The 72,089-nt window shown below is 36.9% G+C and overlaps 2 protein-coding genes across 2 annotated transcripts; one reads left to right on the forward strand and one right to left on the reverse strand.

The window, feature by feature from the left end:
• Positions 1-40,906: 40,906 nt before the first annotated feature.
• Positions 40,907-42,100, reverse strand: LOC109178451. Its single transcript, XM_019328086.1, has 2 exons — positions 41,320-42,100; positions 40,907-41,208 (listed from the first exon to the last, which is right to left on the reverse strand). The coding sequence occupies exons 1-2, from the start codon at positions 42,098-42,100 to the stop codon at positions 40,907-40,909; spliced, it is 1,083 nt and encodes a 360-aa protein (XP_019183631.1).
• Positions 42,101-51,868: 9,768 nt separating this feature from the next.
• On the forward strand, positions 51,869-54,395 carry LOC109178484 (protein UPSTREAM OF FLC). The gene is made up of 5 exons (XM_019328116.1): positions 51,869-52,236; positions 52,564-52,633; positions 52,741-52,853; positions 52,989-53,724; positions 54,043-54,395. The coding sequence occupies exons 1-5, from the start codon at positions 51,987-51,989 to the stop codon at positions 54,164-54,166; spliced, it is 1,293 nt and encodes a 430-aa protein (XP_019183661.1). The 5' UTR covers positions 51,869-51,986; the 3' UTR covers positions 54,167-54,395.
• Positions 54,396-72,089: the final 17,694 nt, after the last annotated feature.

Below are 72,089 nucleotides of genomic sequence, written 5' to 3' on the forward strand. Positions count from 1 at the left end.
TTCTCTCCAAGTTAAAAAGGGAACTTCCAAGCTTTGCATAGTCTTCCACCAAGATTCCAACTTTCCAACACTACAAGGCTAGGAATGGTAAGATCTATCCTTCCCTACCTTTTCCTTACAAGATTCCTCCATCTTTTCTCTTAATCTTTCTTCTACCTTGTGGGTTTTTGGGGTTTGTAGAAGATCTAGTGGTGGGTGAAGTGCTAGGTTGATCTAGATGAGCTTTGGTCTTGCTTTGAGGTTGAAGAAGGTGTTCTTGGTCTACAAGAGGTAATCCATGCTACACAAAACCTATTTTCACATGATAATAATGAGTATTGGCTTCTATGTGACATTCTTGATGTGTTTGAGTGATTGATGCATGATCTTGGGATAATGCATTTTTAGAGCTTGTATTTAGGGTTCTTAAATGCTTTTATTTGAGCTATTCATAGGTTCAAGTCATATCTTTTTTGTATGGAAGATTTGGGGTCATTTAGACTTGAACTTAGCCTTGTAGAAGAAAAACCGCAAATGATGAATTTTGGGTGCAGGACATACCCCGCGGGGAACATGTTTGGTGACTGCGGGAAATTGTTCCTCGTGGTCCTTTCCTTTTTGGTACTTGATGTTTTGGCCTCCCGTTGTTGAATTATTGAGCTTTTGTGAGTCTTCTTGATGTTTCGTATGTCTAGAACTATGTGTTAGGAATCCATGTTAGGATTTGGCGTCTTGAATCATGCTAAGGGTCCAACCTTGTGATTCGTTGGGCTAATATGAGTCTTGAAGGTTCGTTGGAACCATTTTAGTTTACCCGTTTGATATGCATGCTAGTTTTGGTGTCATTGATGCTAGTATGTATTGTTTGTTCCTTTCTATTGAGGATTGGCAACTCGTGTTGCCAATCATGTTGATATTGGATTGAGGTCCATTGTTGTTGTTGAGTATCGTTTCATGTCCTTCATTGAAACCCCTTGCTTGGATGCCTTGATGTGATCCTGTGTGTATGATTATTCCTTGATTAAGCTATTGTTGAGCTTATCCCTTGTTGTACACACTTTGTGTAGAATCTATGTGTTGTTGTATCTCTAGATCCGTGTGTATTGACTCTTGTTGAGATGATGGATTGATGTGATGAGAATATTGAGCTGGTAAAGTGGACAGTGTGGGGACTTATGTGTGAATGCATCCGGTACTGGGTTTAAAGCTCCGGATTGCCATTTGGATATTTGTGGGCAACTTGGGAAACACATTTCAGTTGCTAGAGATGGTAGCTAACCCGTTGAGCTTGGAATCTCAATTGGGGGTGTATACACTTAAAGTTGCTAGCTCTGTTTCCATTGGGCTGCGGTCCTTGTCATTGCGATGACACTATGCATGTGATCCGGGTCGCTGCGATGACTACGTGATACATGTTTGTTGATGATTTGGAGCCCTCCACACTGATCCACTATGAATCGAGCCGTGGTGCTGACTCCATGGTATATGACTAGGTGTGATTGTGTCCTATGTGGACTTGGAACTCGTTATGGTGTGAATCTTACCTCACTTTGCTTAAGAGCATGTCTTTTGTGTATCCTTCTTTGTGTGTTGTACGTTGTACCTTGTTATTCAGCTTCTTGCTTGTGGTTCTATTGTCTTGTCGAGTATGATGGTCTTTGACCTTTGTTGTGAGTGATTGATGAGTCTTTCATGTTTCCTCTCCCTCGGCTTTAAAATGATATATACTGTATTCCCAGTTTCAAATGGTTTTGTTTATATCTATGTATATTATGATACTTAACCCGTGTGTGGGTTACCAGCATTATTCGCTGACCGGGTGTTATCCCCATGTTTTTACAGGTTTTGAGTAGATGTCGAGCGCGCTAGATGTGGACTCTAGATAGTATAGATCCCATTCTAGACGTTTATCTTTTTGTTGGCATGTGTGTTGTGAGCAATCCAACTATCAGCTTAAGCTTTTAGTTGAGATGGAGCACATGCTTCAATTTGGTATCAGAGCCAGACCAAAGGTCATGGGTTCAAATCTCAGCGCCACTCGTAAGCGACTACGGTTTACCGGTCCACGTGTTGCTTGGAACCCACCGCACACGTGAGGGGGCGTGTGAGCAATCCAACTATGCCTTAAACATGCAGATATCTAAACTGGAAACGGAAGGGGTGCTATGCCACGCTCACCCCATCTGCATAATTCATAAAGTACTAAAATCTATCCTTGGCACACAGGCCATAACAACACAAGATGGGAGCTACACTAGCAGGCTCTAGACCGCACTCACGTCTAAACATCACCTGAAAGAAACACATAAAAGATGGGACGACGCCCGGTCAGCGAATAATGCTGGGAGCTACACTAGCAGGCTCTAGACCGCGCTCACGTCTAAACATCACCTGAAAGAAACACATAAAAGATGGGACGACGCCCGGTCAGCGAATAATGCTGGTAACCCACAAATACATGTGAAATATCATACATAGATAAGATATACGTTTGTAAAACCATTTGCGAAACGGTTAGACTCTAAGCACTCACAATCAACAATATGGGAACACATCCCAAGACACGAAATGAAACAACGACTCACAAGAACGACTCAAGGCATAATCTACCATCACACAGTAGATTAAAACCCGACATGCATAACACAAGATAATAAGGACACAACCAATGGCAACACATGCCTTTGTGACTACACACGTCACAAGAAGAGATACTAACAACAACGGCTACACAAGCCTTCGTGACATCACACATCACGAATTGATATGCCTTCCTTATGCCCGGTTCCAACCTTATGGCTACCCCCAACCTTTTGTCTAGTTCCAACCATTACCTCCAGGGCCCCTGTACTTCTGAGTCCAACCTTTTCCCTCCTGGGACTGTCGTCCCCCACCAACAAACCACCAACAAGACCACCAATTCATAGTACACAAGGTACCGATCACACACACGACGACACACGCCTCTCCAAAACACGTGAACCCAACACACAGGTCACAAACTCCATAATCACGTCATGGCCACCACGAGGACCACTGCCGTACCTTGGTGACTAGTGTCCCATACCACTAGTGCAATCTAGGTACAACCACACACACACATCACACCACAACAGGAATCAATCAACGGATCACAACGAAGATATGAAACCATACTCAATCAAGGAATGGATCACAATCCAACAACAACAACGATGAATAACACAAGTCATCATCAACGATAGGAAGGTACAAACAACACACACGCTAGCATTTAAACACCGAACTAGCATGATTATCAAACGAGTAAACCAAACGTAGTTCCGAAGAACACACAAGACTCATCACGGTTCAACGAAACACAATGTTGAACACTTAGCACGTTTCAAGACACCAAAACCTACATGGATTCCTACCATATAGTTCTAGACATACGAAACATCAAGAAGACGCTCAAATAGTTCCACAAAAGAACATCGAGAAGTCAAAAGACCAAATACCGAGTCAAAAGAATCACGGGGAACAAATCCCCAAACAACACCATATTGTTCCCCGCGGGTGGACCCACGGGTAGGCCCCCACCCGTGGTTCCGCCCGCGGGTACACACCCACCGGCCTTATGTTCCCCGCGGGTGGGCGGCGGGTAGGCCACTGCCCGCCGTTCCGCCCGCGGGTACGTACCTGTGCCCAAAATAATCCCTTCGGGGATTTTCAACACCAAGCTCAAATTCAAGTCCAAAACATGCCAAATCTCACCAAATACAACAAAATGACTTGAATCAAAGGAATAGCCAAGCAATGGCATACATGAACCCTAATAACAAGCTCTAGATATGCATTTTCACATGACAATGCATCAACACTCACATTTCATAGCAAAACACATGTAGAATCCAAGAAATCATCATATAGGTAAGCAAAATAGATTTTGTAGAGTATGGGTTACCTCTTGTAGACAAAAACCTTCACTTAACACTTCACCAAGCTCCTAATAAGGCTCACCTTCCAAACCCACTTCAAGAACACACTAAAAGATCATAAAGATTCTATCTTTAAGAAAAGACACCTTAGAAAACACTAAAGACACAAGATGAACATAGATCTTAACCTCCTAGATGCTCAAAGGTATGAAAGGTAGAATCATGGAGACAACACTTGAAGATTTGACAAAGCTCCAACTTGGCTTGGAAAAAAAGCTATCAAAGGTTTAGAGAGAAAGTAGAGCTCAAATTTGGGAAGTGTAAGGAGCAAGAATGAGGAGTGTCTACTAGGTTAGTTTGCATTACTAACACAAGGTGAAATGTCATGAATACCCTTACTAAAATGAAGAGGTGTAAGGGAACAAAGGAACTCCTCACAAAGCTTAAGGTACAACCTTGACTTTGGGGTTGACTAGTCAATTACTAGTCCCCGACTATTGAATTTTCAGGAATTTAAGGAATTAAATTACCAATTGGTTTAGGATTAATTACTTAATTAATCCCTTAATTGAATTTGGATTACGGGGTGTCACAATGTGTGCGTAGATTAGTGGCTTGTGTGCCTAGACTTATGTTGTTTAAAGTTTTGATAGTCTTTAGCCTGTGCACCCATGGTTTATGGGTGTGGCATAACGCTTTCCCGATTTTAATATAGCTTCCGCTTAATGTTTGTCTTGATGTTTAGCTTTTCTCTTTGAATTTAAGTTTTAAAAAGTTGGTAAAATCGGGGGTGTTACACTTATTACACTCAATCTGTACAAAATCCTCATTTTGTATTCCTAAACCATATATCCCCTTAAGTTTTGAACTAGTAGCAGTGTCCCTAAGATTGTTTGTTTCAACCTCAACTCCTTCAACATCAAGTCCTCCAACATCAAGTCCTTCAACATCAAGTCCTTCATCAGGTCCTTCAACTTCAACAGAATCACTATGCATGTTATCATCTTCACTTACAACACCATTATGCAATAGGGTATCATCTCCTAGTTCCCTAGAGATTTCTACATCATAGTCTCATTGATTATCATACAAATCCTCTATATATATATATATATATATATATATATATATATATATATATATATATATATATATATATATGTCCTCCTCCTTGTTCACTGGAATTTCAGTTATCAGCCCTAGGATATCAACACCAGTACTTAGCTTTCTAAGTGTAGGATTTCTTTTCTTCCCAACCTTATACCAAAACTGCACTTTTTTGTCGCAAAACCTAAGTTGTTTCACCATCCTTCTCAAATCTGGAATACTACCTTCATCACAGTTAAAATGGTCAAAATACTCCACTGTCCCATTTGTATAACTAAACCTAGGTTTGAATACCAAATCCCCACCAATATACAATTTTATAGTAAAAATAGACGCTTCATCACCAACATCTAGAACAAAACAAATATATAATATACAACAAAAGTTAAAAAAAAAAAAAAAAAAAAAAAAAAAAAACACACACGGTCCCCATCCTTAAACAAAGTGCTAAAAAGGAACAAGGATACATTAAGTAGATGGTCCACACCCCCAAAATATGTGTATACAAAGTACACAAACAATCAGACCAAAACTGGCCCCCCAAAACAACAATCATAGACAAACAGTATACTATTATAGTAATACTACACTGGTGGACCTAACAACAGTAAATGAATAACCTAGATGTCAATGTACGAATAAAAATAGCTCAAACCTCAAAGGAATAAACAAATCAAAAAAGCTCAAAACAACAACAGGAACAACAAGTATTAAATTGACAACAACATAAAAGCTAAACCATTTGTTTACCAAAAACCAAATCTTCAAAAAAAAAAAAAAAAAAACTAAGTTGGAAAACTTATAATTTGGCGTCACATGAAACCCATTAATCCGCCAACTCGTCATGGTATTGCTCCTTGGATTCTTCAATGCCTTCGATTTTGGTTGAATTTGGACTCTACAGCGATAGAGATTTTGGTCGATTTGGGACTCCACAGATAGGGCTACGCTTTCTCAGGCAAGATGAAGTCAATGACGACACTTTGGAGTCAATGTCTTTGTAAGAAGAGGACTGGAGACAAGAAAATACCAAAATGCCCATGCTAAATCGGAGTCCTCACCGGCTGAACGATGGAACATGGTCGGAAGAAGTTATTCAACCAAAATTAATTTATTTTGAAGATCAAATTAATGAATATGGAATTGAGGGACTACATTATATTGACAGTTCGCCAACAATTCAGGGACCAAATCATTGATTTTCCCTTCTTTCTTTTTTTTTGTCTATAATTTAAAGATTAAAATTACAATGCGAAATTTTTTTGAAAATAATGTTCATGATAAACAACTTAACAACTGATTTAGTTTATTAAAAAGAATTGAGAATGAATTGAATTCAAATTTTATGAAGAAAAAATTAATTGAAATATTGATTATATTATTTATTGGTGAAAAATAAATTATTGAAAATAATTAGTATAATTAGTATGTGGGAGGTTGTTGGTTCGAGCCTCAGTGTTTCGGTAGGTTGAGAAAGTAGTTATGAACAGATACTACATTGTAACAGAGTCAGTATCATACATAATAAAGATATGTGAGTGTAATATAGAAATTCATATTATATATTTTCTCAAAGTGAAAAATAAAATATATAAAGAGACTAAGGAATTCATTTTCCTGAAATTAAAAACAAAAAAGAGTGAAAATAGCGGTTTTAGTTCATTAACTATGGGCTTGTTTGGCAATCAGCGGTTAGCGGATTGTATTAGCGGTTAACGAATTGCGGGTTTGACCAGCGGTTTGTAAAAAGATGTTTGGTAAAATTAGTTGTTTAGATTAGCGGTTAACATGTAAAATAACCAAAAGGGTATTATTATAACAATAAAAATAATAATAATAATAATAATAATAACAATAATAATAATAATGAAAAAAAAAATGATGTGGGATCATTTCTGATCCCACATCGGAGGTTTAAAAAAAAAAAAAAAAAAAAAAGCGTTGAGCTCCCTTATAAAATGGAGCTCAACACCCTTCAGTTTTACCTCTTGCTTATCCCACATCAGATGTGCAAGAGTTGAGAAGCCTGAGGCTTCTTTATTAAAGAGCCTTAGGCTTCTTCTTTACCGTTTTTTTATTTTATTTGATGGACTGTGTTTTGGGGAAGGATATCCTTCCCCAAATGGTGCTAAATGTATCATTTGGAATTTCAGTGGTTTAGAGTAAATCGATGTTCTAAACAGTTGAGTTATCAAATAGTTTTTTTGGCATTTTGACTAAAGTCAAAACGTCAAAATGGTGGATTTGCCATTTACCAAACATGACCTAAACCTAAATTGTAGACTAAGGTATACTCGTGTAATCAACATTACAATAAATTAAACTCAACATTCACTTGAAATCATCAATGTAAAAAGCTTATATTTTTATATTTGGAAAAAAAGTTACAAAATGAACAATTTGTCCAGTAATAATTTGGCAAATCAAAATAATTTTTTAATGTTAACAAAATTTATAAGTAATGGATTGAAACAATCACTTTCAACATAATTAAAAGGGAAAATATGTATAAAGCAATAATTTATGGACCGAGTTTACAATTTAGGTATAACTAATGGATTAAAATTAACTATAATTTCTGCTTTAATAGAATTTGTTACAATAATCCTTATACCATGGACCAGGGTTCACAGTGCACTGTGGACCTGGTGCATTTATATGTGTCTTATATTGTGAGTTTTTGTGTCTTGTGTTATCAAATTTTATACTTTAAAATATGAATTCCGTTTTTGAAACAAATTAGTAATTGTGTTTTCTGTTATGAATTTTTGTGTCTTGTGTTGTGAAATTCTATGCATGTGAACACAAATTATGTACCTAAATCAGATTTGAAAAATAAGTAAATATATAACATGTGTATGTGTCTTGTGTTGTGAAATTTTGTACTTTACAAGTATGAATTCTGTATCTCGTCATTTCGATCAAGAATCCATAATGCTATGTAGACTCTGGTCCATGATATAAATTGCCAATTTGTTAGTAATGGATTAAAACTGTCACTTTACACATAATTTAATAGGATAAATATGTATATAGTAGTAATTCATGGACTGGGTCTACAATATAAGTATAATTAATGGACTAAAAATGTCATTTTCTATAACTTTTTTAAACTTCAATTTCAAGATTTTTTTAACAAAAAAATTGTTAAATTTATACACACTTACATTTAGGAATGGCAAAACCCTATTCGAGTTTTTTCTAGTGATAGTGGGTGGTGAGTCGGGGTGAGTCTTAAAAAATTAAACCCGCAGTGGTTCGAGTTGGATTTAAGTTTTATGTACAAAACCCTATTCGAGTAACCTTAATTTTATAATTAACTACATAATAGTTACTTATTTTACTATATATATACAAGGTGGGTCGGGTGGGGTCTAAGCAGGTTTAGTACATAAAATTCAAATCCAACCCAATGCATGGTAGATTTAATTTTCTAAGACCCACCACTCACTATCACTTAAAAAAACTCAATCCATGCGGAGTTAATTCTGTGGATATCCGTAGGACGGATTGAAATTGGCATCCCTACATATTCCAGTTAGTGGAGTAATTATTTGTCCTTCTTTTCAATTAATATGATATATTATTCAAAGAATTGATACTCCTTGTATTCGAGTCTGAATGACTTGGGGTTATGAGATTGATTGTTCATTCCTCTTGGGATTTCGGAGGATAATGGAGTGTCGGAAAATGGTGAAACCTAGGACATAGTAGTAGGGATTTGGGTCGTTGCATTGGGATATATGGTCAAATTAAAGTCAAATAGGAAGGTGGTATATTTTGAAAACTGCAGCTACAAGTGTGAGGGTCGGGATGTGAGTCGTCAAGCTAAGGCATGGAGAAATGAGAATCTATCTGTTCGTTTTGTGGGTTGTGATTCCAATAAATGTCATTTTGCATTTCATATATGCCTTCAATACTGATGCTAATATAATGATAGGAGCTCCGACAATGGCGGCCTACAATACATGCACCACTACTCGGATCTTCAGTGTATATATATATATATATATATATATATATATATATATATATTATTTACTATGGTTATCTCCTAGATTTTCAAAATCGTGGTTTGACGAGGATGCTGATCTGATGTGGTGTTTCAGATTAGAATATCAGAATATGAATGGTGGATTGGTGGGTGGTACTTTATTCCCATCGTCCAGTGTGCTTTGAGCTGATGGTGGAGCTAAGGGTGTATTGAAGGACTTTGGTTTGGTTGGTCATTGTTGTGCAGTGTGCTAGCTGCATTCATATATCCTACTTCTGGTTGCTGCAATGTACTAGAGGTCTTGATCTAGAGTAAATTAAGGGTGTGTTTGGTTCACACAAGGAAATTGGAATAGGAATTGGAATCGGAATGAAAATTAAATATTTGGTAACGGTAATGAATTTTGGTAAAAGTATTTTGCATGTTTAGGAGTAGGGTAGAATTGGAATGTTTACCAATATTGATGTTTGGTTATATATGATCTTATAATGGAAATAAAATTTTTTTAAATACAAAAACAAAAAATTAAGGCAATAATTGATCGTAATATAATAATGACATACAAAAAAACACCAATATGAACACACACAAAAAAAAAAAAAAATCTAAAACAAAAATCTAAAAGCATTAATCCAAATTTAAAAATCAGATTACCAATAAGAACGAATGATACCCGTTTTTAATTAGAAAATGAGATTTTTTTAATTAAAGGGGTAATCAAATCTCATAATTGTGATTTTCAAAAAAAAAAATCTCATAATTGTGTTTTAAAAAAAATTGTCAATCAAACACTAAGGCTCTGTTTGGCAAACCTAGCTGAAAAGCTATAAGCTAGGAGAAGAAAGCTGAAAATGAGCTGAAAGCTGAAAAGCTATAAGCTCGGAGCTGAAAACTGAAGAGCTGTTAAGCTAGCTATTATGATTGAAAGTGTTTGGTAAAATTAGTTTTTTGATAAGCTGATAAATATAAAAAGACTAAAAAGGACTACATCTTCATAAAATTTAAATTAGTTTGTTTACATATTAAAATTTAACATTTTGTCTTTAAAAAAATTAACATTTTGAAATAAAACTATTAGCATAATCATGATCTTGCATCTCATAATGAAGTAACAAACAGAGCTTGTAGGTTTGCCAAACAGAGCAAAAGTAGCGTTTCAAAATAAGCTCTTAGCTAGGAGCTTATTTTGAGAACATTACCAAACAAAGCTTATAGCTTATTAGTAGCTTAAAATAAGCTATAAGCTCCTAAATAAGCTCTGCCAAATAGAGCTTAACTATGATTCGTATTCCCAAACCCATGAACCAAACACAGCCTAAGATACCATGTTACTCGGAATCAAACACAGATAAATGTAACAAAATTATCAACTCTTGTGTTACATCTCGTTACACTAATCAATTAATTGATTTATACTCAAGAGTATTTATATTCTCATTTCACTATTTATTTCTTGTTTATCAATCATTGTTTTCAATTCACTTTTTCTCATATTTTCTATTTTATAAGACTACATCACCAAAAGTGTATGTGCGTGCTCAGACATACTTAGTTGATAGCTCATAGCTAATTGAGTGAGTTATTTTGACCATGTAATTATATTAACTACTTATACAAAAATATTTGATAAATTATTTATTTACTCTTAATTGATTACATGTATGTAAAATGACATATGAATGCATAAGTACATTGTGTTATTAGTTATCCTAATTGCTTTTACAATTTATTATTGTTGTTGTTGTTACTATTATTATTTTAACTTTTTATTTTATTTTATTATCAATAATATTATAAGTATAAAGAAATATTATGTAGTTAATATATACCAATTCAATATTAGAAATATAAATTCAAATAAAAATAGAATAAACATACTCTACAAGAACATGAATAGCACATTGTAGACTATTTATTTGTCACAAGTGTCATCAATGAAAGATATATACAACCACGAAATAAAGATTAAAATGCACATCATTTAGAATAAATTTACTATTTCTGTTTTTCATGAGTGTCGTCAATGAAACATGCATGCAACCACAAAAAATAAAAATAAAAAAATTCAAAATACACATAATTTAGATTAACTTAATTACTTATGTTTGTCTTAAGTGTCTATAAGTTGTTAATAATAATTAAAGATAACAGTGTATATATATATATATATATATATATATATATATATATATATATATATATATGAGCCAATAAAATTAGGTTTATAAAGGGAACTAACAAATGTACATTCAATTATTTGATGAAATGAATAGTTCATATTATTTTGATTTTAGTATTTTTTTTCTTACTTTACACTCTATTATATTATTATTTTAATTTCTTCCCTTAAATACCCCTACATTCTGTCAGTATAAACTTTAGTAACGGAATATTTCATTAACTATTTATTATTCTTAAGTTACTCATTGATACCAAGACTATGTGGTCTAATGGTACCCGGGTTGGACTTCCATTTGGAAAGTTACGAGTTCGAGTCTCAGTGGAGGCGTTATTGTTAAAAAAAAAAAGTTACTCACTCATTTTCATGAGGAAGGTCTTAAGTTCGAGCCTCATCCTAATTAGAGTTGGCATAATTGTTGAACATATACAATGAATATGTTACAAGTCTATTAAAAACGAACTTTGGTCAATTAATTAGCCAAACTGTATACATAGCATTCAAAGTTGAGAATCAAATATTACAAATAAGGAACAATTTAAAATCTTTTTCTTGCATTTCTTTTGAAAATAAATCTTTTGCCCCATGTCTCAGGGTTGGATAATCAAAGATTGCTTAGGCCTTTTTCTTCTGAGGGGGTAAAAGAGGCTATTTTTTCAATGGCACCGGATAAGTCTCCTGGACCAGATGGTCTTAGCCCAGCTTTTTTCCAACACTTCTGGAGTGAGATTGGCCAGGATGTCTCGGATTTCATTTTGGAGTGCGCTAATTGTAACACCCCTAAAATTTAAAACTTTGAATGCTTACTAAATCCCAAAGTAGAGCATAACTAAACATAATTGTTGGGGTGCTATGCCACGTCTGAGCTGGAGAACTCAGACACACAGGCTAAACTATCTAAAACATCATAAATCCTCAGATCAATGTTAAGTACATCATCATGGCATGCAGGCCGATAAGGAACTAACTAGCTAAGCCTCGGGTCCTCTAGCGCGCTCCGGAGCTACTCATCTGTGCCTGAAAGCCAAATATATCTGTTAAGCGAATAATGCTGGTAACCCACTCTAACGCGTTAAAATACAACATAGGTAGGTATATATATTATATATAAGGAAAACCATTTTGAAGCCGGAATAGATATATACTTATGAAACTCTAATTTAAAACCGAGAGTGGACTCAACAAGTAACGGTAAGCACATTCATCAGATATAATCACGCATATAAAGATACTATCATACACCCTAAGGTCACAAGACTAATTCACATCACTAATATCAGTATTCAATCATTATCTCAACACGTAAACACATTTGGTGGTGCCGCAGGACCCTTCACGCGCCCATACACGAAGCGTCAGCGCATATAACTCTGGCATGGCCCCGAAGCACCCTGCCTGTACCGCAGCACAAGGATATTGATCGCAACCAATCGATGAACCGCAGCTCATTTATAACGTTCGCAACCAAACAGTGGACCGCAGCCCTATATATATATATATATATATATATATATATATATATATATATATATATATATATATATATATATATATATATATATATTTATTTATTTATTTATTTATTTACCCGTCCGATCGCAACCGGCCGGGTTAACAGCCAATGGTTCTCAACCCATCCAACTACCTATATAGTCAATTGATCGCAACCAATTGGGGTATCATGCACAAATAACACATAGTCAAGCACATGCAACCCACATTAACACATAAGGAGGGGGAAATCATACATATACATATATAACAACCACATTACTAGAGATACGTCTAAGGGGTTCATGCACCTTTCTCCTAGGCCAATGGGATACCAATTCGACTAGCATGCAATACACAAGACTCTTTTATCCTACGAACGGTACCCGATACATCAAACTAGACTCAAGCACGACAAACGGGGTCCAATGGGACACCACGGGACACGGGGAAACATCAAAAGGGGAAAACCACCATGTTCGACACCGAATTTCAAGCGGGTGGAGGGCCACCCGCCGGCGGCACATCCCGAGGCAGCGGGTGCCCGGCGGGCAGTCGCCTGCCCACCGGCTGGCCGCTGCCAGGCGGTCTCTTGGGGCAGCGGGTAGGTGGCAGGTACCCCTGCCCCCACTGACTGTTATATAATAATTTGGTCCGGGATCCCTTGTGGAATCCGAAACCATGTCCATACACACTTAAACACAAACGACGACACCACGTAATCAAGTAATGGATTAAAACCAAGAATATCACAATACAAAATCCACGATTTAACCCTAGGGCTCTAGTCATATTTAAAGCACAAGAACACAATTTATCTTAAAATCAATAACATCAAGATCATCACATAAGCATCAAGATCAACACATAAATATTAAGATCATCTCATAAACATCAAGATTATCTCATAATCATCATAAAAGCCTAATCAAGACACACGCATCGAATTGCATATCAAAGGAGCCAAAGAAGAAGATTATAGCAACGAAAATAGGTTTTGTTGAGACATGGGTTACCTCTTAGCCTTAATTAGAATCCTTGGCTACTAAGGTTCTTTCTCTAAGATCTCCTCTTCGTGATTTCTCCTACGTTTGGTGATAGGGGGATTCTTGGGAATTCTTGTGTGGTGGAATCTATTGTGGTGTGATTTCTAGGTGGCTCCTAGGTCCTTATATATACTTAAGAGTCCTAACTAGGGTCTGAATGGTAAGGATCTACTTATTCTATTCCTTATAGGACTAAGGATTTGGGTTTAGGGATAAGGGTCCATGATCCATGGTGGACCCTTCTCAATTAATTAAGGGAATTCAATTCTCTTTTAATGGTAAGTAATTAAATAATTAGTTCGGGTTAGAGGCCGTAACACGGGGTGTTACACCCTCCCCCCTAACGCAAAGCTTCATCCCCAAAGCTTAGATTCGCTGAGTCGACCATCCCTCCTTATCCTACGAGTTCGTCTCGGTTACTGTGATACCCCATATTTTTGGACGTTGTATGCGAACTTCCTAATCCTTGTTTTGTAATTTTATTTTATTTCTTTGGTTCTAAGTCTGACCGAATATCTTTTAAACCCATATTATTATTTGAGCCAAATAGTTTTGTAATTTAAAATATATTACCTCCTAATATATATGCTGCACCTCATATATCCGGTCAAACCTATATAATTGTTACTAATTATCATTTTTCACATTGTCCCTAAATCTTAGTACATACATACGGCACTATATACATATATATTCCTATATTAAATTCCTTCATAAACCTATTACATATATACTTATATACACGGCATTCGATACACAGTACACTTCTAATTAACTTCTACCAGTATTCCTAATCTCATCTCACGTCTTTCCACCCTAAATATCATCCCCTTCTGTATTCTTCAGTTGACGCCAAGAAGCAGAAAACAAAAGTAAAAAAAAATATAACCTTCGCTTCTTCCTTCATCATCAAACGTATTCTTCTCCCTTCTCATCATCAAATCAAGAGCTAGTAGACGAGGATCATCAACTCTTAATGTTTTGGGCGTATGCAACAGAAATTTTGACTTCTAGGGTAAGATTTATGTTCACTAAAATTTCTTTTGCCCCAAATCAAAAATCACTTTTCCTATGTGTTTATGTGATTCATGATTTTAATGAACATGTGATAATTAACGTGGAAATTTAATTTATTGTATTATGTGAGTAGATACATGCATTTAGATATTTTGGAATCCCTGAATATGTGATACGGTGATTTTTTGGTGATTAAAAAGGAAAATTTTTATTCAATTTGATTATTGCCTGTGAAAATTCTGACTGGCGCAGCTGGAAAGAAAAATTCGTGAAAATTGCTTCCTAAACTTCTTTTTGCTTGAAACTTTTTATGGAGAACCTAGACTTGTTATAATTGATGTTTGTAAAAAGTTTTGGTTAAAAATATGTTTCGATTTTTCCTGAAAAATTTCGTAAAGTGGAGGTATGTGCTGCCAGTTCAATTTCTGTCTGGCGCAGTGTTGGGAAATAATTCGGGAAAAATACTTTTAGACCTTTGATTGATTTAAAATTTTTTTTGTATAATCTAGACTCACTGTACCTTGTATCTGGAAAATTTCATCTGAAAATGTGTTACCAATATATTTCTATAAATTTTGCAATATAGGTCATACCTTCTGAAAATTTGTGTCGATTCCTTATTTGAGGTGTTGAGAATTTGTTTGCTTGAGAAATATCAGTAATGTTTTCACTTTTATAAAGATTGAGGATAAAGGAAATTGATTCTTAAGACTTGTGTAGTATCCTGTTGTGAAATTCTGGATACTTGGGTTATGACCCAGTTTGTTGTGGAGTGAGCGGTTGAATATACCGACTCACTAGGGAGCTTAAAAACTCTCTGTTGTTTTGTGGAGTGAGCAGTAGAAACATATTATGTCTCACTAGCACATTTAGTCCTGTTGTTTTGAGGAGTGGTTAGCGGAGTCTACCACTAGGGTATTTACCCTGTTGAGTAGTAGTCAGTAGAAACGTATCCTGGCTACTAGGACTAGTTACTACCCATTGGGCTTGGAAACCCATTGGGGGTGTGCACACTTAAGGTATTAGTTCTGTTCCACTTATATGGGATATTTGCGTAGTGTTCAGTTGAGTGAGTACTGTTCACTAGGGCTTATTGAATAAGACCCTGCCCATCATTTGGTTGGTTTAAATGGAATTTTTGCGTAGTGTTCAGTAGAGTGATTACTGTTCACTAGGGCTTAAGTAATTAAAACCCTGTCCATTATTTGAGATTGAATGGGATTTTGTGTAGTGTTCAGTATGGTGATTACTGTTCACTAGGGCTTGATGAAACAAGACCCTGCCCATTGCATTGGGATTGGTGTTCCTCCATGTTGGAAAAAAATATATTACTTTTGAAAGGTTCCTAAATATCCATTGTGAGAACTACTGATTTGTTATTAAAAATTATGAGTATTGTTGGGAAATTATGGTTGTTGGAAATTCTGAGTATTTCATATTTGAGTTATGTTCTATATGATTATGCTCTATTGGTAATAAAAGATTAAATGTTTAAAGGGTGTATGCTATATGCCAATTATCTGCTCCTATGTGCTATGTGCAAATATGTTTTACGGGGTGAAGTAGATCTTACAAGCTTAATGTTGAATTTGTGTGTTTCTTTGTTTTCTATTCTTTAATAGGAACTCTTGCATTAGCATTGGGCATGAGAATGAGCGAACCACCTAGAGATATCATTTATTAGTTAGACAGTTGAATTGTTAGTTGTTCATGTACTAGTTCATACATTGAGTTGTTTTAGTTAGCTGTTTTTGGCCTTAGCGTTTGGGTATAAGAGAAATTCCTGAACGTGGCGGTAGCACTCTCCGTTTCTTTTGGTTTTATTTTGCTTCCGCAATTATATATGTTTTTAACAAAAAAAAAAAAAAAAAAAAAAAAAAAAAAAAAAAGAAAATTGTACGTATTTTCGACAGTTTATGTAGTTTAAGAAATGGGGGTGTTACAGTTACCTTGTGTGAAAAGCTCGGGGTAGCGTTCCCTCATGGCGTCTTTGAGTTCCCATGTTGCCTCTTCGGTCCCGTGATTGGTCCAAAGGATCTTTACCATTTCTATGGTCCTTTGGCGAGTAGCCCTCGTCTTAGTGTCTAGAATCCTTACGGGTTTCTCCTCGTAAGTTAGTGTGTCGTCCAGGCTTACTACCTCGGGTTGTAACACGTGACTTGCATCATGCACGTACTTCTTTAGCTACGATATGTGGAACACGTTGTGCACCCGTTCTAGTTCGGCGGGTAAGGTGAGGTGATAGGCCAGGTTCCCGACTTTTTCTAAGATTTCGTAGGGACCAATGAATCGGGGACTGAGTTTCCCCTTCTTTCCGAACCTCATCACCCCCCGGGTGGGTGAGATCTTTAGCCAAACCTTCTCTCCTGTGACTGTCCTGCACAGCCTTAATGGGTTGAGAGATGCAGAATTACAGAGTACGCGTATGGAAGTTGAAAATGGCTATGGTCGTCTCAACAGCAACTTGAAGGAAGAAGTAAGTAGGGGTGTGCAAAAACCGACCCACCCGAATTACCCGATCGACCCGAACCCGTTTAAGCTCTATTTGGGGCAATCCGAACCCGAACAGCATGAACCGAACCGATGGTACGAAAATAAGCCAGTTTGGAGGAGGCGGGTTGGGGCTTATAAATTCCCCCCGAACCCGTCCGATTACCCGAATTAGGGTAAGGGTTCGTTTACCCTAAGGTATACGATGTCGTCCTAGCGATGTATATATGTGTTGCGTTCGATGGAAACCCTAGCCATTCCACTCATTTGCGCAGCTTCCTCTTCTTTCTTCTGACCTCTGAGAACTCTCTGGAAACCTAGCCATTCCACTCGTTCTCTCGTTCTCTCGTGAGTTTCTTCTCCAGTTCTCTGATTCTGTAAGAGTGTGAGATGCTGAGTTCTCTCGTTCTCTCTGAGTTTCTTCTAGAGACTGAGAGTGATATTGTTCAGTGGAAGCTGAGAGTGTGAGTCTCCGGTGGAAGCTAGGTAATATTGTTCGGTGGAAGCCCTATTCTGGACAACCGGTGTCCGGTGGCCGGTGCGGTGGATTGTAGAGTGCTGTCACGGTCTAACGGATTTGAAGCCCTTTGTTCTTGGGGGTTTGATTTAGAGAAACGAAGTAATCTCTAAACCCTAATCTTAGACTTACTTAGATTATACTCTTATATGTTGTGATACTTTGGTGTTAGTTGTGATTGTATGATTCTGATGACTGTGACACTGTGAATCTGTTGAGAAGTTCTGGATTCTGATGTCACTTGTCCCTTAGTTGTGAATTTTTGATCCTTTGATTAGGGTTTCTATGATTATGTCATTTATGTGGACTGTGACAATGTGAATCTGTTGAGAAGTTCTGGATTCTGATGTCACTTGTCCCTTAGTTGTGAATTTTTGATCCTTTGATTAGGGTTTCTATGATTATGTCATTTATGTGGACTGTGACAATGTGAATCTGTTGAGAAGTTCTGGATTCTAATGTCACTTGTCCCTTAGTTGTGAATTTTTGATCCTTTGATTAGGGTTTCTATGATTATGTCGTTTATGTGGACTGTGACAATGTGAATCTGTAGAGAAGTTCTGGATTCTGATGTCACTTGTCCCTTAGTTGTGAATTTTTGATCCTTTGATTTGGGTTTCTATGATTATGTCATTTATGTGGACTGTGACAATGTGAATCTGTTGAGAAGTTCTAGATTCTGATGTCACTTGTCCCTTAGTTGTGAATTTTTGATCCTTTGATTTGGGTTTCTATGATTATGTCATTTATGTGGACTGTGACAATGTGAATCTGTTGAGAAGTTCTGTATTCTGATTTCACTTGTCCCTTAGTTGTGAATTTTTTATCCTTTGATTTGGGTTTCTATGAGTATGTGGATTGTGATTGTATGATTTGTCTGTATTGTTTGTGGAAGCCCCTAAGTCCCTAACCTAGTAACCGCTGTTGAGTGTTGGCTATTGGATGTTGCCTGTGTTGGTGAAAATGGTGGATTTGTGGAAGCCCCAATTGTAACTACCAACTCTTAAATCCAGTAAAATGATGAGAAAGTGTTCAGGCTAACAGGTTCCTGATTACTGGATTTCTTTGTCACTGTGTGTGATTTATGTGATACTGTGATTGTATCACTGTATGCCTGTATAGATTATAACTTATAAGTTATAAGTTTATGGATGTATGACCCTTAATAGTTAATTCCTTAAAGTCCCAAATATGAAATTTAGAAAAATGATGAAGTTAAGAGGTGCCTGTCTTCTGATTCTGGATTTCTCTATTTCTCTCAGTTGTATGTGACTATCTGAATATCTGTACTTGTTCAATATGTTTCCCACTGAGTAGTGACCACTATACTGATGGTATTCCATTTACTTAGATGGAAAATATCACAGAGTCTGGAAGTCAACCTTCTAAATCTTCAATTGATGGGTCTACAGTGGTGGAAGGCCAAACTGTTGACACAAATAATCAACAGAATGTGCAACCTACTACTGCAGTTCCTAAGAAGAAGATGAAGATTGTTGAGTCCAGATCTCCAGTGTGGGATCATTATGAAAAAATTAAGGATAGTACTGGTGTTACTATCAAAGGCAAGTGTATATATTGTGCCAAAATATATCAATGTCAGTCTAAAAAGCATGGTACTACCTCCTTGAGAAACCACATGCTTAGCTGTCTGAAAAACCCTCACTCTAAAGACACTAGACAATCACTGTTAACCTTTCAAGCTATTACAAATTCTGATGCATCTCCTGCTACTGTTGGTGAGTTAGGAACTTGGGTCTTTAACCAGGAAGCTATTAGGAGGGCCTTGGTTGAAATGATTATAATTGATGAACTGCCTTTTAGATTTGTGGAGGGTCCAGGGTTTAGGAAGTTCATTCTGGTGGCTTGTCCTAGGTTTAAGATTCCATCTAGATGGACAATTAGTAGGGACATCAATCTGATTTATGAAGAGGAAAGATTGAAGTTGAAATGTGTTTTTAGGGGGAACACTCAAAGAGTCAGTATTACAACTGACACTTGGACTTCTATTCAGAGAATTAACTACATGTTAGTGACTGCCCATTTTATAGATGAAGAGTGGAAGCTTAACAAGAAGATTATCTCATTTGTCCCTATTACATCACATAAGGGTGAGGCTGTAGCAAAAGTCCTTGAAACCTGTTTGCTTGATTGGGGGATTAGGAATGTGTATAGTATAACTGTAGACAATGTTTCATCTAATGACACTGCTATAGGTTTTTTAAAAAAGAAATTGATGTCTTGGGGAACATCTACTGTGAAGGGCAAGTATATTCACATGAGATGTATTGCCCATATTCTGAACCTTGTTGTCCAAGATGGCCTGAAACAATGTGATTCTTCTGTGAAGAGGGTAAGGGAGGCTGTAAGATATGTGAGGAGTTCACCTGCTAGACTTAAGAAATTTAGGGACTTGGCTGAGTGGAATGGGATTGAACAGAAATCATCTTTGTGTCTAGATGTTCCAACCAGATGGAACTCTACATATCTTATGTTACAATCTGCAATTATTTATGAGAAAGTGTTTGAGTCACTTGAAGAAAGTGATACTGCCTACAAATCAGATCTGTCTGATGCTGTTCCTACTTTTCTTGATTGGGAGTCTGTGAAGAGTTTGGTGGAGATCTTGAAATGTTTTTATGATATGACAATAAGAATTTCTGGTTCTTTATATGTCACTTCTAACACTTTCTTTTCTGAAATTTCTGATTTATACTACCTCTTGAATGGCATGGTGGAAGCTGGAGGGTCTGTGAAACTGATGGGAGAAAATATGAAGGCTAAATTTGAGAAATATTGAGGGGATATAGATAAAATGAACTTGATGATATTCTTTGCAAACATTCTAGACCCAAGAGACAAGTTAGAGTACATGGCAACACAGATGAATCACATGTATGGTGAAGAAAAAGGTAAACCATACTATGAGAAAGTGATTGCAGCCTTGAAAGAGTTGTTTAATGATTATGCTGCCTCAACTCCTGTCTCTACTCCTGCCTCTACTCCTGTCAGTACTCCTACTGATTTTTCACAGTCTACAGTTGGGAGGCCCCAACATTTGTTAAAGTCACAGATTAAGAAGCAAAGATTGGAGAGTGGGGGGAATTAAAAAAACTGAGTTAGAAATTTACCTTGCTGAGGCAATACTTGAAGAAGAAACCTCTTTTGACATACTTAGATGGTGGAAGTTGAATGCTGAAAGGTTTCCTATCCTTTCTAAGATAGCTAGGGATGTTTTAGCTATACCAATATCTACTGTTGCATCAAAATCTGCCTTCAGTACATCTGGTAGAGTTTTGGATCCTTTTAGGAGTTCATTAACTCCTAAAATTGTGGAAGCTTTGGTCTGTACGCAGGATTGGCTTAGGCTATCAAATACCCCATTATCAATTGAGGAAAATCTGGAGGAATTGGAGAGATTTGAACAAGGTAACACATTCTATTCTATTTTTTTTAACAATTTGTTATTTCCTATTTTCCTTATAATTTTTTGTTGTTGCAGAAATTAGTTCTGTTTGAATGTATTCTGTAATACATTTATGCTGTTTGCCTGTTATTCATGACTCATGAGGCTTGCTTGCAGCTGGCTTGGTAAATAATTAAATTAGTTGCTGCCATTGTAAGTTGTTACATTGTTGGTAAGTTGGCACATTTTACAATTTGTTTATGTTTTATAGTTTTATTATATTATGGCCATGATGAAAGCTTCCACCAATGATCTGAAAAATAAGGGATTAAGCTGGTATGTTGCTCCATCCTCATGGGGATGTTGTAGCAATTTCCCCTTAATCATAACTTTGATATGGATAAAAAGCTTACTGAGCCAAGTTTATAAATTATAACTGTCTAATGATATTATGTTGCTCAATAACTTATTTTTGCTATTTGGCATTTTGACTTATTGCTAACTTTGCTTAAGTTTTGAGTGTTTACAGGAAGATGAAGAACAATAGGAAGAGATTAGGAACTCTAGGAAGACTAGGAAGTAGGAACTTGGAATTGCAAGGATAATTTTTTGACTTAAGTGCATATTCAGTAGTATTTTGGCATGTAATTGCAGTTAGAGTAAAATGTAATTGCATGTATGTTATATTAATTTTTTATATTTACACTGTTTTGTTCAATTTTGTAGTGCTTTTCCTTTATTTCATTATTATCAAACTATCCGAAATTGGTTCGGATATCCGACCGAACCGACCCCAACCGAAGCTCAGCCAAACCAAATAGATTTCTTAGATTAAAAAACGAAATAGGATTTAAATAATGATATCCGAAATCCGAAAGGGTTGCCCATCCTCCCACCCGAACCGCCCCGATCCGACCGATGCACCCCCTAGAAGTAAGAAGGCCTACTACAGCAGCTTGAAAATGGCTTTTGTCTCAATATCTTGGCTTTGTAATAAATTCCAATATATGACAAAGCAGGACTAGGAAGGGAAGGGACTTGTACAAGGTTTTGAACTCCTTAGAAATGCAGTAAAAGAAGGTAAAGATTTAGGAGATAGTCTAGAACCTTTGGATCAAACCATTGCCTGATATACAGAACATACACGCAAGGACCACTGGTTTCTTAGGAGTTGAGCATGCATTTACTACCTTCTGTAGTACCATATATTTCTTCCATTAGTTGCTATATTTACATCTACAAGAAGAGCTACAAAGCACGTGAGCCTTCTCAATGTTTTTTGTCCATAAATAACGGTACTACTAATATTAATATTAATATTAATATTATTATTATTATTATTATTATTATTATTATTATTATTATTATTATTATTATTATTATTATTATTATTATTATTAGCAGAGCCCAGAGAACAATTCGAAATACTTTCGTGAGAACGAAATCTCAAGAAAGTGGAGGACTGGATGATGGATAATATACCAGGCCTGGGCCACATGGATCGGCCTATGAAAACGTCTGGATCAACGAAGCCCAAGAAAGATATACGATACAAAGCAATCCAAGAGTTTGTCAAGGATTGGGCATGTTATTCCCAATATAATTAGAATTTGACTCATTATTTCTAGTATAATAGAATTAGGTCTCATTATGTAACTAAGACTCCCAATATGAGGCAGTCTAGAATTCTTACTCCTTGTAGGGCTCTAGGCCCAAAATATGTATAAATAGACCCCTCACATAGAGGAAAAGGGACAACTTTCTCGATTCACGAGCAATACTCTTCAATACAAAGTTCCTATATTTTCTCCATATATTTTTCCTATATTCTTGTTATTCTAAAGGTAGTGTTGGCCTGCCGTTGACTGTCTAAAAGTCATAAAACCAACAAGACCCATAATATATAATATATATTATACGGGAAAGTCTTACAGTCTCCCACTTGGTGCAAGTACTAGCAAACTCTCATCAAAGAACAAAACACACGAATCATAGTAATATGTCCTCTACTGAATAAGTGAGTAATATCTCCTATGATCGCATGCATTTTGATTCCCCAACTTGAATCCTTTATGAACAAACCCAATGTTTATTCTTGGTACCTTAATAAATGTTTCTCAAAATAAAATAAATGCGCAACTTAAGAGAGAAAACCATCCAAATTGTACAAAAGAGTACGTTGTATGATCTTTAAGATCCTTAAAAGCATGTCTTACGTAGAGATCTCTTAATGTTAGCATAATGCTAACTATATTCCATGACTTCTTTATAACTTAATTTAAGCACTACCTCTAACGGCTAAGAGTTTGGAGTTGACACGTCTGTCACTCCCACTCATCAAAATAGCCAAAAGATAGTGTAGTCATAAAAGCATTCCAACAACTTAGACAATAAACCAAAGGTCTAAGTCCATAATTTTGGAATCTTAAACATACACCATAACTTCCCAAATAATCTCAAGGTCCACCTTAAAATGAACTTAACATTATGAGTCTTACTTTTATGTGTCTCAAAATTGTCTTGAGCCTTACAAGCCAAAATGGCCCAGGAACAATTTTGAAGAAACTAATGACTCTACTAAATGCTAAAGAATTTATTAAATAACAGTGCACCACAAGTTAAATGTTTTGTGCTAATAAACTCCTTAATATTGTTACAACATTTTCATAAATATGTTGCACAACCAATATGAATTTATATGAACAAATACAAGATTAATACTTGTGGAATCTTTTCTTTGGACCTATTGTTTTACATACAATCCAATGTGGGATGTATGAAGCCAATTAAATCATGATTCGCGACCGAATTTATATGAATTTTGTTACAACATTTTCATAAATATGTTGCACAACCAATATGAATTTATATGAACAAATACAAGATTAATACTTGTGGAATCTTTTCTTTGGACTTATTGTTTGACATACAATCCAATGTGGAATGTATGAAGCCAATTAAATCATGATTCGCGACCGAATTTATATGAATTTTGTTACAACATTTTCATAAATATGTTGCACAACCAATATGAATTTATATGAACAAATACAAGATTAATACTTGTGGAATCTTTTCTTTGGACTTATTGTTTGACATACAATCCAATGTGGGATGAATGAAGTCAATTAAATTCAAAATCTTTAGTGGAGTATCTTAATGATCCTTTTTCTAAATGATCACTCCCACTGATTAAGATATTCTTTAGTAATGATCCTTTCCTAAATGACCACTCCCACTTATTAAGATATTCTTCAGCGAAATTAATGATATACGTACTCATAATTGATTTGACCAACTAATTAATGAAGATATAATTCTCCACTATTAGTTGGGCATACTAAATAATCAATTTTGGTTCCAATTAAAGTCCAACTAAAGAAATAACTAATGAGGGTATAATTCTCCACCATAGTTAGACATACTATAATAATAAAATACACTTTCCAAAATTAATTTGGAATTTGGCTCAAAAGGTACATTTTATTCTTGGAATCCAAAAAGGTATATCATATCACATAACTTACTATAGTTGATCCAAATAACCAAGTAAGCTTCATGAAACAATTAATAAAAGTGGCTAAATTTTGGGAAGTGACTTAATACATATTTTGCCAATGCAAAGCATGAAACTTAGAATTATAATTGAACTAAATCTATAAATTCTAAGAAATTGTGATAAAATTATTATTTAGTGGGTTGTGGGATTTATTGACATAAAACTTGCATGTAGGCTAAAGTTTTAATTCTATTAAATCCAATTAAACCCTTATATGATAATATTTTATCTCAATTACTAAATGGACAGAAGAATCTAGTGACATAAAACTTGCCTGTGGCCTAAAGTTTTACTCAATTAGATCCAACTGAAATTTTATGATGAAATAATTATCAAATGAGTTGAAGAATCAAGAGACATAAAACTTGCATGTAGGCTAAAGTTTTACTCAATAAGATTCATTACAACTATTATGATAAAAACTTTAAAAAATCATGTTCCTTTCCTTAATCAATGTGGATAAATTAAGAAATATGATCTAAAGTTTACATCATAAAATTAAACTTTATGATAGAGATGTGAATTATTTACAAATAACCATAAAGTAAATAAAATTGATTTATTTCTATCATCACTGATAAAACTACTAAACTACATTCCAATACATAATTGTCTGTGGGCTAAATTATGACCGTAGTCCAGTATTTCATCCTGATTAACTATACAAATATAACGAAATTGCCTATGGGCTAAATTCCATCATATTACATACAATTAATCACAAATGATATGTCCAAAACTGTATGTGATCAAGATAAACTGCTTAATATATAATTTTAATTGATTAAGGATGCTGTGGCTACTCCACATCTCATTAAAATTATAAGATCACTAGACAATTATCATTGCCATCTTTATGTAATTTAAACCTTAGACAATTTTAGTAAATTAAATATGTTGTGGCTACTCTTTAATTAATCTAAAATTGTAATCACTTGTCAAAAAAAAGAAATTTAAAGCCTAACAAACAAATTAAACCAACACATGATAGACAATTATTAGGTATACTCCCAGGAAAGTTGGTCGAGACGAAATTCGGTTAAATATCAACTCCTTAGACAGAGTAGCGTCGCAAGGGAACTAGTAGCAACATGGCTTTTAAGCCATGGCCATAGAACTAGTATTCCTCCCCAAGAAACATCCCTAAGACATGCGTTCTCATGTTGGGGAGTAAAGTTGGTCGAGACGAAATTCGGTTAAATATCAACTCCTTAGACAGAGTAGCGTCGCAAGGGGACTAGTAGCAACATGGCTTTTAAGCCATGGCCATAGAACTAGTATTCCTCCCCAAGAAACATCCCTAAGACATGCGTTCTCATGTTTAAAGTAAAATCGTTTGGGAGATCTATGAGATTGTAGATTCACCTATGGATAAGGCTTTAAATTGATGAACTAAATTAACGGACTAAACGTGCTTAAATTCAAGCACTACCGCAACTAAAGTTTATACATTAGTCCAACTTTATAAGGAACTAATATAATTCCATCCTAAGTTTATGCAATTGCTAAAGGCATAATAAAAAATTGCATAATTTAAAACAGAATATTATGCTTAGGACAAATATGCATAAAATTAAACATTAAACTCATATATTCCAGACAAATTGCATAACTTAAAGCAATTTACAATATGAGATTTCAATAATTTTAAAATTTTAAACTGTAAGCCCATGACAAAATGTTTTAATACATAAAGATCAAATTTATGAGAAATAAGTGAATTCACAAATTATAACAATAACAAACCAAAAGTATATGTAATCATTTGTAAATTAAAATCTCACAAACACTAATTGCATAATTAAACTTAATATTATGCACTTAATGTGATCAAATGCATAAAACAATATAGAGTATAAAAATACACCAAATATTCATTTATTCATACTGTACTTAACCAAATATGGGCAATAACATTAATCATAATTCAAAGACTAAATGAATTATGAAATAAATGTACAGTAATGACAATAGTCAGTTGCCTTAAAAAATTTCTTATCTTAAACATTGCCACATAAACATAATTGGAAACAATTTAGGATTTATAAATAAACCATAATAATAATGTTATCATTAAAATATTAATGGTAATAAATAACCTTATAATCACCATTAATATTAGGTAATAGTAACCAAAGTATGGTAATATACCTTCTTTAATGTTTCCATTTTTCTTAAGGAAATAAAATGTGGCAATTTCAAAATTGTAGCAGTCAAACTATAACTATAGCACTAATTACCAATAAATAATGATAAAAACTTAATTGACTTACGTTAACGATGCAAACCGCATCTCCCATAGTGCTAGAATTCTCCCATCTTCACCGTCAGTAACCTTAATGCAACGTCACGTAACAATAATCACTAAATAGGTAATCTTTCCAAACATAATAGATTACCAAGAAATACTAATTACTATGAAAGGTAATAAACAAGATCAGCCCCTAAACTTAATAACAGTAATTAATAATGCCAAATTTAACTTATTAATAAATGGCAAAATTATAATTAAGGGGATACTGAATGCCAATCTCATATTACCACATAATAATTAATCAAGACTATATGTCTTTTAGGGAGACTGAAATTATGGTAATAATCAAATTACCATTGTAAAGGCAATATACCAACTATATTGCTTACTATATCATTAAAGGAATTAATATTATTATTAAGGCGCTGAAAACTATTGATAGATTAAAATATATAATCAACTTAAACAATAGTTGAAATTCTTAATGGCCAAAATAACAATTATAATCCTTAAATTCTTAATGGCTCATAAACAGACCCGATATAATAATTATAGCACTTAATCACTCAAATTAGACCCATAAACTCAATGGTCCAAGTGAGTTGTGACATGGATATAAAATGGTCTAGTATTGAAATATATCCAAACTTAATAATTAATATTATTACCAACCAGGAATACCATTAACATAATATGGTAGTCAGTAATAATTAAGACTTAGTGAACATGTTATGCATAATAATCAATATTATTACCATAATAAACATGTTATAAGTCAAAATAAAATAGCTATAATTATTATTAAAATATCAATCAAAAAATGGTGGGATCCAAACTTAATGACCCAAGATAGGTCTCAAATAACTTGTTCAAAATAGGTTTTAAAGTTCTAAGTCAGACATAGGACTAAAATATGCTCAAAATTAAATGAGAAACCAAAACAAGCGACTTTAGTAGGTTATAATGTCCAAAATTGACCTACGGATCCAAAGTTGAATGATATTTAATACATAGTCTATGAGTTAATAATATGTTAAATCCATCCTTAAAACATGTTTTTCTAAATGCATAATTATAACAATAAAATTATAAAAAAATACATAGCATGCTTGGATTTTGCATTTTAATATATATTAACTCATATATATTCTAAACAAATTGCAATACTTCAGGCAATTTAATATGCATCTCAATATTAAATTAAAATTCAAATAACAAATTCAATACTTAATATTTGCTCAAAATTGAATAATAATTTAATTATGAATTTTAATGCCAAAATTAAGAGAAAACTAAAGGGCATTAATATTCCAAAACAAGCAATTACCATATATTTACCATTTGTCAAAACAAATTACAATATTAATTAAGGTAATATTAATATGGTAATATTGAACTTAATATAATTACCATACCAAAATTAATATGTAATTATTAAATAAGGCAAATACTAATATGGTAAAATAAAAGTAAATTGCTCTTTAATAAAATGCAAATAAGAAAATGCATACGTTAATTAGGTTCTCCGTCCTTTCAACATCATGCATGCACCTTTCTTGAGGGATTCACCATATCTGCTAATATGCTTAGATGTTCATTTACTTTATCGGCAGCATCCCTTATCTCATGGTAATTTTGTTTCTCCAGCAAGGGCGTGCCACATGTAGTGCCCAACAGCACTCGTACCAACAATTCTCCGGAACTCGTAATGGTTCCAAAAACAACAAACAAGCATGAAATTTCACATATAATTAATCAAAATATATGTATGATGCTCATAGATTCAAAGGGAAATATATACACGACACAATATACATATGCAATAATATATTTCAATCTAATTGTGTACTTAATATTAGATTTGAATCCAGCATAGAAATATATACAAACTCCATGTATATATAAAAAATAATGTTGATTAAGGCAAAACAATCAACTAGGCAGAGATTGATAAAGGCTCTTGATACCAAATGTGCTACTGCTACTGCTGCTACTGCTACTGCTACTGCAGCTACTGCTACTGCTACTGCTACTACTGCTACTGCTGCTACTGCTACTGCTGCTACTACTGCTACTGCTGCTGCTACTGCTACTACTGCTGACTACTGCTACTGCTACTACTGCTGCTACTGCTACTACTGCTGCTGCTACTACTGCTACTACTGCTACTACTTCTACTTCTACTACTACTACTACTATTACTACTACTACGGAGTAATTATGGCGATCCCATAATTACGCCAAAAAAGAAATACACTTTTGACCTATACAATGAGGAATTGAGCATGGACTTCATAACTATCAAAACCGGCACCATGAGAATAAAACAACTTAACAAATCAGAACTTCAGAAGTCCGATTATTTCAATAATCAATGCAAAGAACTAAGAAGAATATAATAATAGTCAATTGGTGTATTAAAGGCGATTTATACTATTTCTTGTCCTGTATATTACAATAGAAACTTAACCACTCCCCATTCTCCAATCACCAGTGAGTCACACATTTTATTGTGTGGCACTTTAAATTCTTGACCAATGACAGTATAGCAAAAAAATGAAGATAGAGATTAGAGGAGTCAGCACTCAGCATCCCTTTAAATTAAACGGGCAGGAGTAGGCACCACTCAAAGCGAGATTCACATGAGGCTGCCTTTCATCAATGATAATGAAACTTCAATAGAAGCAAAAAATCAATATCTGAAATGGACTTGGAGTAACCGTAGAAATATTCAGAATAAATCATAATCTAGGCATATGATATGAATAACTTTTCGCTGAAAAAAAGTACTAAATTTGGACAATACATCCATGAAAAACGTATTGTATCCAATCCAATCAAACTACTTGGATGTTAAACCTACCGTTAGTTTCAAAACGCGGTCAAACTGAATGATCAAGGCTGAAGACCTAGTGGGAAAAAAGAGATGCAATATAAAATGAAGACTTATAATTTTTGTAGTCATCAACTCATTGTATTTATTGGTGAAAAATATGAGAATTATAAATTTATAAATTTTTTCAAAAAGAAAGTGTATTTATTTATTTAAGGTATTGCCTTAATCAATTCATTATATTGATATTCCTAATAAATTCATTATATTAATATTCCTAATTAATTCATAATATTGATATTACTAAATTTTCATTTTTCATTTGCTTACCAAATCAGCTTTATTAAGTATTTGACCAATAAAATATAAAATATATTTAATTAATTTGACTACAAAAGTTTAGGCGGGAAAATGAAATAGGGGATTTTACTTATATATATATATATATATATATATATATATATATATATATATATAGATTATTGTTCAAGTGTAATAAAAATCCTATGTAATAATCTAACAATAATAATAAAAACAACAACAATAATAATACTAATAATAATAATCCAAACAAAACTATATACAAAATAAAATTAAAATTTTAAAAAATAAGAAGAAGACAAAGGTTGTAACACCCCCCCCCCCCCCAAACACGACCTAAATAAAAGGCCTTAACACCTGCAGATCATACAACAAAACTAACACAGCGGAAGATATGCATGGTAAGGTTTAAAGGTTGAAGACACAACAATGTGCACTGTAAGGCACAACAACGTGCTCTCGAAGAAGGAACAATGTGCACTGGAACTCTAGAAAGGCAAAAATGTGCATGGTAAGGTAGAAAATATGAAATAATTATTGAAAAGACTAAATTTAATACATGATCTTCAATTCAAATCATAAACGATAACAATATTCAACTAAAATTAGTAATTAGTGATTAATTCAATATCAAATGCTCTTTAAAATTATATATATATATATATATATATATATATATATATATATATAACACTTACGAACTTAAAGGTTGAAGGCACAACAATGTGCTCTGTAAGAACGGACAATATGCACTGGAAGGCCTGGAAGAAAAAACAAAATTAACTTACACAAAATTACAATAATTCCACCGCTTTTTTTAAAAAAAAAAAAAAAAATTGCTTCATTTCGAACGTTGATCTGGACTGAATTAATGGATGATATTAAACCCTATTTTTCATCCAAGGCTTCTTTTTTACTTGATCCTTTATATATATATATATATATATATATATATATATATATATATATATATATATATATATATATATATATATATATATATATGTATATATATACATATATATATATATATATGTATATATATACATATATAGATATACATATATACATACATATATGTATATGTATACATATATATATATATATATATATATATATATATATATATATATATATATATATATATATATATGTTCAGGTGCGGTTGTGCAGTGAGAGGAGAACCATTGATTTTGTTTAAATCAACATCCAGGATTACTAAAATTTAAAAAAAAAAATTATAGTGACAATTTGGTAATTTTTTCATCTAGGTCAAATTTAAGGTGCGTGGTTTTTGTGCTTAAGGTGCGTGAGTTTTGTACTTAAAGCGCGTGAGTTTTGTGCTTAAGGTGAGTAGATGTTGAAACTTAAGGTGCTTCAGTGCGGCCTCCGCCATCTCTTCTCGTCACAAAACTGGTCTGCCGACGCCGCCTACTGCCCGCGACTCCAAGTCGCGACATCGACACTCGCTGCTCATCGTCGTCCACGCATGCTTGGGCCTTGAGGAGCAGCGTCAACTCGTCGTCGGCGCTGCCTGAAGGAGAAGATGAAGCAGGACGTCGCCGTGAACCCAGCCACGTCGCCACCGTCTCTTCGTCACAACACCAGTGACCAAGCCGCAACGCTACCCACCACCGTCAACATGGGGCCGCAGGCGAGTCAACGGTCACAAATTCGAATCCGACAGGTAATTTATGCCGGAAAAATTAAATCCGGCGGATGGAAGAAAAACAGGCAGTAGGTAGTCTTAAGGCTCAAAATTGAATCTGTACACAAATCATCTAAAAATTAATTCTAGCCATCCTAAATCAATTACAAATAATCCATCCAAATTCCAAAATATACATAATTAGTTTGCTCAATTATATCAAACGATATTTGTTCTTTATACGCATATTTTGAATAAGTAAATGATTGTAATTGAAAGCTAGATAGATGAACATATACAAACGCTCAATGTATATGGAAAAACTTAATGTTGATTTTTGGCAATACAATCAACCAGGCAGAGATTAAAAGGCTCCGATACCAAATGTTAGATATAAATAATTTAACTATACTGAATATATCTGTGTGTGTGTGTGCAAGACCAACGGTGCACAATGGAACACAGGTTCACATGTTAACAGAGATTCTCATTTGAATATATATATATATATATATATATATATATATATATATATATATATCTTTATCCTTTATCTTTATATCTTTTCTTTATATATAATAAAGCAGAATCTAGCCATAAAATTTTCCCTCCAAAGTGTGAATGCATTTGATAGAAACAAGATTAGCAAGTATGAGTGCATTAATTGTGTGGGTGTATTTATACATATTTTTTTGAAGTTATTATGTGTATTTATATTCTATAAATTATATTCTATTATTATAGCTCTATCTCTATCTCTTTCTCTATATATATTAAACTATAATGAAGTATGCAAAAAAGTTTATTGTGTTCAAATTTATTGGTAAAGTTTTATATTTTATATAATTTGTGTATATATATTCATTTAAACTTCAATTATAATTAATTTGACTCCACATATATAAAGAGAAGAAATTAGATATAAAATAAATATAGTTCTTACATAAATAATCTTTTTCAAATGAATAAGTTTTTGGTGGAGATTTTTGACAAATATTGCCTGTTATTTTATTTGCAAGCTTTATTTAAATATTTTAGTTATATAATTAAAGTAGTTATTTCAAATTCAAATTCCTTTAAAAAAAATCAAATTCAAATAATAATACAAGTAACAATAAACTTTAATATCAACAAAATAATAGCATAATTAAACTTTTAAAAATATTAAATATTACATTGTATGGTTATACTTACATTTTTAATCAAACTAATTCTGAGCTCAAGAACTAAAGTACGTTATTCTATTTTCACAACCATTACTTTCTTTGCTAATTCAGAGAATGTCAAAAATTTAATTAGTAAATTTGTTAAATTAATAATAGTTCAAGCACCGCACGTGACAATTACTAGTACATATATATATATATATATATATATATATATATATATACACTTTGAACTAGATTTCATATTGTTCTCGAAGTTGAAAAATTCATTTTCATGAAATGAGAATAAAAAGAAGCATCATTATATTTTTCTTTTGGTTTAAGTACTATATTTGTCTCCCTTAAAACAAAAGTATTGCATTAATCTTTGTAATTTGTATTAATGTAAAATAATATTTAATTTAGTCTCTAAACTGTTAAATTGATGAATTTGATTTTTTTTTTTTTTTGGTTACTAAAATTGCTAACCCGGTTAGTACTCACCATTATGTCATCTTTTTTTTTTTTTTAAATGATTAAATCACGAGGTGTTTTGGGTTGGCTAAACTATAGGAGACACCTTTAAATTCGTATCATATTCATATTAATCTATGTTCGCACCGAGTCATCTCAATTAAGAAGCAAAGTGCTGGCCTTATTGGTATTTTAATACGAGAGGGATTTTTGAAGTCTCGATCTTTCTTACATGGATTTTTTTTTTTTTTTTTTGTTGCAAAACATTGAATTGCAACAAAGCAAATTTTTAAAATTCTCCTTTCATAATAGAAATATTTACATAGTAACTTTTATATTCTTCCCCAATGGGCAGTGTAATGTTGCAGAGTAGCAGTGTAGAGTTTAGTCAAAAATGTGTAGTGTAGATAGGCAGTGGGTAGGGGTGTTAGCGAACAGAGCTTTCGACAAACTACTCGTGTTCGTGTTCGGTAAGCGTTCGTTTATGTTCGTTTGTTAAGATAAACGAACATTAACAAACAAAATTTAGAGCTCGGTTAATAAACGAACAGAGCTTGAACAATTTTAAGCTCGTTTGCTAAGAGATCGTGAACAAGCTCGTTTGTGTTCGTTTACTAATGTTCGTGAACAAGCTCGTTTATGTTTGTTTAATAATGTTCGTGAACAAGTTCGTTTGTGTTCGTTTAATAATGTTCGTGAACATGTTCACAAACATATATATTATATTATATTATATTAGTTTTGTAGTTGTGTTGTTTGTTTGATTATTGTTCGTGAACGTAGATTATTTATTGTTCACGAACGAATTGTGATCAGGAACATGTGCAGGTGTTTGTTTATTAAGTGTTAATGAACGTAAATGAATATGTTCGTGAACGTACTTATTAATGAACATGTTTGTGAACGTGTTTGTTAATGTTAACGAACACGTTTGCGAACGTATTCACGAACGTTAACAAACACGTTCGCGAACATGTTCGTTAACGTTAACGAACACGTTCGTGAACGTGTTCGCGAACGTTAACGAACACTAACAAACGCTTAACAAACGAACACGAACAGGATTTTAAAAAACCTTAACAAACGAACACGAACACGAACACTCCAAATTCCTTAACAAACGAACACGAACAACCTCCGTTCGTTTATGTTCGGTTCGTTAACAGCCCTAGCAGTGGGCAGTGCAAGCAAGGGGGGAAAAAGGGTAAAAGTAGGTGAGGCCACGAATGATGTAGATAAATGGGTACAAATATAAATTTTTTTATCGGAATATTACGAATTAAATTTTTTTCAATATTTTGGGTGTCTCACAAAATTTCATATTAGAACTTATTTTTCCTGTGTAATTTACAGATCATTACAAAAGTAAAAATTATCATATTCACATTATCATATAAGACGCAATGGTGCAGAAGGAATCAGCGAATCTACTGTCTACCATCCTCTCTATTTTCTTCTTTCTGTTCCTTCCATAGCTTCCCCTAATAGGACTGTAGTGCCTTCGTCACCTATAGGGTTTTAAGTACCACCTATTCACGTGCACAACATATCCCATGTCTCCCTTTTTATCTAATTTTTATAAACACTTAAAAAAAATTATTTTTACTCCTTCATTTCGGTATTATAGTATAATGAACTCATTTTTGTTTTATATTTTTATGTTATAATCATCACCAACTTTCAAGTTGTAAGTAAAGTGGCTTTTTTTTTTTTTAAGCTACTAACCTCTCATATGAGAAAGTCACATGTCATCTGAGCACAAAGGTATTTAGCAAAGTGACTTATTCAATTCATCTTTTATCAATTTTAATTAAAATTTATCTTCAGCTCACTCCTAAAAAAATGCTAGTTTACCAAATATATTAATATATTTCACCTCTTTAGGTTATCTTAATCTTAATCTCTTAAAAGAGAGGACTTGTAAGATAAATTATTTATTTATTTATTTATTTATTATTATTATTATTATTATTATTATTATTATTATTATTATGGGGGAATCAACGATTTGGTCCCTTAGTTATTAGCGAAATGTCAATGTAGTTCCTCAATCTCTTATTCATCGATATGGTTCCTGAAAATAATTGTTTTTAGTCGATTTAGTCCCTCCGGCCGTATTCCGTCGATAATCCGGCGAGAGCTCTGATTTACTATGGGCAATTTGGTTTTTTTCACGCCATCTTCTTCATTAACTCTGACCAAGCTTCACCGGAGAAGCTCAAGCTTGTCGGAGGGAGCTCCATCTCTTCTGCTCGTCAAAATGAGCTCACCGCCGGAAAAAAGAGTCGACCTGAGCCGGAAAAAAGGGAGCTCCATCTCTTCTTCCTTTTCCTTCCCCACTGCAGAAGCATAGTTCATAGATCCTGGAGCTTGGTTTTGAGACCCAAGTCTAGTACTTCCAGAATTTCCAGTCCAAGTGTTCTTCCCAGAATTTCCAGGCCTTCCCTCAGCAGAAGGGCCATGGTTTTGAGACCTAGTTCTAATATTTCCACCCCCAACAGATTGTGGAAGAGGAAGGGAGCGAGGAAGAGAAAGATAACGGTGGAGTGTTTGCAGAGAATGATGGGGAAGTTGGGTGAGGATAAAATGAGAGAGAAACCATGTTTAGATATGAGGATCGGTGCTGGAGGCTTTGAGGTCAAGGCAGGTGACTTTGCAGCCGCCGGAGTTCTCCAATTCATTTCATGATCATCTCTTCCAACAAAAAGACGCAGCCATGTTTTTCGTTTCTTGGTAAATGATTGGACTAGGTATTGGTCTCATTAGCTTCTTAGTGAAAGCAGAATAACCTCGGGTTTTGCACGTTGGTTCTAGGATTTTCTTTGAATACCCTTGTTTGTAATCTCAAATAAAATTCCTTTTACAACCTTGGCAGCCGAACAAGATGCTCAGCAGCAGCAGCAGAGCGCCATTCTCAAGGTGAAAGAAGCTAAAGCTGCTGCGAATATACAAAAGGGTTTAGCCATTATCAAGCGTCAGAAAGCGCAGCAGCTCATGGAAAATGCCGATCTAGCAACGTACAAAGCTATGATGGCGCTAAGAATAGCTGAGGCAGCAAGGATTGCCGAGTCTACTGAAAATGTTGTTGCTGCTGCATCATCTCTCCTTTCTTAATCTGGGCCTGGCAGATATTCAAGAAATGGCCACCTTTCTTTTGTGGTTGGATATGGCATGGCCATTACTTTTGAGAAGCCTTTGAAAGTGAAGACATGAGGGAGGGGATATGTGTAACGTTGTATAGATTTATGATTCGATGTACATTTGGTATGTTAGTTTATTGTTAGAGAGAGCGTAGGTAGAGAGAGATATGTACCTTAACTGGGTTTGAGTTCCAACCAATTGCTTCAAGAAGCCAGAAAATATAGAAGAAAAAAAATTCAATATACATGCCAGTTTGAGCTTATCATGGCTTCTGTGTTGTGCACGTGTGGGTTTTCCATCAACCTCAAGATGGAGCTCCCTTTTTTCGGCTCAGATTGACTCTTTTTTTCTGGGGGTGAGCTCTTTTAGACGAGCAGAAGAGATGGAGCTCCCTCCGCGAGCTTAAGCTTCTCCGGCGAAGCTTGGTCAAATTTAATGAAGAAGATGGCGTGAAAATACTAAATTATCCATGGTAAATCGGAGCTCTCGCGGGATTATTGACGGAATACGGTCGGAGGGACTAAATCGACTAAAAGCAATTATTTTCGAGGACCAAATCGATGAATAAGCAATTGAGGGACTACATTGACAGTTCGCTAATAACCGAGGGACTAAATCGTTGATTACCCCTATTATTATTATTATTATTATTATTATTATTATTATTATTATTATTATTATTATTATTATTATCATTATCATTATCATTATCATTATCATTATCATTATCATTATTGTTATTATTGTTATTATTGTTATTGTTATTATTGTTATTGTTATTATTATTATTATTATTATTGTTATTATTCTTATTATTGTTATTATTGTTGTTATTATTATTATTATTATTATTATTATTATTATTATTATTATTATTGAAGTAGGATAAACTTTTAAAAGTGGAAAAGTATTGAAGAGATAAGGATAACCTTATGCATGTATGTCAATGTGGTTTTTAATGACAGATTATGGGCAATGTCACAAGATTTAGTCGCTAGCCGTCGTAATGTGAGAGTTACACCCAATATGAGAGGTTCTTGTTGTCACCAGACACTAGTCCTCTTACTTAATGGGTCGCTGAGTTATCGTGATTTGTCATCCACTATCATATCGAGTTGGGATGTGAAGGTCCAAAAGCAAGAGAATTTAGCATTTTGTACGCAAGATTACACCTCTTATTTTTCTTTGGGAGATTTTCTTTTTAAAAAAAAAAAAAAAAAAAAAAAAAAGATGTGAAATTACATTATTACAAGCTCTAATCAATTAGAATTTTTAATATCTTGGAGCAAATTACACTTTTGGTCCTGTGACTATTGGAGGTGTGTTAATTTGCGTACGTGACTTTTAAAACTAACAATTTAGTCCTTTGACTATCATTTTTTTAGCAGATTTGGTCCTCCCGGCCAAATTGCCGGTGGAATTCGGCCGGAAAGATGTTCGAATTAATAAATCATATAATAGTGGGGGTAATTCCGTCTTTTTAAGTGGAAAAAAAATTAGCTGCAAATTATATATTATGCGAATTTGGTGATATGCGAAGAGAGAAGAACCCTAATTGCAGATTTGGTGAGAAGGGGACACGAAGGATACGAACCCAGTACGAAGAGAAGAAAGCAGTGGCACGCATCATTCTCCATCTACTCGTTCTGGGTATGGCTAATTCCTATTCCTCTTGTTAGAGCTGTCAAAACGGGCCCAACCCGTCAGGTTCGACCCGTTTAACCCGTATTTTACACGGGCTGGGTTGGAGGATTTCCAGCCCGTCCCGTGTAACCCGTGGGAGATACGGGTTGGCCCGTGGGTTACACGGGCCGGCCCGTATAACCCGTATCCCCACCCATCCCACCCCCAAATGTGTTGTATAATTGGGTACTTTATTAATATTTAAAAACATTGTTGCTAACAAGACTTGAACCCTTGACCTTTTACTTAAGTTATCAAGTTATTATTAATATTGAAACCAACTATGCTAAGAACGATGTTGAACATTTTAATATAATTATATATCTATTTACATCATTCACAAGCATTATTAAATATATAATTGATAATTAATTTATATTACATTTATTACAAGTATTAATTAATACAATTAATTGTATCTTTATATAAATTTTAATTTAAAGTTTATTTATTATATAAATTACATAAAGTAATAAATTATATATTTTATAAACTTTATAACTTAATAATATTATAATTACAAAATAAAAAATATTACATGTAAAATATATTAGTATTAAATATAAATTAAATAAATTATAATTACATATTAAAAACTAAAATCTAATTTTATATGTGTATATGTTATATGTGTATATACATATTTGTATATATATATATATAAATATACATATTTGTTTATCGTGGTTAATGTAGTTGATTAGAAATAGTCTTGACTATTAACTTAGAGGTTATGGGTTCAATTCTTAACCTATACAACAATAAATATTTTAATAATGTAAAAAAAAACGGGTTGACGGGCTGGCTCGTTTAGCCCGCCAGCCCGTCCTACATGGGTTGGGTTAGGAAAACCCCAACCCGTGGAAAAACGGGTCGGCCCGTCCCGTCCCGTTTCCAGTTGAACCCGAGACGGGCCAGCCCATATGGGCCGAGCTGGCCCGTTTTGACAGCTCTACCTCTTGTTCTTCTAATGATGGTAGTGAGTACTATGAATTTGGGGAAAGGTTTCCAATTATCCATTGCAGATGTGGTGAGCAACTGAAAATTCGAACTTCATGGACAAATGAAAATCCAAGTCGTAGATTTTGGCAATGCTCCGGTGGTATTGTAAGTTTCTATTTTTTTCTCTCCATTTTTTGTTAAAATTTTTCTGTTAATTTTTGAAGGGGTGTTCGAAGGTAATTGATGATTTTTTTTTTAATTAATTCAGAGGAAGGTGGGATGTGGATTTATTGATTGGTATGATCCTCCAATATGCTATCGTTCAAAGAAAATTATTCCGGGATTGCTAAAACGCATCAACCGACAAGATGATGAGATACGCAGATTAAATATGAAGCTTAAAGGTGATAAAGACGATGGCAAAGTGTGTGTTGGTTGTAGGTGGATGAACAAGGTTGTAGTAGTGTTCATTGTAATATTTGTAGTCTTTGTTAGTTGTAGGTTTTAGGGAACTGATCCTATTTATGGTCTGTATGTGTAATGGCATTGGCCAGTGTGGTTGGTAATGTAGGTTATGATTCATGTAAGAATGATGGTATATTTTGGCAATGTAAGAATTATTATATCTTTTGATAATTTAACAATGATGGTATTGCAATGTTAGAATTATTGTATCTTTTGATAATGTAAGAATGAGGGTATGGCAATGTAAGAATTATGGTATTTATCACAATTCAGCAAGTTTTGGTATTCACCATTATAATGTAGACTGCTTTACCATTGACAAAAAGTGAGTTTTGGTATTCACCATTACAAATACTTCACCATTAGCTGCTGCTATTCTAACAAAAAATGGCCATATTACCAAAACCTACAAACTAAGTTCAAGTTGCAAACATTCAGCAGCATTACATGCAACAGTCAAACATACTACCATTTTTGCCAATCCAATCTACAGCATTACATGCAACAGTCAAAAAACTTTCCAAAAACCAATCGAATTTAACTTGCAGTCATTCAATGTCTATTGGCTCATCCTTGTTGCCAAAGAACTTGGACTTCATCACTGTCTTGCTCCTTGTATAATATGGTTTTTTCCTGTTGGATTGCCTCATTTTGGTCTCCATCCTGTGCATTCTGGTTCACCTCTTCTTGCTGAGTGTGTTCCCTTTCTTCAGGCTGGTGTTGATGTTCTAATCCAGTAGGTTAGTGTCCATGCTGCTGCTGCCCTACTCCACTCTGCTAACCTGATTGTGGTGCTGCTGCTGTCCTGATTTGGTGAGTGGCATAAATGACCCTCTTCTTTGGCTTTATCTGGAAAAAAAACATGGATAAATTATAAATACTTCTCATTACTATTCTAATGCAAAAGTATAGCAGATTATACCTTTTTATTTGGATTAGATGGACACTTTCTAGCATTATGTCCAGCCAACCTACATAAGTACAATGTAGTTGAATATGGTTTCTAGACACTGTCTTTCCATCATGGGTCAACTCATCAGCTGATTTCTTTCTTAGTTTCTTTGGCCTCCCAACCTGCATAGCACCAAAAAGTTCATACACTACACATACAAAAGATAATGCTGGCAAATGATGACTAGGAGATAAATACTTACCTTTGCAGAATACAAAGGTGGCAATGGAGGGGTTCTGTCACACATAGGCCACTCAGCAGCACCTGCCATGGGGTTGATACATCCACTATATATCTTCAGATAGGTCTCTTTCGAATAACATGGATGCACATAGTCCAACACTCCACCCTTTCCATATTTTTTCTAAATAGCACAGATTGCGTGCTTGCATGGAATGCCACTCAGCTCCCACCTCCTACAAGAACATTGTTGTCTTTCCAAGTCAACTTGTTGTCGATCCCCATATAGTTGTTGAACCTCAAACTTGAAGAAATCACATTGTGTGGCCTGGTAACCTGCTGCATCCTTCTCAATCACCTTTAACTTGTTGACAATGTTAGGAGATATCAAAGTCTTCCATTCAGTTGCTTTCTGTTTGTTCTCAAACAATTTACCCATGATCATCCTCCTTATCCACTCTAAGCAGTCAATGATTGGATTGTCCCCTGCCTCCAATATAGATGAATTCCAAGACTCACAAATGTTATTTACCAACATGTCAGACTTGCATCTTGTAGAGAAGTGGGATCTAGACCATTATTTTAGGCTCTTATCACCTAACCATTGGTATGCATCTTCATCTAATCTCCTTAATGTTCTTAAAGCATCATTGAATTTGTTTACAGTGGTTGCCCTAGCACAAGCCCATAGAGCATCCTTAATTGCCTTTCCTTGGAAACCTGCCACCTTCATATTTGCATGCAAATGTCTCATACAAAACCTGTGCTCCACACTAGGTAGCACCTCCCCAAAGGCTTGAATTAATCCCTTTTGTTTGTCACTTATGAAACAGTATTCATCTTCCACAGTGGGGCTTATCTCCATATCATCTTTCAGAAGCATTGGAAACCAAGTCCAGGACTCTCTTTTCTCTCCTTCCACAACAGCATAAGCTAGTGGAAATATACTATCATTTGCATCTACAGTCACAGTAGTCAGTAGCATCCCACCTGTTGCACCTCTAAGGTGACAGCCATCTACCCCTATCAGTTTTCTACAGTTCTTGAAGCCTTGCTTGCTACTATCCCAGCAAACATATATTCTCAAAAATCTTTCTTGTCCACTCCCATCTAGCAGGTCACTGGTCTTGATAATACATCTTGACCTAGGATTTGTCTTACAAATTTCTTCATAGTACCTCCAAATGTTTTTGAAGTTATCTTCCTCTTCACCTTCTCTTAGCTTCTTTGCCTTCCAAATAGCCCTATAGGCTTGGGAATCACTCACATAAAATCCTTCTTGACTGCACACCTTATCCTTGAACTTTCTCATCATCCAATCTGGGTGGTCTTTTAATTGAGTAGACCACCTCTTAGCAACCATAGAAGATTTGACCATAGAATTCTCTCAAACCCAAGAACACCCTTCATGTTCATCTATCATGTTCAAAATTCTCCATGACAGTGAGCCTATTACTTTCCTCAAGCCTATTCTCCAAGGGCAACCCTCCTGTGTACACTTAACAATGACCCTTTCCTTGTCATTTTTAAGTGTTCTAATTTCTTTGCCATTTATGAAAGCATAATTTTGAACTGCTTCTCTAAACTGTTGTTTGGAAGCAAAAGTCATGCCTAAAGTGAAATGGAGGTCTTTCATGTCTGTTGCAGCTCTAAATATGGGTCATTTACCTTCCCCATCACTATCAGAATCCACAATTGAGTCCTCATCAGAAAAGTTTATTTCATCCCAATTGTTTTTCAACTTCTTTTTTTCAGCTACAGAATGTACTTTATTCTCCTTTTTTAAGCCATCACCATCATCCCCTTTTAAGCCATCCCCATCCTCCTTTTTCTGTTCTGCATTTAATCCATCCCCAAACTCTACAACATCCTGCTGATCTACCCCCAAACAGTCTACCTCAATCTCATTTTCCCAATCACTGTCTGCCTCAATTGCTACCATATCAGCATCAATCAAGTCCAACTCATCCATTGTTTCAACCCAAAACTCCAACATGTTACCTGGGTTGACTTCATTCAATATGGATATTAGATCATTGTCTGTTTGTATCAACTTCAATCTTTCATTCCACCAACAATAAAGTATTGTTCCTACCTCACTATACCCTAAGTGTTTTATCCTATCCTTCAACACATCTAAACAGACTTCATTAGCTTCCATTCTTTCATACACTTCTACATCACCACCCATATATTTAACTTCACCAACCTTATTTATTATCCCATTATGGAAAATGAAAACTGAAAAAGGGCCAACTCCTGCTCCTGTAAAGCCACCATTCACACATGCAACAGTCATAATAGTGGTTCCCACAAAACACAGAATAATAAATTCATATGGAAAAGTTTCATAATCACAGTATATACACATGACATATTCACAAAACTATAAACATAATGGTCCCCACCCACAAAACACAATCGAATAACACAAAAGTCCAGAGTTTGGTCCCCACCCACAGAACACATAAGAACAACACAAAAATTCAGATTTTGGTCCCAAAATTTCAAGACACAAGTACAAATTATATTATGCTTTATGTAATATATACAACACGACAAACCCTAGATATGCTCTACTCCACAATAAAGTAATTCGTCATAAACTTCATAAAATTCGTACAATTTTAACTGTTAAACAAATTAATTTTTACTTAGTTGTAGCGTCATTGGGCCAGACCCCATTCCAGTGGCAGACGTTTTACGCATTGAGAAGTCGAATCCAGTCGCAGAAGACGAACTACCCCTCAATCCAGTCGTAGATACAGATTCCCTTCTTCGACTTCACACTCAGTTGCTCGTATGTTGAGGATTTTAGAAATTAGGGTTGAAGATTTTAGAAATAAGGCTTAGCTATTTGTTGTTCGACTTCCAACAGAGTACGTGTGCTTTTCGCGCTAATTTTTTTCCACTTAAAAAGACGGAATTACCCCCACTATTATATGATTTATTAATTCGAACATTTTTCGGGCCGAATTCCACCGACAATTTGGCCGGGAGGACCAAATCTGCTAAAAAAATGATAGTCAAATGACTAAATTGTTAATTTTAAAAGTCACGTACCCAAATTAACACACCCCAAATAGTCACAGGACCAAAAGTGTAATTTGCTCTAATATCTTGTGACTTACTTATGGTCAGAATTTTTAATAAATAACAATAAGAGTGAATTACATTTTTGGTCCTACTGTTATACGGACGTTTTCAATTTTAGTCCACCATAATTAATCTTGTCATATTGCGACCACTGTTATTATAAGTATTCCACATTTAGTCCACTGTTAATATTTCGTCAGTTGGTTGTGTAATCCAGGGGCATTTTTTTCTTTCTAGTTAAAAAAAAAAGATAAAACGCATGCCGAGTTTCCCTCCATCAATACGATCTGATCTAAACAAAATTCCATTTTCAAAGTTTCGGCAGTCCAATCTCATGGGCACCCAGTCGTCGCCGTCGTTTCCGCCCAATCCCACAACACTCACAAAACACTCTGTGTCGTGGCTGCTGTCATTCTCCTCCTCTTCTCCGTCTCCCTTCTCTATACCCGACTCAACTTCTTCCACTCCCACCAGCCGCATTCATATACCAGTCACTACGACGCTGTTTCGCTCAACAAACCCCTTATCGACGACCTCGCTAACCCCGATTAACAACCCCCTTGACCACTGACCACTTCTTCTCCAATTGGTTCTTCTTCGAGAACACGGATGCCATGGAGAACGGCACCGTCATTTCCGCCTAATCCCACAAAACTCACAAAACATAGTAATTGATCAGAAAATACTGAAATTAAAGCTCAATCCCACAAAACTCACAAAATTCATTGAAGATTCAAACCCAAGAATTATTGGAAGCAGATTCTGATTGTACTCACAAGACCACGAACACCGCGGAATCGGTGAGATACGTCTGAACATCATCCACGAACACCGCCGCCGGAATTCCTCTCCTCCCCGTCAATTCGAAGGTTAATGATAAAGACGCAACCTCCGCGAGAGCGATTCCATTGTCAATTCCTCTCCTTGCCACCGAAATTCCTCTCCTCTCCGTCGTTGCGAACAGCCTGGGGGTAGAGTGATTCCATTGCCAACGATTGGGTGAGAAAACCCCAAATTGGGGTTGAAATCCGAGAGAAAATCCTAAATTGGAGCGAGTCAGTTACTCGGAAACCGGACCTTAGTCTCCGTCGGCGGGAACTTCGCGTTAGGATTCTTCCATCAACAAAACTGTGATCTAGGTCGCTAACATAGAACCTCCGTTGTGTCAAGATTCTGAAGCCGTTTTCACACTCGGGTATGATGGGAATTTGCAGCTTTTGGACGGCGGCAGAAGAAATATTATATGGTCAACGAATATCTTAGGCGGTTGACGAACAGGCTCACAACCAACCGAGACAAACACCACCCTCCCTCGCCATGGCAGAGTCCTCTGTTCTCCGGAGACTCGTCGGCCGTCCATCAACACCTGGGTGAGGTTCTCGATTTCGTCGATGTACTCGTTGTCGTCGTAGTAGCGGTTCCCACCAACAAGAAATTGGCGCGGTGCTTATAGGTTTTAGGTCTGATTCGCATTGCTTTTAGGTTTTAGGTTTAATTTTTTGATTTCCTTAGTCAAACATGGTCTTGGATGTGAAGAAAGAAGGTTAAGGAGAAGAGACAAAAACAATGAAAGATGAAAATACCCTTGAAATACACGGTCAATTGACGAAAATCCTAACGTCGACTAAAATTGAAACACTTTTAATAACAATGGTTGCAATGTGGCAAAATTAATTATGGTGGACTAAAATTGGAAAGACCATTTTAACAGTAGGACAAAAAATAGAATTCACTCTAACAATAAATTTTAACAGAAACGTTGAAGGAGATCAGAGATTGAAATCACCACTCCATTGATGTTAATGTAGGAATTAAATATATTATTACTGATGGATACCCCGAGTAGGGTACCCAGTCAAGTGTGCCCTTAGGCGGTCAGGAGACTACGGTTCAATTACTAAGGATGGAGAGAGCCACAATAGCCTTGCTCCCGCCCACCACCTGTCTAGCTCGTCAGTCGGCCACTCCAAGTCTTTGAAGCGATCAAACTAGGTAGTCGGATATGTCTCGACTAGGTGCCATGGTCAGAGGCGGTGAACGGAGATTTTGCAGAAATTCTTTCTGATTTTGGGCACGGGAATTTCTTTTTCAATATTAGGAAGCTTACCCAGCTCTATAAAAACTTTCTTAAGTTCAATTTTATTAATTTATTCTTTCTTTCCTTTTTCAAGACCTAAATCTCTTGTATAAAATATAAATACATCTGGGGTCACATTATAAAGGGTTCAGATTTCAAGACAAGCCCTATTATTTTGTCAAATTTCTCACTCAACTTTTACTTAATAATTTTACAATAATGTAGGCCCGTCATCCGACTACCCTAAGCCGTAGAACCAACAATTACCATATAATTACATTGAAACTTACATTGTTATATAATTTTATTTTTCAATTTATTTAATCACATTTCGTCCCACATCTTTACAAGTGCCTCACATTCTATCCTATGATAAAAATTCCATCCATTGAAGATTAACATGGTGTTTGGTTGGAGGAAGGAATTAAGGAGGAAAGGAATTGTAATTCGGTGGAAATAAAGTAAGAATTCAAATTACATTGATTGATAGGATGAAATAAAATTACTGAGAATGAGAAAGAAAGAAGTGGTATAAAATACTAAAATGTCATTGTGTAACAATAATAATAATAATAATAATAATAATAATAATAATAATAATAACAACTAAGGGTATTATTATCAATTCTTCACTTTTTCTCTTTCTTACAAGCGTTAAATTGCAATTCATGGGGTACCCCATGAATTGCAATTTAACAAAAGGAAAAAATTGTAATCTTGTGGATTTGTAATTCCCTCCAACCAAACATTGTAATTTGCATTGCCCCGTTGAGAGGTAATTTTGTAATTAATTTTCAAATCCAAACTTCTCAATCCCTCTACCTCGTCTTCAACGAAATATAACAAATTGAATTCATCTCCATTTTGGCAATCTTAATTACTCCGCGTATAGTATTTAAGATACACGACTATCAATGGATTGCAAGGCAACTAGTTGGGGGTATCAACGTAACAGTGAGATGCCATTTTCTTCTACAAGCTTGGACCCATATATACACAACATAATACTTAAATCAAATATTCCTCTAGAAATCCAAAAAAAAAAAAAAAAAAATGGCATAAAGGGACAAATTGGTCCCCATGTTCCACTGTTGACAACAACCAATTGCAACTTGAACAAAAATTTCCAGTAATACTAGCCTCGATAAGAGTGATCAAATAGTGAAATATAATTCTCGTAACAATTGAGTTCACCGCACACAATGAAATCAAGAAAAATAAAAATGTGAGGAAGAAAAGTGAAAACATTACAAACTTACAATTGAATACTGCGGCTTTAAAATTGTAGGTTGATGAATTAGTACAGTAACATAGTACTGTAGTACAGGGTCGGTCCTATTAATTTATAGACTCGAGACAGAATAAAAATATGGACCCTTATTATATGGATAAATTATTGTGTGAAACATAATAAAAAAATACATTTTTAATATACTAAAAATACATGATTCGTGTACTGAATATATATTATACAAAACAATATATACTTTGACTACTCAAATAATGTATTTTTCCTGAATACAATGTACATTTTTAATATATTAAAAATATATTATTTGTTTACTGAATGTACTATACATTATTTGAGAGCTAGTATGGTCCACACAATAATAATGGTAATATATGAAGTTAAAAGATTGTATGAGTTAATTGAAAATAATTAAATGATAATTTTGAATTTCTGTAAACATATAATTTTTTATTAAAAAAACATTTTAGAATAACCTTGGTGTAGTGCCCATTCAAACTTTGGGCCCCTAATGAAGTGTAATTATAAATTAATTCAACATTCACTAATATATATCTCTATCAACAAAGATAAGTATACCAAATGGTTGTAATTATTAAGTAGATTTAAAATTAATAAATAATTTTGTAGTCATGGATTCAAATCTTTGCGAGAAAATTTCAATTTTGGTCCACTGACTATTGCACTTGTGTTAATTGCAACATTTGACTTTCAAAAATATTAATTTAGTACTTTGACTATGCAATTTCTATCAATTTTGGTCACGCCGGCCAAATTGCCGGCGAATTATGACCGGAAAATCTTAAATCATTAAATAAAAAGGGCAAAAGCGTAATTTCATGTTATTCAAACCTCCTTTGCGCTTCCTTCTCTTCTCTGACCTCCTTCGTTTACCTCTTCACGGCCTGCGCCTTCACGGAGAGCACAACACTCTTAAAGTAGATGTACATATAATAGAGACAAACTCATATCCAGGCTTCAAGAGTGACTTCATTAAATCAGCAAGAACTGTATGGTCACGAACCTCCATACAGCAAGACTGACTAAATACAAAAATATTCATTTACTTCTCAGATGAGTTCCACCTTCCCTTCTAACCAAAGCTCCGCGTCTTCTCAACCCCATAGAGCCGCCGGAAATTCCATCGCTGGAGCCTTGCAGAGCGAAGAATCATGTGGAAAGCATCATATCATGTCACCCACCATATATCCATTTCTGATCTCCGGCCATGACATTAGATACAGATACATGTAATAGGAAGTGCACAAGGTGGGAAAAACTCAAAATGAAATGGGAAGATAAGAAGCGGGGAGAAGTTTGTGAGCACCTGCTACTGCTACAAAAGTTTACAGAGGACAGAGAAAATCCAATAGAAAATGGAAGTGATGATGATTATGCTAAGTCCATATTGTCCGAAGTTATTAAACTTGCAAACCCAGATACTCACTCTCCGATATTTCCGACTTCCACCCAACGGCGAAGCTTACCAAACGTCCACGCGCATCATCATCACCATTGTCGCCTCCTCCAAGCTCCCGTCCAAAACACGATGACCACCTGCACAGAACTCCGAGGTCAACAACCACAATCCCGTCGCCGCCGTCGCAAGTGGCGAACTTAGCCTACACGCAGAGGCTTAGAATTATGTTAGCCAAACCAACACAGACGCTATTGGAATTCTCGCTCGCCGGTACAGCCGATGTATTCATAACCATCATCGGCTGATTGGAATGCAGGGCAGGAAGACCGGTTTTCGTCGGATCCCCGGCGAAGTAGTAGAACAACTATGGAGACGATGGAAGGTTCGGATAAACGGAAACCATATACGAATACCGAATCGAGGATCGAGAAATGAATTATGTGTGTGTTCCGGTTGTGTGAATTGCGTTTTAGAGGGAATATGGAGGGATGGGGAAGAAGAGGGGGTTAAAATGCTGATGTCCAACAAGCTCTGCCTCATGGAAGACGCCGGGGAAAACGCACCGGAAATGGGGCTCGAGAATCTGGTGTTCAAGAACACCGCTGGGCCGACGTCGTTTTGGTCAACAAGTCAATGTCCCATATAGGAAGGAACAAGAAAAGACAAGTTTGCCCCTTCTAATTCAGTCCAAATGTTGACTTCACATTTTCCGGTCATAATTCGCCGGCAATTTGGCCGGCGTGACCAAAATTGATAGAAATTGCATAGTCAAAGTACTAAATTAATATTTTTGAAAGTCGGGTGTTGCAATTAACACAAGTGCAATAGTCAGTGGACCAAAATTGAAATTTTCTCAAATCTTTGCATATGCAAGTATTTTTTTTTAACTTCATCAAAAAATAAAAAATCAAGCTATGGGGCCCCTCCCAACGTTGCGCCCAGGGCGAGTGCCCATCTTGCCCACCCCTCAGGGCCAGCCCTGCTTGCGTATTCAAGAGCAAAATACAAATATTTTCAATTGCAGACGAAGAGAGTAGTCGACAACCGATCTTTACAGGGCGTTTGGTTGGGATAAGGGAATTAAGGAAAAAAGAATTGTAATTTGGTGAGAATAGAATAAAGTGAGAATTTAAATTATATTGTTTGGTAGACATGAGTATAATGATGATGATTGAAAGGAAAGAAGTGAATAAAAACTAAAATGTCCTTGTATAATAATAATATAATAATAAAAATAAGGGTAAAATAGTCCTTTATCATGAAATTACAATTAAAGGGGACCTTAAAAATTACAATTCTCTCTAACCAAATCATGAAATTATAATTTCATAGAGTTTGGTAGGAAAGAAATTACAATTCAATTCTACCAAACACCTCATAATTAAATGTGAGTGAATGAAACAAAATACACAACACCCTAGCTATATCCTAGATTCTTATAGCCCAGTAAGTTTTCTTTAAAACAATTAAAATTACTACTCAATTTGTACTTCTAATATATGCATATTCTTATAGCAAAATTTGTACTAATATCTTCTTCTTTTTTTTTTTCTTTTTTTTTCTTTTTTATATATAAAAAGAGTGTATTGAACAGTGTGCCATCCTAAATTCATGAATGATCCTTTAAGTAAAAGGGTTGGATAATTAATGATTCATTAAATAAAAGTAATACGGAGTATATAGGTGGGTAGCTAGAGAAGAGAATACTTTTCATGTAATTATTGGATGGATGCTGGAAGAAGGGGCGACACCGTGATAGGTATCCACACCTCTATATCCTTCAAGTTATTAGAAAACTGATCTCTAAAGATTAGATATGTAACACTAGTCACATGTTCATAAAGCTACGAACTTATGTGTCAATTGGATAACAAGAAGTTTTGAAAATTTACTGCTGAGTTTTCATGCTTTTTATAGTATTCACTACCTTTTAGGCCCTGTTTATTTTGCAAAATTAAAAAAATATTTGAGGGGAAATATAATTAAAATTTCATAGAAAAAAATTACTAAGCAACTGATTCTATTGTTTGGTTGGTGGAAAAGAAATTATTTAGAATATTAATTCGGTTGTTTAGTTGGAGTTAGAATGGTAATGAATAATAAGTATAAAGACTAAAATGTCAATGTTAATAATAATAAAAGTAATAAGCTAGACAAAATTATTCAACCATGTGATACTTTTTTTTCCAATTTCTATGTAAAACAAAATATCACTTTCTCCAAGGAAAACTTTTTCCTTAAAACTAAAGAAAACATTTTCCTAAACTAAAAGAAGGAAATTTTCATTTTCTCAAATTTAAGGAAATTGTTTTTTTTTTTGTCTTTAGAAACTTTTTCCATCCAACTAAACATGTTAATGTATGGCTGATTATGTAGGTATGGCGATTATGTGGGTATGGCTTAGCTATTAAATATACAACAGTCTTGGTTACATTTTTCTTCCTTCGTATTACAAAAATACATAAATTTAGTTTGAAATAATTAATTAAAAAAAAATGCGATGGACGGTCACCTACATCGACAACCCAAGCGCCAAAGAGACGCCAATGGACAGATACATGCCTCCTCTACGATTATGTAAGTTGGACGATTATTGGACAGAGGTCGGTAAAGAGTCAAGTCTAACACCAAAGCCTCTCGAAAATGTTATGACGATCTATAAGTAAGGAAATAAAATTGCTATTTCGCTACTAACTATAATTTTTAGCGTAAATGGTAAGTGTTTGATCTAACAAATGGTATCAAAACCGGTACGGAAGGATTGTTAGATGAATATGGTAAAGGGTCAAGTCCAACACTTAATCCTAACAAAATATATTATTGCTCTAATAATAATAATAATAAATTTTTTAATACTTAGTGATCATAACTTTCCCAAATTAACCTAATTAGTCCACAGAATCCCAGAGTCACTAATTGGGACTCACACAATCAGCTAATCTTTATGTACACACCAAAATTTAACACACCTTCTTTCATCATCAGAGCCTTGTAATAATAATTATTATCCATCTGAGAAAAGGTGGTAAAAACGGGCGTCACCAGGAAGCAACTTAAAGTCGCGAGAGCTGAGTTTAAAGAAAAGTGATGGTGACCTTACACCAAAGTCCCCCTCGATATCTCTAGGACTAGGATCCAAGACAAAACTAGCCAGGGAATTCTGCGTATTCTCTCATCCATCGAGGACCTTTTAATTTTCTTCCTCTCTCTCTCTCTCTCTCTCTCTCTCTCTCTCTCTCTCTATATATATATATATATATATATATATATATATATATATATATTCCTTGTCTGATCTGTCAACAACTCCACAGTAGTGACGTTGGTAATTAATTACAACTAGTAACTAGATACCCGAGTGAAATAATAAATACGGTTGATTGAGGTTTGAAGGGCGGGGTGCAGAGAGAGAGAGAGAGAGGATGATGAAGATGACGGAGGTGGGCGGCCGTGGGTGCGGCGACAATGGCAGGGCGAAATGCGGCGGAGAGAGTATGCGGGACGCAGCCAAAACACAGGACAACATTAGTAATAAGAACAGGGTATTCTGTTCCAGCCGACCAACTTTCAAAAAGGTTCAGGTTGTCTATTACCTCTCAAGAAATGGCCTCCTCGAGCACCCTCACTACATGGAAGTCACTCATCTTGCCCACCGCCACCTTCTCCTCAAAGGTCCTTTTCTCCATCTCCCTTTTTCCTCTGTTTTTTATGTTATCTGTTGCATGCATTCGCCATGCGTGTAATGGGGAATGTTGTTGGCATGGACCTATGCTGGTAATTAAAGGCCATGTTTAATACTAGGTGGCCTGGCTAGAATTATTGGGTTGAGATGGTCCGTAAAGGACTTAAAAAGGGTTAAGTTCAGCGCTCATTGTCTCCAAAAAGTGCGGCCGAATAAGAAAATATAGTTAAACTTTTACTATTAGTTATAGTTTTGAGTTACATAATGGTAAAGGTTTAATCTAACAAATGTATTTATGGTTATTTTATGTTGTTCAGATGTGATGGACCGACTTACAGCCTTGAGAGGGAAAGGGATGCCATCACTCTACTCTTGGTCCTGCAAACGGTAATAAATTTTTATATATATTTCTTAGTATTAGAATTATTAGATTATACATCAAGTTTAGTGTATAAAATTTGCTACCATATATATATATACTGGCTGCACTGCAGGAGCTACAAGAATGGATATGTGTGGAATGACTTAGCAGAGAATGATGTTATCTACCCATGTGAAGGTTCAGAGTACATACTCAAAGGCTCCGAACTCGTCCAAGGCTCTTCTGGTCAGTTCATATAATTTCTTGATTCTTTTTTTTTTTTTTTTTTGCAATGTACGAGGAGAGGTATATATATGTCCATAAACTTTCATTCATAAATGATAAATTCGAAAGTCATAAGTTAATTGATTGTTTGAACAGAAAAATTTAAAATGCTACAAGTGAGCAATTCCCAGCAATTTCAGCTTGTTAGGAATGCGCATGACGGAGGAGACTTTCTGCCCAAACGCAAACCGGTGGCTGCGAAACAATACCCAGAACCGGAAGAAGTTCAGAACAATAATTACGGTGAAGAAGACGAGGATGAGGAAGAAGAATATGAAGAGAAAACAAGTTATTCTAACTGCTCAGCTACGGAGAATCAGTTACGTGTACTCGGAGTGGAGGATAAGAACGGCGGCGAGTTAACCCGGGATGACTCTTCTTCGCCGTCAACCACTTCCTCATCACTGTCCGAAAAGGCCAACAACGCGTCCAAGAGGTTCGAACACGGTGACTCCTCGTTGCTGAGTCGAAACTCGGTGCTCTTCCAACTCATTTCTTGCGGCGGCTCCGCCTCTTTCAGGGGGAAAACTATAGCACCCTTCACGAAGCAAGCCGCCGCCAGCGTGACGGTGGGCAGAAAGAGCTGCAGTGGCAGTAGCCTCCAAAAAGAGGTCTTGATCAGGGCGGCCGCGGCCGCGCGTGCAACGCCGCCCAAGGCCACGGAAGACGAGGAAGAAATCAAATACATGTCGGAGAATCCAAGGTTCGGGAACATGCAGTCCGAGGAAAAGGAGTACTTCAGCGGCAGCATCGTGGAGTCGATCACGACGGAACAACGGGCAGAAATCAACCCCGTCAGCCTCAAGAAATCCAACTCTTACAATGAAGAACGGTACGTATATATATGTGGTCCGTTAATATTTACCCCTATAATTAGTAATGACTTAATTTTATTTTTTTTATACTGTTACACATTTTAATTGGATGCTGAACTTGATCTCTGTCCAACAATTCACAACCATTATGTACTAGATTTTGGTTTTACTAGCCTTCGCCCAACATATCATATCAACAGTAACCTTTTACATACGTACTAGTGTACTAGAATATAATTGCACACAGAAAGACATCTATAATAATAGTTAATCCTTAAAAACTGACACGATCGAGACAAGGTTTGGTTGACTTAAACACTGTACTGGTGTTGCAGGAGCTGCAAAGCAGGGCTGGGAGATGGCGCAGAGAAAGAAGGAAAGAGAAGAGGGAAAGGTGGTGGGACTACTGGGAAGTGCATTCCCATTAAAAAGTCTTCTTCTAAGCACTCCAAAAAGTGACGGTTTGATTTGATACCAATTTGGCAGTTGTGAAGTGAGTTGCAGTGGCATGGCCCCATGGCCATGGACAATCTGGCTGTAATAGTTGTCTTCTTTAATGGATTCATCGTTTATTAGGGGTTAAAAGCTGGTGAAATTTGGACTTTTCAACAGCTTCCTGGTGTTCCTGTACTCCTCTGTAGTGTCTGTACCACCTACCATCAAATTAACTTAACTTTCTTTTTCATAATTGTCCGCAACTTACTTTTTCTTGTGCCTACCCATCATTTTTTTTTTTTTTTTAGGAGCCTATGATGAGGGAGAGAAAAGTGAAGGGATGAGATGAGAAAGAAAGTTGAGGAGCTTGATATAAGCTTCTTTCTTCTTTTTTTTTTTTTTTTTTTTTTTTTTTGGGAATCACTAGTAAAACTAAAAACAAGAACAAACTGCATCTCCTGGGCATTGTGCGCACCATTTGCACCCAACACGGGAGAGTACAAAAACCAAGACGAAAACTGTCTATTGGAGGTTGCTCTTAAGCCCTTCCTTACCTTAACTAATGTCATTATCACTACCAAGTTGACTTTAGAGAATCCTCATCAGTGAGGTTCTTTCTTCTAATTTTTTTTGTGTGCTCTAAAATTTACCTTATTATTCTTTATCTCACTTAATTAAAAAAAAATCACTAATTTTAATTTTTAAAAAAAGTTTTTGTAAACTCACAATTTTATTTTAAGATATTTTAATTATTTTTTTATTTATTATATTTTAAATTTATAATTATAATGAAAATTAATTAATTACAATAAACATACATACATTTAATTGAGAAAAAAATAATAATTTTTTTTGAAAAGCTTGCTTTTTGTGCCCGGTCTTGCCTTGCCTCCATTTCAAAGATGTAAGTGTGCACAATAAGTGTAGGAGAAGAATAGAGTGTAAAACGGAAGTGTGAACCCCCCAGTGTCGTACTCTAGGAGTGATAACTAGGAAGTTTGGAGAGTATGCTATGGCAAGAGTTTCAAGCTCAGAAAGTCTTGATCAAGAGTGCGCATGATACGATTGAGTGTGGAAGTCGCAAGTGTGCACAAACAATATTAAATCAAGAGAAAAAGACGGCTTAGGATTGTGAGGCTATTGCAATGTGGATTAGCTAACACTAAGGTTTAGGAGTGTTTGAATGAGATTTCACGAGTTCAAGAGGAATGATTGCTAGTGCATAGCTAATTTTAGGTCTCTACGCCTCTCGTAGATAAACATGACACCCGAGTGTCCACATCTCCTACGAGGCAATTAAGCAAACACCTTGCCTACATTTCTTCCCGGGCCACGTCCTCTCCGATCTAGGGCGGGGAATGTAGACGGGTCAAGAGGCGCACCTAGGCTTAGCAATCTCTTGCCTAAACCTAGGACTCCAAGACTATCCATGAAGTTGGGCCCCACTCCAAGGAAGCTATACAAATCATCCTCCACAACAAGATATTTATGACAACATCATTCAATCACTCCAACAAGACAAATCAAAACATGTTAATCATCACAATTGCAATCTACTACACAATCCTAACGCTAATCAATTAGCTACTCATCATGATGCATTGAAATCCCAACATATACAAGATAGGCATCACAATTAGGTCAAGCAATTGAAATTAAATCACAAGAGATTACCTAACTTGTAATAGTCTAGATTACAAGCAATCAAAGTTGAAGATGAAGCAAGACTTACAAATTGTGCTTGAATCCTCCTTCTCTTCCTTACAATAAAGAGAGTTTTGAGAGCTAATTTTTGTAGAGAGAGAAAGTACAAATCTGATCTGAGTTAAAAATGTTCAACCTCCCCCAAAATATCTCACAAACTAGGTATTTAAATCTGAAGTCGCGCCCAGAATTTTCATTCGCTCTCCCATTCACGCCGTTGTCACGCGCGTGACGCCGGCGTGAATCCGTTCCCGAACTGTTTCACTTTGGTGTCACTCGCGTGACACGGGCGTGAATATGTTCCCGAACCTATTCACGGGCAAGTCACGCACGTGAGGCGGGCGTGAATGGAGTCTTCGTCCCGTCTCTTCCAAATTCATCCGTTTTGAGCTCAATTTCCAATTTTTTCGTCCAAAAATCATTGAAAACACTAAAAGGTACAAATTAGAAGGTTTTATCGTGCTCAATCACATTTCTTTGCTATTTACTCATAAATCATGCACAATCAAGGTTAATTCATACACAAATCACCTTCATAATGCTCCTAAAAATTAGTATCTTTTGACACTTATCAAAAGTTTCCACACTTTAATTTTGCTTGTCCTCAAGCAAATCTTTCATCCCAAGGACAGATAAGCGTCAAATGATGGCTAGACAAAACTTTAACAATCATGCGGTCAATCAAGATGGTTGTGGGAGAAAAGGAATAAGAATGGAATCCCTTATATTATCAAGCAAATGTGGTAATCATGCAACATATAGCAACTCATGGAATATTCGAGGAAATAAAGCCCCTATCAATAGATAGGAAATCAAATAATCCGGGCAACGCACTCTATACACCAAACGCCAAGCATGCATTCCAAGAATGGGAATTCACCTTCTATTTTGCAAGGGCATTGAGCCAATCCGACTAGTGGGAACGATGTGCGCACACCAACTCCTTTTCCATCCTTATACACCAAGACCCAACATAAATTAAAGTGAAGGTGTGGCATGGGCATCTCCCCGCCAATTGGCTTAAGCGGTCACTCTTTCTTCTCATCCCCCTAGAATCGTTATCGGACGACCCGACTTCACATGTAGCTCCATGCTTTTTCGAAGGTCGGTGCTATGGGTGCCCGATTTCTAGCGAGGTGGCTCCCCTCCTCTCTCTCTTCTCATCTCCTAGGATAACGTTGTTGGGACAACCGACTTCACGTAGAGCTCTACGCTTTTCGAAGACAGTGCAATGGATTTGCCCCAAATCCCAGCGAGATGGCTCGCCTCGTTTCTTATCTCAAGGAGTGGCTAGTTTTTTTCGATCTTTGCGTTTTTCTTTCTTTCTTCACTTTAACCCCTCATGCATTTTTCTAGGGATTCGAGATTTACTCTCAATGCTCACCAAAGGCTCACCTTTTGCCCCATGCCCTACCAAGATTCGTTTCAATTCCGGGTCTTGCTACCTTATATTTCTGGGTTGGAATGTACACACCCCACTTCGAGAGATCCTTAACTATGGTCCCGATGAAATAAAAGGTGAATATCAAACAAGCATGCGATAAATTAAACCTATTTGGGTTCTATGCAATCTCTTATGGTGTAAAGAGGCAATTCCCCAGACATTCAACATTTAAACTAAATGATACACCATTAAACCACATTCCCAGAATAATATAAGCAATTGCACACTTTTCCAGTCACACGCAATCTCCAATCAAGCACCATATAAAAGTAAAAAATTTTCAATTTTAAAGCACAACGTGCGTCCTTTCCATACTTTAGAACGAACATCGTACTCGAGATGTTCTCCTAAACACCGGGTGGAAAAAGAAACAACACGAGCTAAGCAATTTGAAGGGTGTCCCTTTCCACACTTTAGGAATAATTCATGGGACTAAAACTACTTATTTATTTTTTTTCTTTTATATGCATGATAAATGATATAGCCAAAATGGAATTGATGCACTAAGCTTTTTCCACACTTTAAAATTGCAAACCGGGGTCAAAGAGTAAAAAAAAAAAAGATAGAGAAATTAACCCCCTTTTTCAAGAGATTTCCCAATTTGTCATCATCAAATTCTTTGCCCCAACCTTTCCTCTATAGATAACACAAATAGGCAATCAAACTGTTAGTGACAGAAGGTAAACACATGGGATAAAATTTTTGTAAGAATGACATGGCGTCCTTACTCTACCTGTAATCAACCAATCTGGGCACAATTCTCACATATAAGCTCAATATCAAGATAAAGAGGAATTCAAGCAATTATGTAAAACTTCAAAAATAGTCCATGATTTATACTGAATTAAAAGTATGGGTATTTAAAATGCAAGCATTAAAAGGTGCATGAATTTAAAATGAAAGAAAGTAAAGTAAAGGCGGCAACCCACGAGTAGGGTGCCTAATGTCCATCAAGTATCCGAGAACAAGTTTCAGGAATAATGGGATCACGTGGAACGGGGTAGGGTAGAGTGGGATGGGATGGGAGAAAGCCTTTTCTTGAGTCACAGTCAATTGGGACTGCGCGTGCTGTCCCTGTCCTCTTCGGGGGAACAATGGTGGGTTGCCATTTGGTGCGGTGCGGGCCCGGAAGGTGTTGATCATTATGTACATGGTCTCCAGATGCAGTTGGTATTAAAAGGCTCTCATGGACTCCCAATTAGTCACGGGTGGAAATCTAGCAGGCAATGTGGGCAAGTTTGGAGCCAGGACTCTGACTGTAACGGGTGCTTGAACTACTACCACTGGAGGTATCTGCATAGGTTCTATCGTCCTTTCTTCTATCCCTCGCCGATGCACCGGGCGAATGCCCGTCATAGCAATTTCTGAAACCAGGATCGACATTACTCTTCTCCTTCGTGAAGCTCTTTCTCTATCTCCATTCCCCAACATAGTCGGTCTAATAGCGCCTACGAATATCACCTCAGCTTGGTGTTTTACCTGTTCTTGCAACCATCGCCTGCAAATTCTTCCCATATTAACAAGGGTACCTATTTCCATACTCTATAGATAGAAATGCTCTTCCCTTATTATTTTGTTCCTTTCAGAGTATGTTTTTCCTAGGTTATGACTAAGTAGTATTCTCACTATTTTGAGATCCCTTCTTGCCAAGTGTCGGTCATAAGCGTCTTCCACCATTTGCATCTCAATTGTGTTATTATTCATGTTCAGATATGCTCTAGCTTCTACATCTGAGGGGAAGTCAGTTCCTTCTTGTTCCCATAAACCTAGACATTTAGCTAATGTGTTCGCTGAGATATAGTATTCCACACCAAATAGACTGAACCTGATGGAGTTCCAGTCATCGTTCTCGACCTGCTCATTGCACACTAGCGTGGAAACGAACTCATAGATGGCGGGACCATACATGTTCCCTTTCCAGCTGAATATTTCAGCCCACTACGAGTGACTCATGAGTCTTCCCATTGGCTGTCTACATCCGAAGTGTTCCACCATATCTAGCTCGAGGCTGTATCCTCCAAACAACACATTTGCAAGGTCATCCTCAGAAGGGTCGCTTTCATCGCTTGAAGTATCCTCCACCACATTCTTTCATTTCAATGTATCTTCCTCTGCAGTCATAGTTTCAACCTGCATGAGCACGCGTAAAAAATTTCCCACTCATTATGCCGTACATACACTCACCCAACATGTACCTCTTCATTGAAAACCAAGAGTTAAAAACGGTCTTGAAATTAACCACATTCTAATGGCATTACTTTCTCAAGAATAAACTCATTCTCGCTCAAATTGTTTAAACAATTATATCAATTCAATGAAATCATGTACACAAGGTCATGCAAGAAATTAATCACAATTTTTCTTCCTCCTTCATGCATTTTCGAAAATTCTATCCTCTTCCCTCATATCTCTCTCTCTCCTTTTTTTTTTTTTTTTTTTTTTTTTTTTTTTTTTTTTTCAACAATGCATTTTAGACAAGCAATTCTTGTGGCATGATCAACATGTAGATTCAAACAAGGCATGGTCAACTATATTTCAAATTTCATGAACAAAGTCAACAATCTCCAATTTTCATGTGTTCTTGAATATGCAATTAAACAATGTAGATGATCCAAATTCAAATTAATGACATACAATGGCCACATTATCATCTAATTGCATTTTTCATTCATCAATTTCACCATTCAATGTCAATTTTGCAAAACCCACACATATTTCCTTCTACACAACTAGGGTTCATATGCAAAATTTAAATTCAACCATGTAGCATGCTATACTCAAAATTGCAACCATAAAGATGTTCTTTATAGTCAATAGAAGCATTCTATATCATCAATGAGGAAAATAATCCAACAAAAAATGCTCTACCATCAAATAGGTCTAGAGAGATAAAGCTTGGTGAAGAAGACAACAATGGAGGTTGTAGATGATTACCTTGGTGATGAGCTAGAGTTTCCTTCAATCTACTTAGAAAAATGTGGAAGAGATGGTGTAGAGAGATGTAACCTTTCGTGAGAGTGTTATGTCTTGCGTGAATGGGGAAATAATGAAGAAAGAAGAAGACTAGGTTTTCTTGAAGAAAACCTCGTGTGACAGTTGCTGACTCCCGTTCGGCCTCTCATTCACGCCGCTATCACGGTGTGACAGCGGAGTGACTAAGGCCCTGGGCTGATTTACGCCGTAATCACGGCGTGACAGTTGCGTAAATGGGTTGCCGAACCCATTTACCCGTGGGTCACGCGTGACTCAAGCAAGTAAATCGGACCCAATGTGGTCTTTTCGCTCTTCCTTTTTATTTTCGTCCCGGATTTTTCCACATGAGTTCCTGTAACACATTAGTTCCCGAAAAATCCATGCAGAATTTTAAAATTGCATAGGCACAAACAAAAATAAAAAGAATTAAAATTTTTCAAAAAAAAAAAACTTGGGTTGCCTCCCAAGTAGCGCTACGTTTAACGTCTTCAGCCCGACGTACCCTTTTTCCATCAATCGTTTTCAAAGCATTGCGGTTGGAAACATCCCCATCTCTTTCTCCAAGTTAGGTTCTCGGTCTTCTACGAGCAAGTTGCTTTGGCTTTGGACTTAACCTTTCCTTTCACGATCTTCCTTTCATTGGTTTCATCCATGGTCATGCCGAACTTGGCTTCCTCATTGTCGATGCGCAACTTGAGCTTGCCCGTCCCAACGTCTATGATGGTTCGACAGGTTGCTAAGAATGGTCTTCCGAAAATCTGCGACACATCCAAATTGTCATGTCCCACATCTAGCACTACAAAGTCAACTAGGATTATAAAATCCTTGATTCTTACTAGTACATCCTTTGCGATGCCCTTCGGATACCGGATGGATCTGTCGGCCAGTCGGACAATTATACAAGTAGGAATCAATGGTCGCATGATTAGTCTATCAAACACAAAAGATGGCATAACATTTATCGAGGCACCTAGGTCGGCAAGTGCATTATCGAAGGTAAGATCTTTTACTGCACATAGTACTATAAATGCACCGGTGTAACACCCCGAAATTTTAAAAAATTTTAAGACTTATAAAATAAAGGTAAATTCTTCTTAAATCCCAAAACATAACATAAGAGTACGGGGCGCTATGCCACACCTGAGCTAGAGAACTCAGGTGCATAGGCTAACTAACTAAAATCCCCAGTAATGTCAATACGTAAGCATGACACGCAGGCCGAAAGGGAAACTATCTACTCTACGCTCCAAATCTCTAGCGCGCTCCAGTGTCTACTCATCTGTGCCTGAAAGCCAAATATATCTGTTCAGCGAGAGATGCCGGTAACCCACTCCAACGCGTTGAAATACATTATATATATATATATATATATATATATATATATATATATATATATATATATATATAGATATACGAAAACCATTTTGAAGCAGGAAGATATAAACTTAAGAGACACTAGTTTTAAAACCAAGAATAGACTCGACAGATAGGGATAAACACATTCAACAGTTATAATCAAGCATATAAAGATACTAGCATATATCCTATGGTCACAGATTCACTTCATCTCATTCATATCATCATTCCAATTCGTATCTCATCACACACAAGCACACTTTGGTGGCGCCACAGGACCAATCGCATGCCCATACATGAGGGTCAGCGCATATAGCTCTGACACGGCCCCGCAGCACCCTGCCTCGTATCGCAATACGAAGGGGTCGATCGCAACCGACCGATGAACCGCAGCTCATCATAATGTTTGATTGCAACCAAACAGTGGACCGCAGCCCAAGAGTAGTCATCTGACCGCAGCCAGGAATATGAACCGCAGCTCATGTAAAACGTTTGATCGCAACCAAACGGTGGACCGCAGCCCGAGAGTGTAATTCTGACCGCAGCCAGCTTCTGAACCGCAGCTCAGGAATAACCAATTTGATCGCAACCAAATTGGGGTATCATGCACACGTAACACATAACAAGCACATGCAACCCACATTAACACATTGGGAAGAGGGGAGAAAACGTATAACGAAACCTATGCGTGGTCATCCACATACTAGGAATAATCCTAAGGGGTTCATACTTCCTATACCTAGGCCAACGGGATACCAATTCACTAGCATGCGATATATGAGACTCATTTATCCTACGAACGGTACCCGAAACATCAAACTAGATTTAGGCACGACAAACGGAGTCCGTTGGGACACCACGAGGGTCGGGGAAACATCAAACGGGGAAGCCGGAGTCCCGAGGTGGACAATTTCCAGCGGGTAGCCGGAAGGCCACCCGCCGGCGACCAGTCTCCGGGCAGCGGGTGCCCGGCGGGCAGTCGCCTGCCCGCCGGCTGCCAGCTGCCGGCGATGACCTTCTCGGGCAGCGGGTAGGTGGCGGGTCCCCCTACCCCCACTGACTCTTTATCAAAATAAACGTCCCAGGATCCGTTGTGGAACCCGAAACCATGCTTAGACACTTTTAAACGCAATTGATGACACCACGTAGATAATTAACGGATTAAAAGCAAGAATCATATAGCACATATCCTATCATGACTTTTAAACATAATCAACACCCGAACATGCGAAATCCCACCCAATTATATCAAGAATAACTCAATACGAAATGCCCAATTTTAACCTAGGGCTCTAATCATATTCAAATCAATAAAATCATAGTTCATCTTTTAATTATCAAAACATCAAGATTCATCAAGAACATCACATAATCATCAAGAACCTCTTATCATCATTAAGATCATCAAGATCACACATAAAATCATCTTACAATCATCAAGAACATATCATCAATATCATAAACAATTCATGAAGACACAAGTATAGAGAGGAGGCCAAAGAAGATAATTATAGCAAGGAAAATAGGTTTTGTTGAGACATGGGTTACCTCTTAGCCTTAATTAATTTCCTTGGCTATGAAGGGTCTTTCTTTAAGATTCCTTCCTTCTTTATTTCTCCTAGGGGGATTCTTGGAACTTCTTGTGTGGTGAGAGATTATTGTGGTGTGGGTTCTAGGTGCCTCCTAAGCCCCCTATTTATATACCTAAGAGTCCCTAATTAGGGTTAGTTCTATTCCTTCTAGGACTAGGGGACTGGGTTTAGGGATAAGGGCCCATGGACTATGGTGGGCCTTTCTTAATTAATTAGTTAATGAGATTTATTTCTTCTTTTCCGGGTAAATAGTTAATTGGTTCATGGGCCGTAACACGGGGTGTTACAGTCTCCCCCCCTTAATGGGATGCTTCGTCCCCGCAGCTTTGGTCCTCGTAGAGTGCCCTCATCCCTTATCCTATGTTTTCGCCCTGGTTACCTTGTGTGAAGAGTTTGGGATAGCGTTCTTTCATTGTGTCCTTGAGTTCCCATGTTGCTTCTTCGGTCCCATGGTTGGTCCAGAGGACTTTTCCCATTTCTATGGCTCGCTGGCGAGTGGTTCTTGTCTTGGTGTCCAGGATTCTTACAGGTTTTTCTTCGTAAGTTAGTGTGTCGTCGAGGCCCACGGCCTCGGGTTGTAGCACGTGGCTTGGATCGTGTACATATTTCTTTAGTTGGGATATGTGGAATACGTTGTGTACCCGTTCCAGTTCGATGGGTAGGGCGAGGCGGTAGGCCAGGTTCCCGACTTTTTCTATGATTTCATAGGGGCCGATAAACCGGGGGCTGAGTTTTCCTTTCCTTCCGAACCTCATTACCCCTCGTGTGGGTGAGATCCTCAACCAGACTTTGTCTCCGATGGCGAACTCGGCTTGTTTTCTCCCTAGGTCGGCGTAGGATTTTTGGCGGTCTTGAGCGACCTTCATTCTTTCTTGTATGTGCTTGACTTTAGCTATGGTGTCTTGTAAGTATTGGGGTCCTAGTGTTACTAGGCTGACCATGTCTTCCCAACATAGGGGGGTTCTACATTTTTGACCGTACAGAGCTTCGTAGGGAGCCATGCGAATACTTGCGTGGTAGCTGTTGTTGTAGGAGAACTCGATGAGGTCTAGATGTTCTTCCCATATCCATTGGAAATCTAACATGCAGGCCCTTAGCATGTCCTTGAGAGTCTGGATGGTTCTCTCGGTTTGGCCGTCAGTAGTGGGGTGGAAGGCCGTGCTCAGGTTCAGCTGTGTCCCCAGGGTTGTTTGTAGGGACTTCTAGAATTGTGAGAGGAACCTGGGATCCCTATCGAACACAATGTTCAGGGGGATCCCGTGGTATTTTACTACTCGGTTCAGGTAGGTCTGGGCTAGTTGCGTCATGGTCCATGTTTCTTTCATAGCAATGAACCGTGCTGTCTTGGTTAGCCGGTCCACTATCACCCAGATTTTATCTTTGCCGGTTGGTGTTGTGGGTAATCCCCTGACGAAATCCATGGATATGGAGTCCCACTTTCCTTGTGGTATTTCCAGGGGTTGGACGAGTCCTTTGGGTTTGCATCATTCGGCCTTTACTCTTTGGCAGTTCAGACATTTGCCTACGAAGTCTGCGACTTCCTTTTTCATGTTGGGCCACCAAAACGTCTTTTTCACCTCTTGGTATAGTTTGTCGCCTCCGGGGTGTACTGAGTATGGGGAGTTGTGTCCTTCCTTTAGGATTCGTTGCTTTAGGTGGGGGTGTGTTGCGGGTACGCACCACCTCCCTTGATAGCGGAGGCTGCCATCTTCGCATATTTCGAAGGGTCCGCCCTTTCCCTGAGTTAAGGTGACTTGAATTTTATTTAGTTCTGGATCTTGATGTTGTCCGACCTTGATTTCTTCAAATAGCGTGGGTATGACTCTGGCATTGAATAGGTGGATCTCAGAATTGGTTTGTCCTTGCTCTACTACCTCCAAATTCAACTTCTGGAAGTCCTTGTATAGCTGGTCAGGCAGGATCCAGGTGGTGTTGAGGGAGTGGTTAGTCTTTCGACTTAGGGCATCCGCCACAACGTTAGCCTTGCCTTCATGGTACTAGATGTCTAGGTCGTAATCTTTTATAAGTTCCAACCACCTTCGTTGTTGCATGTTTAGGTCTTTCTGGGTGAAGATGTACTTTAGGCTTTTATGATCCGTGTAAATCTTGCATTGTACTCCGTATAGGTAATGTCTCCAAATTTTCAGGGCGAACACGATGGCGGCTAGTTCGAGGTCGTGTGTGGGGTAATTTTCTTCATGGGTTTTGAGTTGTCTAGATGCGTATGCTATTACCTTGCCTTTTTGCATTAGTACGCATCCCAGCCCCTTCTTGGAGGCGTCGCTGAAGACTTCGAATCCTTCCATCCCGGATGGAAGGGCTAGGACGGGAGCCGTGGTCAGCTTCTCTTTCAATTCTTGAAAGGCTGTGGTGCAGTTGTTGTCCCATTGAAAAGGGGTTTCCTTTTTCATGAGCCTGGTGAGAGGCTGAGCTATCTTGGTAAAGTCGGGTACGAACCTTCTATAATAGCCAGCTAGTCCTAGGAAGCTTCTGATCTCCGAAAGTGATTTTGGGGTGGGCCATTCCTTGACGGCGTGGATTTTGGTGGGGTCCACCTTGATCCCTTCTTTGGTTATTACGTGACCCAGGAAGGCTACGTTGTCTTTCCAGAATTCACATTTGGAGAACTTGGCGTATAGTTGGTGTTCTCGTAGGGTTTGCAAGGTTGTGCGGAGGTGCCCCTCGTGTTCCTCCTTGTTTAGGGAGTAGACCAGGATGTCGTCGATGAATACAATGACGAAATTATCTAGATGGGGCCGGAATACCCAATTCATGAGGTCCATGAATATAACGGGTGCATTGGTGAGTTCGAAGGGCATCACCGTGAATTCGTAATGGCTGTAGCGTGTTCGAAAGGTCGTTTTCTGAATATCTGGGTTGACCACTTTTATCTGATGGTATCCAGACCTTAAATCAATTTTCGAGAACACCCCGGCTCCTTTAAGTTGGTCTAACAAGTCGTCGATTCGGGGAAGAGGGTATTTATTCTTTATTGTGACTTGATTTAGTTCCCTGTAGTCGATGCACAGGCGCATGCTCCCATCTTTCTTTTTAATGAATAATACTTGTGCTCTCCATGGTGAGGTGCTGGGGCGGATGTACCCCTTATCTAGTAGTTCCTGAAGTTGTGTTTTCAGTTCCTTCATTTCCTTTGGTGCCAGCCTGTAGGGTGGTTTAGAGATCGGGGCAGCGCCTGGTATTAGGTCTATCGTGAACTCGACTTCTCTGGTTGGGGGCGCTCCGGGGATTTCGTCCGCGAAGACATCGGTGAATTCGTTTACTACTGGAATGGTTGGGGGTCCGGCTATTTCGGTGTTGAGGTCCTTGACCGAGCATAGGAAGGCTTCGTTCCCTTGGGTTAGATATTTCTTCATTTTTATCATGTTTACTAATTTGATTTCTGGATCCTTGGGGGTTCCGTGGTGGGATACCCTTTTGCCGTTTGGTCCCCGTAGGACCACTTTTTGTTCACCGCATAGGATTTGTGCTTGGAATTTCCTTAACCAATCCATGCCCAAGATTACTTGTATCCCATCTAGTCTGAGTTGTATTAGGTTGCTAGGGAATTCCACTCCTTCGATGGTGATTATTATGTTTTTGTACATGCGGTCACATTTTATGATTTCACCGGATGCCACCTTGACCTGGAGTTGTACTTTGGTGCCGGTGCTGAGACCGAGGTGAGCGGCGAATTCGGTGGCTATAAATGAGTTGGTGGCCCCTGAGTCAAACAGTACGGTGGCGGGGGTGGTGTGTACAAGGAAGGTCCCGGAGACTATGTTGCTATCTCCGATTTTGGCTTTGCTTATGGTAAGGATCCTTCCTTGAGTGGCCGGTGTTGCGTCGTTGTGGGGCGAGGTGGTTTTGGCGGCCTTAGGCTCCCGGAGGGAGTTCGTGTGGTTCTCTTTAGATTTCCTTTTGTGTCTCAGGCGTGTTTCTTGTGGTTCGTCTGGTATTTGTTGTAGTTGGAGTGCCTTGGCATAGGCTTCTTCGAGAGTTCTCAGTTCTTGTATGGTTAGGGCCTTCTGGTCTTCGGGATTGAGGCCTTTTATGAATTTCTTGATTTTGATTGTTTCTGTAGGTACTAGTTCAGGGGTGAGGCGAGCAAGTTTGAGGAACTGCCGGTAGTATTCTGTGATTGGGGTCGCCTCCTGTTTTAGATGGAGGAATTCTTCGTACATGGTTGCTTTCAGGTGACTGGGGTAGAATTGTTCTCGTAGTCGTGTTTTTAGGGCTTCCCAATTGAACCCGGGGCTTTGTTCACAATTGGGTTTCTCGTGGACCCACCAGGTGTCGGCCCCGTGTCTGAAGTAGAAGGAGGCCGCCTCTGCTTGGTGGCTTTCTGGGCATCCCGTTGCCCTGAATATTTTGTCTAAGGTTCCAATCCATTCTTCGAGGATCGTGGGATTTTCGTCCCCTGAGAAGGTGGGCGGTTGGTGTTCCGAGACTTGGCGGTGGATCTCCAAGTTTCTGTTTGGTGGTAATGGTTGGGGGTTGCATTGTTTAGTGCCTGGGCAATTTGAACCAGATGTTGTAGATTTTGAGTCAAGAATTCTTGTGTGGGAAGTTTTAGTGTCGTTGCCTGTTTCCTCCTTGGTGCCATCCTGGGGTTCATAGGTTGATATTATTTTGCATCCTTACCTTGATGCTATGTGTGTAGAGAGAGTTCATTTAAATTACGTGTGAGTTAGGATGAGGGAAAGTGTAAGGTCTCACAGTCTCACCGCGCGTTCTATGATCCCTAAATCCTATCTTACTGAGTTCCTAGTGTTTTAAGCCTATTGTTCTAAGGTCTTGGTCTTAAGAGTCTTATCCTAGGGTCAAACTTAGGCTCTGATACCAACTGTAACACCCCGAAATTTTAAAAACTTTTAAGACTTATAAAATAAAGGTAAATTCTCATTAAATCCCAAAACATAACATAAGAGTACGGGGCGCTATGCCACACCTGAGCTAGAGAACTCAGGAGCACATGCTAACTAACTAAAATCCTCAGTAATGTCAATACGTAAGCATGGCGCGCAGGCCGAAAGGGAAACTATCTACTCTACGCTCCAAATCTCTAGCGCGCTCCAGTGTCTACTCATCTGTGCCTGAAAGTCAAATATATCTGTTTAGCGAGAGATACCGGTAACCCACTCCAACGCGTTGAAATACATTATAGATATATATATATATATATATATATATATATATATATAGATATACGAAAACCATTTTGAAGCAGGAAGATATATACTTAAGAGACACTAGTTTTAAAACCAAGAATAGAATCGACAGATAGGGATAAACACATTCAACAGTTATAATCAAGCATATAAAGATACTAGCATATATCCTATGGTCACAGATTCACTTCATCTCATTCATATCATCATTCCAATTCGTATCTCATCACACACAAGCACACTTTGGTGGCGCCACAGGACCAATCGCATGCCCATACATGAGGGTCAGCGCATATAGCTCTGACACGGCCCTGCAGCACCCTGCCTCGTATCGCAATACGAAGGGGTCGATCGCAACCGACCAATGAACCGCAGCTCATCATAATGTTTGATCGCAACCAAACAGTGGACCGCAGCCCAAGAGTAGTCATCTGACCGCAGCCAGGAATATGAACCGCAGCTCATGTAAAACGTTTGATCGCAACCAAACGGTGGACCGCAGCCCGAGAGTGTAATTCTGACCGCAGCCAGCTTCTGAACCGCAGTTCAGGAATAACCAATTTGATCGCAACCAAATTGGGGTATCATGCACACATAACACATAGCAAGCACATGCAACCCACATTAACACATTGGGAAGAGGGGAGAAAACGTATAACGAAACCTATGCGTGGTCATCCACATACTAGGAATAATCCTAAGGGGTTCATACTTCCTATACCTAGGCCAACGGGATACCAATTCACTAGCATGCGATATATGAGACTCATTTATCCTACGAGCGGTACTCGAAACATCAAACTAGACTTAGGCACGACAAACGGAGTCCGTTGGGACACCACGAGGGTCGGGGAAACATCAAACGGGGAAGCCGGAGTCCCGAGGTGGACAATTTCCAGCGGGTAGCCGGAAGGCCACCCGCCGGCTGCCAGCTGCCGGCGATGACCTTCTCGGGCAGCGGGTAGGTGGCGGGTCCCCCTACCCCCACTGACTCTTTATCAAAATAAACGTCCCGGGATTCGTTGTGGAACCCGAAACCATGCTTAGACACTTTTAAACGCAATTGATGACACCACGTAGACAATTAACGGATTAAAAGCAAGAATCATATAGCACATATCCTATCATGACTTCTAAACATAATCAACACCCGAACATGCGAAATCCCACCCAATTATATCAAGAATAACACAATACGAAATTCCCAATTTTAACCTAGGGCTCTAATCATATTCAAATCAATAAAATCATAGTTCATCTTTTAATTATCAAAACATCAAGATTCATCAAGAACATCACATAATCATCAAGAACCTCTTATCATCATCAAGATCATCAAGATCACACATTAAATCATCTCACAATCATCAAGAACATATCATCAATATCATAAACGATTCATCAAGACACAATTATAGAGAGGAGGCCAAAGAAGATAATTATAGCAAGGAAAATAGGTTTTGTTGAGACATGGGTTACCTCTTAGCCTTAATTAATTTCCTTGGCTATGAAGGGTCTTTCTTTAAGATTCCTTCCTTCTTGATTTCTTCTAGGGGGATTCTTGGAACTTCTTGTGTGGTGAGAGATTATTGTGGTGTGGGTTCTAGGTGCCTCCTAAGCCCCCTATTTATATACCTAAGATTCCCTAATTAGGGTTAGTTCGATCTATTTTTCTAGGACTAGGGGATTGGGTTTAGGGATAAGGGCCCACGGACTATGGTGGACCTTTCTTAATTAATTAGTTAATGAGATTTATTTCTTCTTTTCCAGGTAAATAGTTAATTGGTTCATGGGCTGTAACACGGGGTGTTACAACCGGGGCCACCCTTCTTTCTGGGGCACCCATTATCAAGTTCTGCCGAACATTCTACATTCAGGTGAACTCGTGATTCATCACGAATCTCTTATTTGTGCTTCACAAGCTCTTTCAATTGACATATCAACCTAGGTATTTCTCCCGAAGTATGCAAAAAGGGCATATTGGTATGAAGCTTTCGTAACAAAGCATTAAATTTACCTTTTTGCTCGAATTCGGTGGTGGTGTGGATCTTGGTCCTGGTATCTCATTCATGTTGTGGTTATTTATCGTGCTTTTAGATCCCATATTGCACCTTATTTCTTGAATGTGCACTATCCTTGATTCTCTTCTCGTGGTTCTTTGAATTTCCGAATTAATCGGAATTAGTCCTTGACCTCCTTTTGATCGGGTGTGCATCAACCTTCAATACAATGTAAAAGAAACAAACTCGTGTAACTATAAGTAGTCTGTAACACCCCCTTTATCTTAACTTAAAAACGTAGAATAAACAGTCTAAAAAGACGAAAACAGCGAAAAATAAAGACTAAATAGGATAAATATAAATCCAAAATCAACATCCAAAAAAGAGTGTCACTACAACAGTTACCCACCATCGAGTAACTGCATAGGCTAAAGGACCACAAATCTAGCTAGAGTCAAAAACTCTAAACATCAACAAAAAGTGGATATGCAATCCCGGTGTCCAAGCACCAACAAAACAAGTAGTGATGCTACATCCAAAAAGAGAGGGATAACTAGAGCTAACAACATCTAAGCCTTAGAGCTACACACAACTACTATCTATGCGAGCTCTCGTCATGCATCAAGATCACCTGAAAGGAGTTAAAAACACATTGGAAAAATAAATCCGTTAGCATAAAATGCTAAGTATAAACCACTCAACCATGTAACATAACTGTAGATATAGATTTTGGAAAAACGGCTGACATTCAAATACAACGTGTGCCCACATAGATAATAGGATAAACCAACAATAAACCCAAGTAAGGATACTATACATATAAACAGATATACTCAACAACATATGCAATATCAACGCATTTCTAAGATAACAATATGCCAGAGGTATAAGTACCAAGTAAGAATCATACTATCATACGAATACATACAAAAAATGTAGCATGCTTCACTTCTCAAATACTCAACATCATATACTATGCAATAATGTGAAGTCATACAATAGATGCAATAGTATAGGTATATAGATACTCATACACTCTGTAACACCCCAAATTTTTTAAACTTTTAAAATTTATATAATAAAGGTGAATTCTTATTAAATCCCAAAATCAAACATAAGAGTGCGGGGTGCTATGCCACATATGAGCTGGAGAACTCAGATGCACAGGCTAACTAACTAAAATCCTCAATACAAATGTCAATACATAATCATGGCATGCAGGCCAAAAGGAAACTAACTAATCTATGCTTCGGATCTCTAGCGCGCTCCGGGTCTACTCATCGGTGCTTGAAAGCCAAATATATCTGTTCAGCGAATGATGCTGGTAACCCACTCCAACGCGTTGAAATACAATATATATATATATATATATATATATATATATATATATATATATATATATATATATATGAAAACCATTTTGAAGCAGGAAGATATATACTTAAGAGACTCTAGCTTTAAAAACCAGGAATAGACTCAGCAATTAGGGGCTAGCATAATAATCAATGATAACAGTTAAGTAGAGACAACCATCACCCGGTGGATCGCAGCCAGCCGTAGCCCTACACACCGCCTGATTACTCATTCGGTGGACTACAGCCTTCCTCGGGCTTATTGGCCCTACATACCGCCTGGCGCGTCCAGGTCGGTGGGTCATAGCACACGAGGCCCAAGAAGTGAATCACTAACCGCAACTAGGAGAATGAACCG

The sequence above is a fragment of the Ipomoea nil genome, unplaced genomic scaffold (genome assembly GCF_001879475.1).
Source record: "Ipomoea nil cultivar Tokyo-kokei standard unplaced genomic scaffold, Asagao_1.1 scaffold0848, whole genome shotgun sequence".
NCBI classification, from domain to species: Eukaryota; Viridiplantae; Streptophyta; class Magnoliopsida; order Solanales; family Convolvulaceae; genus Ipomoea; species Ipomoea nil.

Coding starts and splice junctions, on each gene's coding strand:
- LOC109178451 (XM_019328086.1), bottom strand. CDS start 42,100: ATGGTCAAATCTTCTATGGTTGCTAAGAGGTGGTCTACTCAATTAAAA. Junction 41,209..41,319: donor AGATGCATACCAATGGTTAG/GTGATAAGAGCC, acceptor TATTGGAGGCAG/GGGACAATCCAATCATTGAC.
- LOC109178484 (XM_019328116.1), top strand. CDS start 51,987: ATGATGAAGATGACGGAGGTGGGCGGCCGTGGGTGCGGCGACAATGGC. Junction 52,237..52,563: donor CCGCCACCTTCTCCTCAAAG/GTCCTTTTCTCC, acceptor TATGTTGTTCAG/ATGTGATGGACCGACTTACA. Junction 52,634..52,740: donor TACTCTTGGTCCTGCAAACG/GTAATAAATTTT, acceptor GCTGCACTGCAG/GAGCTACAAGAATGGATATG.